The sequence below is a fragment of the Anopheles nili genome, chromosome 2 (genome assembly GCF_943737925.1).
Source record: "Anopheles nili chromosome 2, idAnoNiliSN_F5_01, whole genome shotgun sequence".
NCBI lineage: Eukaryota > Metazoa > Arthropoda > Insecta > Diptera > Culicidae > Anopheles > Anopheles nili.
Window position 1 is genome coordinate 75,978,972 of NC_071291.1, and position 72,089 is coordinate 76,051,060.

General features: G+C 50.6%; 1 protein-coding gene across 1 annotated transcript; it reads right to left on the bottom strand.

Annotated features, from left to right (window-relative positions):
• Nucleotides 1–1,633: 1,633 nt before the first annotated feature.
• LOC128720237 (uncharacterized) lies at nucleotides 1,634–35,772 on the bottom strand. The gene is made up of 3 exons (XM_053813896.1): nucleotides 33,783–35,772; nucleotides 5,265–5,390; nucleotides 1,634–1,752 (listed from the first exon to the last, which is right to left on the bottom strand). Exons 1-3 carry the CDS (start codon nucleotides 35,770–35,772, stop codon nucleotides 1,634–1,636), a joined length of 2,235 nt encoding a protein of 744 aa, XP_053669871.1.
• Between the last annotated feature and the right edge of the window lie 36,317 nt (nucleotides 35,773–72,089).

Sequence of the window (72,089 nt, forward strand, 5' to 3'; positions counted from 1 at the left end):
AAAAAACTTGAAAAGGGATAAGTTTAACTATGTGGTTTTGTTTAGAGTTCTCCACCAAAACCTTTGCAAAAACTTTAGATAAATTTTCAGACTATAATTTCAAAATGAATTGTGTGTAACTCAGTGTCAACTTTTACTTCATTACTCATAGAAAATAAAAACACTCCAGGTCTTATTCTCGTTTTCACTATTTATTCTCGTAGGATCCTTAATACTACCAATCTTACGGTCTCGTTTCGTTGCCGTCTTAATCTCTTAAAATGTAACGCTAAACATCTCTCGGTATCTGAATAAAAGAAGTAAGCGAAGGCGATAGCGCGGTATTTAAACCGTTGGCTAATGTTAAGTTTTCTTGACCAATAAATTCTAATATATACACAGTGCTAGCTGTATCTTTCGAGAACTTGTACAGTATAGGCAGCTGAGTGAAGAAGAATCACTCTGTGTGAATCGCGTATCTGTTATCAGTTTACTGCATTAATATCCTTGTCGCCGTTTTCATTAAATTTTGTTTTCTAATGTCATAGTAATGAAAAAAATTATAATCAGATTTGTTTTGCCTAGCAATCACAAATCAGATCTGCTCTTCCCGCGTCTATTAATCGTCTGCTGGCGAATAGTCTCTTGCGTGAACTTCTTCGAGGTATACTTTTTAAAACAAATACAGTCTTCCTCTAAAACGGTCCCAAAGTATACTACTTCTCTTAATATAATCTAATTAAATCGTAAAAGTTTTGTGTTGACATGGTGTGAATTTAAAAATAGCAGGAGAATTCTGTCATGGCTTAGCAGTATTGCCTCTGAAATGTCGATTCTAGTCTTCTTCAGGGTGCTACAAGCTAGAAAGGATGGATACTAAATATGATTTAAATGTATTTACGCTTCCTTCTTAATGGTGACAAATATTAAATTTCTCTTCTTAAATCGGTGTCCTAATAGCGTTGAATCTGATAATTTTAGAGGCTATGCTTCATTTATTTTTATTGCTTCTACGAATCTCAAAAAAAGTTTTTTAAATGATGATACTAAGGGTTGCTGTTGATAAGTGTGGATTACTCCTAGCGTTGTCGTGACATAAATTTAGATTTTTTCGAAGTAAAATTACATTTTTCTTATTCGTCGCGTTTTCCTGCTTTGTACCGGTGACGTAGCTGCGCGTTTTCCGCAAGGCTCTCGCAGGTTGCTCGTCTCTTGTTCCGCCCTCTATTATCTCTTTCCAGTTACCGTAGAGAGATCACATTTTCTCGTTTACCCTGAAACGGAAGTAAACGTTAGAATGTCATAAATAAAATTAATTTGATGACATGGGATACTTACTATATTAACTAAATGAAAACTATCGCCCTTGTATCGGCGTAGCGCTTAAGTCCTAGTTGCTGCTGTTTGCTCTCGTTGCGGAATGATTAGCGGTGGAGCGTTCGTTACAGTGTTCGATTCCTTATGCATCTAAAATCACCTCTTCCGCCGGGACGGAAGCATCCTTAGTTCGAGGCGCCAGCCACACCAGCACAGTCCTTGTTCGCTCTTGCTTATCTATCCTTAGCGTTAGCGTGATCCTCCGGATAGCCCCTATTCGCCCACTCAAAACTGGGATATGCCGTGGGGATTCGTCCTTGCACCATTTCTCCCCGCCTCAGTACATCATGCCCGGATGGACGCCGCCACCGCGTTGGAAGTACACGTTCGGGTTGCTGCTCATCGTCTGTTCGAGCGTGGTATAGAGATTCGTCTCATCCGGCCGCATAAAAAGACCTTTCGGGAAAAGTAGTAACGACCAATGGGAAGAAACAGAAGGGCGAAGGGAGAAAGAAAGAAAGGAAATCGTTATGAAACATCTGCGTAATATACAGACGAGTTGTTGCGAGCAAAATGGCCGGTTGTCGGTGACAATGCGGATACGGAAATCAACCCTACGCAACAGGATGTCCTGGACATCTCAAGTCACACGTGGAACTCCCTACGATGGTACGCATTGTCAATAGCAACGGAGAGTTGAACGCGCGAAAAAGAAACGAACCAAGAGAAAGGTTGGCCCAAAACACGCGAAATATGGGCTGGTTTTCTTTTTTTTATTTTCCCTTCAAATTCAACGTGCGTTTGGAAATGGCGATCAAGCTGTAGCGCTCGCTTATGCTCTTGTAGTTGTTATTAGTTTGACAAGTGAAATTTTCCACCTCTCTTACCCTCTGGGCGGGCAGCTTGTTAATTAAAGGAAAGAAATTTACTACAGTTGCCAGCTAGTGCTACTAAAACCGCGATCCAGGGCCTCCTAAATGCCCGGGCCTGCCCTTTGGCGATCGGTCGAAAGAGAGGCGAAATTGGTGCACCGCTTCGGCGGTACGGTTTCACTTTCAGATAATTGGCCATTGACGTTTTGTTGGGCCGGGCTAAGTCGGTTTTGCCCCTTTGAGTTTTGCGTTATTTTTTGGGGCGTTTTGCCTAGCCACGTACAACGAAAGGGGCACTGGATACCGGTGCGACTGGATTAGTTTCGAGTTAGAAACGCCGGCCATCGATCGAACGTCCGTTTCACTGGCCATTTGGTGTGTTTGTGTGTAGGGAGGCTTTTTTAATGCTTCAGGCATAATTAAATTTTCGGCCCTCGGTCGCTTTTTGTTTCACTTCGTGGGGAACTACACCGATATTCAGCGAAAGGGAAGCAAATTAATGAGTTAAAGCGAAACCTGGTCGAATTCCGAGCGCGAACAGAGGTCGATGTAAGCCATAGAGCGCGAAAGCTGATTCAAATATTTTGATTGATTTTCACCACGTGATAAATGGCATTTTTATTCCTTCAAATAATTCATGCCGATCACAGTAGAGAAATGCAAGATACGAGACGTTTTTTTTTGACAGACAATTATAACATTTTTTTGTTCGCTTTGATTAAAATGAAAATTGTGCAAAGTAACAAAATGTGCTCAAGAAAAAAAATATGCTTATCGGAACAGCCCTTTGTCAGGAAGCAGGTTACGGAAAATCCATAAGAAAAGCAAGTGCGAGTACGACCTAATGAGCGCATATTAAAGTTAATGAGCCAATCGACGTAGAAAGCCACGGGACACTTCATCTAGCATCCGCAAGCTAATTCATATTTAAATGCGGCCTAAATGTCGCAGAAACTTCGAAAAGTGAGGCCTTCTATTTGAGGGCAAAACCCATAAGCATCCTCTTCGGGGTGCACATTGTCGTGGTGATTAACGAATCAAAATGGTAATCTGCTTAGCACCCCTTTCGATGGTCGGGCCGCTATAACGGAACGGTGAAAGGTATTTTCGTATTGTTGAGCGCCTCTCGGATATGAATAATGGAGCAAGACGGGCTTTTCCTTACTGGTCCCGCGTAACAGTACCGGGAGAGTCGAGTGACACTTGTATTGAAATAAGAGCCGTTGGTGGTTTTCCCATGCACGATAAGGCATCCGGTTTGCTGGCAGCTTCTCAGCTCGATCAAGGGAAAAGATCTCCGTGGTATATGCTTCTCGCACACGCGAAACTGCCATCGGTTGGCGATTATATCGGGAGCCGCCCGAGAAGCGTACAGTCCGTTCGATATCTGTGCCGAGACACATTTTTGAAAGGGACGTTCAATGGCGTAAAAAAGACCAAATGCAGCGAGTGGGGCTCGCACGTTCAATGGGCGTGTTGGAGAGCTTTAATTTAATTTGGAAGTGCAAAAAGCGGTGCCCCACTGCAAGCCAGGCTAATGGTGATGACGGTTTTATTTTTCTTGTCGCGGAAAGTGAAAACCTCGTAAATTAACCCTCTTGCGAGCTCGTGCGAACGGGCTGCCAAAGCATTACGGTGAATAAGCGAACCGACCCAAATAGGCTCCACGGGGACCCTGATTGAGTTAGCCTGCTGAAACCCGCCCGAATGGGAGACGCCCGCAACGCGCGACTAATCAGGAGGGAAATCTGCAGCCGCCGTTGCAAATCCATCTATTGTTGCGTCGGCCATATTGAAATTAATAACAAGACGGTGTTAGACTACAATAAAAGGCGACGATGGCGACGTGGGGGACGTCGACAGGGCGCAGATTGTGCGGAGACAGTAGCAGCCGTTTGACGTGGAGCAACATCCCGTAGGCCCCCAGGGCTGGCGGTGAACAAATGCGCGATTACGCGCCGTATCCGCCAACCAATCGAGCCCGGCAGCTTCAGCCGTAAGTGAAACCGTAGTAGGCGGACTCGAGTGCACCCGTGACGTTTCCCGGGCCAAACGCGGGACGGACGGAACCGCACTCGGATGCTGGGCCCGAGCCTACCTGGTGAGCCCTCTAGCCCTTGCGAGTGGTCGGGATTGCCGCATAAAGAAAGTGAAACCCGGCGCACCTGGACGGAGCTGGAAGTGACGCGACTGACGGTTGTATAATGAAGCGTTACGTTCGCGCCATTCAGCGCCTATTCTATTCGGCGGGAAATTTCTTTCCGTCGTGCGCCATGCCTAAGCCTATCGGGGAAGAGTTGGCGAAAGGCGAAAGGGTGGTGGGGCGGAAAAGAATTTCTTTCGGAACGTCGAGATGAAAGCAAAACACCTCAGTTCGCAGGCGTGACCACCTTATGTAAGGTCAGCTTCAAGTGTCATCGTTTTGTATTGGGCTGTAAAGAATAGTATGCGTATTTTTTCAACTTCTCCTTTTTTGACAATTACTAACTGTCACTCAATGGAGTGACGGGATGCCTTTTGTTTGCCCATTTTGTTTCGTATCCCCAACCGAAGCGTGTTCGTGAGGCGAGGTTATTACACCACGCGGGCAAGGAAATGGAAATTGAATAACACGAGGTGGCTTGTGAGGCTCGTACATAACACACCCGGTCAGAAGGGCGGCGGCGAATCCATTCAAGGGGAACTGCGGTGGGCTTGAGGGTGGGTTTGAGTGCGTTATTTTTCAGATTTTAATTTACGGTCAGCTTTTAGAGTTATGCCACCGAGTAGGCTATGTTAGGACGCGGGTTGGTTCTTCCTTACATCTTTTTTTCCCCAATGATTAATGTTTGAATATAATATCTATGCATAATTGGGGAAGCGTTATGCTGGGTTTTGCTGCGTTAGTTGCTGCACATGTTGGGCGAGTATGGGCTTATGTGATAATGGTGAGTTAGTGCGCATCGATGGTGGACAGCTGACCAAAGAACCGACAACATTTGCAGACCACAGAGCGCGCTCTCTCCAGCCTGGAGGATCTCGTCAAGGCATCGAGGAAGGATCAACCCTTCGAGAACGAAGGGCCAGGGCTTCATTACGAACGCTGCACATACGTACCTGGGTATCGGGCCTGCTGCGGTGCCAGAGAAGGGTAGTAACAGAAGGGGTGTGTCATGTGTGCTGGAAAGTAATGATACATGCGTGGCGTATAGCTCGGTGGTGCCGTAACCAGTGCAACGCGATCTAGAAAATCAAGGAGCAGAGAGACACAACGGTATTGGTTGGCGTTTGGTGTGGTTTCGCTGTCTCGGAGCGGGTTCCGCAAGGAGAAGGTGAATGGAGGAAAGGAGTAGTGGGGTAGGGGAGGATATAATTTGGACATCCTTAAGGATCGGCGACATTTGCTATTTCTTCATCTCGGTGCTCGTGTGTATCGTGGGGGAATAGATGGGATGATGAAAACTCGTGCATGATTCATGGGTATGTGTGGTTGTGTGTATGTGAGATTGTTCTTTGCTTTGTGAAAAATGGATGGAAATCATGTCCTATGGTGAAATGAGAACATATATAAACAGAACATATAACACACACAAAAAGAATAAATTAGCCATTTCCATCCTGAATTCAAACCACCAAGATAATTCCCATTATATTTATCTTTTTACAATGGAACATTTTTTTTGAAATTAAACAGTGATTTGCACATTTGATATGACGCTATACAAAAGTTATATACAACCGTCGAGAATGAAATTAAGTACAATGATTCATATTCAGACTGTGAGGAAGCATTAACCATATTGTTGCGATCTTATTATTATACATCTGAAAATGCGTGTATAAAAAGTGTTGTAAAAAAGAATAAAAATTCACAATTAAAAAGACGCTTTCCATCATTGGTTACCTTTCTGGACATTGAATATATTGCTAATAAGACATAAACATAGGTTTTGCTTGGTGGAAAACATCAATGTTTGCTCGTTTCGCATTCCCGATCGATTAAGGGCTTAATAGTGTGTTTCCAGCACCTTTTCGTACAGATTGATTTGCATTTAATCACACACTCTCGCTGAACACATGTACAAAGCGGGTTATATCAATTTAAAGCCACATAAAAGCGTTTATGATTCTCACGTTAATGGTAATAATTTCAAGCTTGCTCAAAAACACACCCGCAATCAGAGCCCTTCGAGTCTCGTTCTCCTCATGGCCCATTCAGTACACCGTGTGGTGCGTTACGTGGCTTTTATGGAAGCCTATTAGTTTTATGACAAAGTGCAATTGGCCGACGATGCAATGCAGCGCAGTCAGCAGGACAAACGCGTCGCTTCATTATCACCGGACCAATCGCACCGTCGTCATGGTTGGAGATGCGTTTCGTAGAAAAGCTTTTTACTTTCAGCACAACATGTCATCAACGCGGCATACCGATGTTTACCAGGGACGGAAGATGGCGACAGGCGAGCAGGAAAACGACATGGATGCATGTCGAACAGCGTGTGTGCTCCTGGAAGAAGGCTGTTTCGTGTGCCGGGGGTTTGTGGCCTGTCTTCATCGCACTCGCAGTCAAGCTCCCGGGCGGTTTATCTTGCGCCCGGTCACGGATGCTGACGACTCGCAGTTGCTCGAGCTGCCGCGCGCGAACCACCGGCCGCGTCGGTTCCATATTGTTTGCCGATCGGCTCCAGGGCGCGCATTAATATTCTAGCCCTTTGGACACATCGCAGAAAGGCGACATCGTGCGGCGAAGACGTGTGGGTATGCAAAGAAAGGAAAACAACAAACAAACTCGCACACACACGCACGGATGAGTGGGGAAGGAAAACTGAACGAATATGCAAATACGCGCACGTACGTACGCGCCCTGTGCAGATCGCTAGGAGCCGCACAGAAAGTGCTATTTTCCTGCCTAGATCGAGGATGGATCGAAAAGGATGGCCTTCTGTCGTGCGGGCGCGTGCGTTAGATTGCGGGAGCTTCGAGCGGGCCCTTCAGCCGCGTGAGAAGATAATGAGCGTGACTGTTGCTCTTTAGAAGCCGTCTGCATTTGCTTTCGTTCCGCCCCATTCGCGGACCGATCGCCACGACAATACTGCACCCGGTTCCTGGCATTAGCATAATGCGCCGATAATCAATATAGCGGTTGCTGGCCACGCCACGCCAGCTACAACTTCCCGAGAAACCGTCCGCCAGATGCAGCGCGCGAGTCGAAACGAGAGACTTCAACGAGCGGTCAGACGACGAACCGCGGGAATGAGCGCACACTACACGAGGGTGGAACGCGTGCAGGCGGGTGTGAGTGCATTGGTGGAGAATGCGGATGGAATGTTCGGAACATCGTGCCATGCTTGCCCATGTCCCACTGGTCAATCGCCTTCCACCCTCTCCGATGTCACCGTCGGGATGCAACACACAAAATGTGTGCATGAAATGGTCGGCTTTCCAGGAGCCAGCCAGCGACTGGCCACCTTTATCATTCCACTGCAACGGCGAAGAACACGAAGAAGAATCACGAAAACTATTCCAAAAATTCGTACCTTTCCTTAGGGGGCACCTCGTGGTTGCTCTCTTTCCCCGCTTAATCCTCCACTTTCGGTGGTGTCGAAACGGATGCAGATTGTTTTTTTTTCATTTCCACCTGCTTCCCGCCCGTTAACCACCCCATCCTACCCTGGAGAGCTGTCCCGCGAAGCGCGAAAGGGGTGATGATGGCAAGAACATTATTCATCGCGCGTGTTCCTCGTTCGCCCTTATCCGGCTGCCAGCGGGCCTCCGACGGGCGGCGGGACTCTGCCGGGGTCATCTCCGGCTGGCGATTTCACCGCCCGATGGGGGTGGATGGTGGGCGGAAAAATTGCGATAATTTCAACCTCTCGCGCGAGAGGATAATTTATTGTTTCGCGCTTAAACGAGCGGCGCTTGCGCCCGGGATGGCCGGGTGGAAGACGATAAGGTGCCCGACCAAGCCCGAGACTGTTCGGATCGCCCGGAGGAAGGTGAACCGGGTCGAACGGAGTGCCAAGCGGGAAGGTCGGTGAACGCGCCCGCGCGACAGATAGCATAGCGTCCGTGGCTGGACGTTCTGGAATAAGGCTCATCCCCTCTAGGCTATTCGCCGTCACGATCGCCCGATGAGATTGCGCTCGTAATGCACCGATAGGCGAACGGAATCAGCCTTGGAAGCGATCTAACGTTGCCTAGTCGGTGACCTTTACTGATTATGAGTATATCCTGACGCCAGTTCCTGTCCACTGCAACGAGTAGGGAGTAAAATAACGACTAAAAGCTCTATGAATTCATACAGCGCCAGCTCGTCGAATGGTGTGATGAATGCAACTCTTCCTTTACGAATGCATAAGATCGCTAATTCGGCGAAAACTTGTCAGCGCCATTCGGTCTTGCGCGTTACAAGAGCCCCAGCAACGCAATGATAATAAAGCCCAATAAAGATACCATTTAGGAGCCTTGTCCTCGGAGCTGGGAACCGAAAAATGCCATAATGAATTGGTCGCGCATCGAAAACGTAAGCTCCCCAAAAACGGAGCGTATGATTTGGCCCCGACAGTGCAGCTAGTGGCGTGGAATTAATCACAAGCATCTGCAGAGACTAAGTGGAACGTTGTGTTGCAGCCTTTCGGTTCATTCGCCGATTTGCATGCCATTTTTTGGTACGTTTTCTTCCTCATTTTGCCTTCAAGCGATTAGTTACGGCTGTGACTTTACGATCTCTGTTTCTTTCGAGTGGCCATCGTTTTTTTATGTCGTTATTCTTTGCTGCCCCCTAATCCACTTGGCACGTTTTGGTCCTAATTGACGGTAATTAACAGGCGATGCTGGAGACAACGGTCGCACTGGCCGGGTTGTGGTAATTATGGCTGGCATCGGTGATACAAAAACACACTCCCATACCCATCATTTGCGCCCGAAATTGGGACCAATCCCGATGGCAGCTAAATGAAGATGTCCCAGGACGAACCCACCCGCGGCTTGGTGAAGGAGGCTAATGAAGATCGTTTAGGCGCGCCAGACAGGTAGATGGCGATGCACCATTTAGCGGGCTCGGCCGGTACATCGATGCAAGCGAGCCAGAACGTCGTCCCAAGCGAAGAGGCGTTCATTAAGCGACTAGCCCGTCTGAGCCCTGAAGGGGAGTACAGGGAGTTGACACGATGTTGACACCAAATGCATGTTTTCCAGGTGGAGCCGAGATGAAAGCACCCTTGTTTCTTTTTTTTTGCCGTCACTGCTCTTCGCATGTTTTCTGCGTGAAGCGATTAAACCGACAACGACGATGAGGATGACGACGACAACGATGTTCATGGTGATCACGGACGTTAATGATGAGCGTTCGGGTCGTACGGGCCAGGAGAAAAGCTTGAGCGAGAAGCGCACGGCACCAGCCAAAACCCATGCCCAGCAATGACGAATGGAAGATAATTGTTTTCCACTCTAGTTGCGCTGCGTGGCGCGCGCGCGCGCGCGCTCTGCGGGATTAATTTTCCACAGAAGAGTAAGTGAGGGCCGCAGCGGAAAGCAGGGTCCGTAGGCTTGCACCTCAGCCTGCACAACCTATTCCGCGGAAGAGTGCACCGGTTTGCGGGGCTGCAGTGGAAATCGGAGTTCAAACGGAGTCGATTCGGTCGCGATAAATCCTCATGCAAAATGGATGATTTATAAGCGATCATCGAGCACTCGATCCATCCTTCGCTGGAAGACATGCCACATTGTTTATGAGCGCTAGCGCATTGTGATTTAGTGTTGATTTTTGCTGTTGCTGTACCGCGAAGAAATCGATGCGCTCCGAAACGGAATCGATCTCGTGCGGCACGGAAGCCAGCATTCCTGGGCAGCGGAGAAACCGCTCGAAGCAGAAAACGAATGCCGAGGAGAAAGGCCAATTTCACCCACGTTTTACGCCCGACCGGGCTGGAGGAGACGCTACTTTCGATAAGCGTCTTATCACCGGACGATCCTCGGTAAGTAAAGTGCAGCTGAGTAGCGATCCTTGCCCATTCGAGCGCATCCAACGAACAGCAAATGTGCGATCATTTTATTCTGCGGATGAGTTCGCTAATTAGGCATGCATGACTGGACGAGCGATCGCGGAACCGCTATCACAATCACAGGTGTGTCGGCACGAGTCTGCAGGAAATGTATGGGAGCTCGAGCGATCCTTCTTGGAATGGTTGTGAGAGGGAAGCAAAAATTACAATCTCCCGCATCTCATTGTCGTGTGTTGATTGATTAGCAGAAATGGAACAAAAAAGTAGCAGTCGATTGCCGATTGCACAACATCAATCGCTTCGTCATACCGGTTCGATGAGGCTCAACAAGACAAAATACACAAGCGCATCAATTTGGGGATTAAATTTGACATTTGCAAGCATTCTCGTTGACACGACTGATCGAGCCGTTGGTACGGATCTGACATAACGCAAACGTGGCGATCGCCGGCAAGGCGATCAGCGAAGGGGACTATTTAATTGCACGACATGACGCACAACATCTCTTTTCCGGTTGTTTTTCATCTCAACAGTTCATGACAACAGGCTGGCAACAAATGATCTACCGGTGTGGTACGCTTTAAATAAGCCATCCATGCTGTTTCACGATGGTACGATACGGCAGCGAAGATCGGTTCTGTTGTTGGAGAAGATAACTGATTCATTTTACGCTCACTAACCACACGCATCGGTTCCGGCCAGGGAGACAAATCAAGATGTAGCAGCGGTAAGGGTCCATCGTGGTTCTGTTGGATTCGGATTCCACCAGAACGTTGCACTCGGAGCCCAATCTACCGATGTATCTCGCTAGACAAATTAGAGAACCGTTATGTGTGCGTAATTGGCATAATTGAGAGATGCGTAAACGTACGTAACGTTTCAGTTGGATTTGAACTGGAGTCAGCTTAAATCCCAACCACCGCCAGAGCTCAATTTTGTGGCGTTGATAAACATTGATCGGATCGTCGAATTGAATATTTATGCGAGTGCGCTAAGGCAAACAGGAACTGTTTCGCAAAACCCAGCGCAGGCTTATCTAATCGATTCCGAACGTACGCGCCACCCGTGTCCGCAAGATTACCGGTTGGCCTATTTATGCTGCAGAGAGGCGAGCTTTTGTTTGGAGCGTTTGTTTTCGGCTGCAGTTGGTTGCACTTGATGCGGAAGAAAGAATGCAATCGTAAGCGAATCAGCCAGCCAGCTCGAAAACCCCGGATAGCAGGCTCGAGTAGGGCTCGCAACAATGTGTTCGTGGCACCGCCAGTCCGTGATAGCCGGTGATTTATGGAAGGAAAATTGTACCTCTAATCGTTCGCCAGTAAGAACCTTTTTCCGCCCTTCGTAGCGGTGCATTATTTTAGCGCGTCGATTGTTCTTTCGGTTACGGGTTTGTAACGACTGCATTCTTTCCTCCCACGTGTTCCCGGCTCCCAGGGCTGAATTCACATAGTCGAGCTTGCTGCACATCCGGGTGATAGACGCGAAGAGTACGATCGGTGCGGAACGGTTGGCTTCTTCCGCAACATTGTTGCAGTCGCCCATCCGCTGTTCTATCAAGGAAACCTGTGAAAACTCTCCGGAACCCGCCATCACCCGCCAATTTCGTCTAACACGAAAATGATCCGTAAAAGATGCCAGAAGTGGAAAGCCTTCTGCAGCCTCGGCGGTTGACTCCAAAGCGCACGGGGCGGAGGGAAAAGTGCACGAAAATTACTACTATGATAATTTTCCGCTCGGTCGCCAGAGCGTTCGAGAGGAAATGTCGGGCTTTTAGTGAATGTTATGGTTTAGGAATCTCTTTCTAGGTTAGGAGGTTGCTGCTCATCGTCCGGGTCGAACGTCCGGGACGCTCATGGGGAAGAGAGCGATAATATTTGCACAAGCAAAACTCGCGAACCGGCAGTGAGGATTTAGTTTTCGGTTATCGCGATGCGGGTCACAATATCCTGCCCCAAAACGCCGACACACAAGCTAGCCGGCGGGAAAGGAAAAGGTCAACGGATAACAATGGTTGCAGTTTTAAGAGCCAAGGCATAAAAGGCCTACAATCGTGCGGTATTTTGTCTCGCTCTCTCTATTGCTTGGGCGCCAATAAAATGCAGCTGGTGTTCGAATGCTGCAGGTCGGAAAATTGAGCCCTCTAAAAGTTTGGTTCCGTTTCTTCGAACACATTTATTTTACTCACTCTCCACTGCTTCTCGCATGACGCACTTTCATTCCACGGACGTTCGCTACGTTCAGAGCCTGTTGCTTAAGACGGCGTCGTTAGACCATTAACGTGCAGCTTAAAGTTGTCAAACGTTCGACGTCGCGGAACGAAGTTATCGGAATCCGATAGGTCCGTTAGTTAATTTTATGACCTTCCTTCGCCGCAAACGACTTGCCGGGAGCGTCCGGTGTGGTCTTGCCCAGATGCCCTTACGGAACCAAAGTCACTGACGACGACGGAGCTGGAATGTACTCTCGTAATTCGTCCCGGCTGGTGCCGAATTGCAACGGTACCGCGGATCGATCGAGTCATCGTTTTGCGTGCCGATGAGAGTACGCTTCCGGTGTGATAGCTTGACGATCGCGGACCACCGACGCCGATTCTCACGCAGCCTTCGAAATGTCGCCTTCCGCCGATCGCATCAGAACGTTGGGTGCATTTTAATGCATGGTGCAAGTGTCAAACTCACGTCCTAGCGGGGCGCAAGTGAGTTGGTGTGTTTTTTTACTTACTTTTTAAGTAATAAATCACGCACATCCCGCCCAATGAAGTGAATGCAACGTTTCACTCTCGGTCGGGCGTATAATATGCTGAGAGGTGCATCGAGCTAAGTATGCATAATTTATGTAGCTTTTAAGTGTCTTCTGTATTATGCCACCAGTCTTACGGAGCAACCTTGATGGTCACGATCATGGCTACGACTCGTGTGTTTAGCTCCGTACACCTCTGAGTGCGATCGAGTGATCCTCCGAAACGTGGGTCAAATGGGGGAATCTGAATTTCGGTGCGAAGGTCGTCATTCGACACGTAGGGAATACTCGTCTTCGATGCCAAAGACACACAAATGGCCATCTAGAGAGGCCCCTTGAGGGATGGCCCAAACAGGCGTGTACCGTTCCGGGAGATCCGACACGTTGATCGCGTGATGGGGTGCGATCATGATCGTCGTTGGGGTGTGTTCGAGCCCTCGAGCCCCGGACCACGGTGCCATCCCGGGCGTGAATGTTGACGACGTGAATTATTATGCTTCCACGTCGTACCGTTCGTGCCTTTCGGCGGGTCCTACGGTGTTTTGTTTTCATTTCCCCCAACCGTCTACCCTAGGCTAGCCAGAGCTTCTCTGAGCGTGCTGGCTGGGTTGATGACCGACCCGGCCTGCCAGTCTCGCCGGAGAAAAATGGCCCGGTGAAGGGCGGGCTCTTGCTCGTGCAGCTCAGTGCTTTTGTGGGTTAGATCGACGCGTCGAGTCCAGCTGGGCCCAACCCTTGGGGGAGGAAGCACACCCGACGGAAGTGTTCCCCGGACAGGAGAAAGACTGCAATTTCGTAAAAAACTGCTCCAACCGGGCTGTGGATTCGCACCGGGAATAGTGGCCCGGTTTTTTTTGCTGCGGCCGATGTTGTTGTCTTCCATTTTCACTGGCTCGTTGTAGGTGGACGAACGACCCCTGTGATTAGTGGCCGTGATGGTCGAGGTGTGGAACTGTGCCAGCTAGACAGGGCGGTTACGCGAATCATTTGCATGGATTTCTCGTGCTTCGAAACGGTACCATCCTTTAGCTTACGTAAAGGGGCTGAGTAATAGGAAAGGCAGTTTGGGGTACGCGAGCGAGATTTGATTGGAATTAAGTGTGTGGTATCAAACGGCACGCTGGTTTGATTCATTTTTTGGCAAACTAGTTCCGAAATTAACCCAAGAATCCCCACCAGGGGTGTACTAGGACTCGGAAAACCACAAATCAGCAGGCCAACTCGCGCCACTGATTAAGCCCTCGGGCGAATCATTAGCGGCGCAGTTCTCGAGCGAGCAGCAATCAGGCCTCCTTTCCCAAAGTTCTCGTTGGAAGGTCACTGATGTTGGCTCGAGCAATGTCCGATATGAAATCGACGAGCTGGGCAATGTTTTTATGGGCGGGTTCGTTCAGGAGGGAGACTAAGCAGAGCCCAATTGAGGTTCGTCGCTTGTTTGCGACGAAATCTCGGACTTCTTCTGGGCAGTGCAAAACGGGAAGCCGTTAAATGCCGTTCTCTCGATGCGTACCGGTGATAATCGAGGCGAGAGAACATATTTTACGACGTGCGAATATACCAGTCCCTGTTGGTGTGCTAATACTGGCCATGGAGACAACGCCCGGAGTCCATTTCCCGCCTTCAGCCAAAAAGGGAAATATAGAGGAAAAAGCATAACCATGGGGGAGAGAAAAAAACCGCCCAAATGGATGTAAAACGGCCAATAATCAACGTCCCGTGAGTGTGTTCCTGCATGCGTACGAAATGGCACTGTAGCCTTTTCACGATAACAGTACTTTAACGGCCTCCTGAACACATTCCAACCCCAGCCAATCGGTTCGTTTGGGCTCGTTTACGCTCGTTCGTTACGTGCGCGTTTGGGGTTCTAGCCGCGGGCTACAGTGACAAAGTATCGTCTGTACTGCTGAGAAGCCCTGGAAGCTGTGGGAAATGGAAACACCCAAAAATACCACCCCACCCGGGCTCGGGGTGAGTGATTGTGACAAATTGGAGTCGATTTCCTTCGAGCCAGCGGAATATGGGTCACGCGCCCAGTCCGAAAAGGCTCGTGTGGTTCAATAAACTGGGTGAACAGCATCCGAGCGGGCTCGTAAACCTGATTTAAATAAAATATGATCCCCTCGGCCTCGGGAGGACACCTGAGGCCCTGACGGGTCCTGCCCGATCGCATGACGTGCGATCGTTTTTGACGCACACGCCGGAGCATACCACATGTTTAATGGGCCGTCTAAGTCGTGGCTTTGTTTTAGGGCGCAAGCGCGAGAATTCGATCCCTCGCGTCGTGATCCCGTTAGGGCAATTTTGGGCTCTCTCTCCCTCTTTGGGCGGGTGTTTTTCATTTCGGTGGCAACGCACTGAACCGATTAATGGAGCGCACCCGCCGAAACGCGCCAGTGCGATGATAAAACTTTCTCCCACCCGCCGGATTAGGTCACCGGGTGGATTGTGTCGCGTATGAGGCCAGAACGTGAAGGTGAAGTCGTCTTTCGATTAACTTATCTTCGAGGGTTTCATCGCTCCGCCGCTAATCGATTCCACACGGTCCAGTTCGGGGAGTCGGGTGGTGAGTTGGCGCGAAAATTGGCTCACTTTTCCAGAGCCTGGGCTCTCGTGCGGGCATTCTATCGGCGGTCAACGCGCCGGAACGCCACAATTTCGGGGCGCGTTCGTCACAGCTAATGAAGTTAGCTCTAGGGGCGACGCACTGCGTGCTCGTGAGCGAGAGCGGGAAAATGGGCCACATGCCGTGCGGGGAGGTTTTCCCTTCCGAATGTAGGCGCGAGTGGGCGCGGGAAAATCTAATGGCCAACGTTCCGGGGAAGATTAATGGCCGCTTGGTCGGCTTCGATAGACATTATCATAAATTTTGGAGCACCCTACACCCCATGGGAGGCGGGAAAACAGTCTATTTGCGCAGTTGGAGGCAAGATGGCGCTAGTGATGGTGGTGGGATGTGAAAATGCGACCCCCACTAGGGCGTTGGAAAATTAGGCGATCGCGGCCGTGGCTTTCACCGCGATCGATCGTACCTAATGTGACTGCGAAATATCGAATCTAGCTTCTGGATTCGGAAAAAGATTCGGTTCGATTGTGACAGCCTGAGCCTCTCGCAGGAACCCAAGCCTCCAGGGTGGTCAATCGTCTTTCCACAACAAAAACGAACCCTTCCGGTGGGCTGCTGCTGGGTTGGCAGGGAAAACGGTGTAAATTCAATTCAAAAGAGTAGCAATTAACTGTTTCGCGTCAGCCGTTGGATGGTTGTGGTCAGTGAGCGGAACCAGCGGGTGGTCGAACACTCTTTCCACCATCGATTCGCTTTCGCCAGTGCTCTCGCTTCCTTAAGACAACCTCCCAAAGTCCGGTGGTCCAGGAGAACAGTTAGGCGTAGAATTTACACACGCCATCGCCCTTAGCTAGCTTAAGACTCGCGCGCCCAATATTCCGTCGACCGTGACGAAACTGCGCGACAATCGACCACTGATTGGGAGTTTGGGAGCCTTTTTTGAGGGCGCTTTATTCCCGCGCAGATGTTCTCACTTTTCAATGTGCTTGCAAGCTTGTGGTCATTAGCCATCAGGTGCTGACGTGAGCCATCAGTTGTCTAAAACAGCGTCTGTCAGGGAGTTGGTGCACGGGAAATCGCACGTCCCGTTCCGCTCGAACGCTTCCGGTTTCTGCCGTTCCGCAAAAATGGCGGCCCGTGCGAGACGGTTCCGGTGTTCTAGTTCTTAGCCAGTGGCGGTGGTTGGGCACCAATCGGTCGATGTAGGTCAGCAGTCAGAACGGTTCTGGCTCAGGTATCCCAACGGTAACGATCCACCAACGCTCGCCTGAGGGTGCTAAATTTACTCGAAATTGGTCTCGGAAAGGTAACGGCTTTCGTGGAGAAGCCAGTGATCCGGCAGACACGCGCGTTTCGAGACGATTTCCACTCGGTGCAGTGTTGTTTCATGTTTTTCTCGAGCCAACGATACCTCGGGCAGAGCCCTTGGAGGTACCGCCTTCGTTGGATTTCAATTAACATCTCCCAAATCGGGCCTGACAGAAGACGCGCCTCATTTCACGCCCTACCGTCGTGGAGTCGGATTTCACACTTTTCGCCCATATTTTCCAACGATCTCGCCTTGTCGCACCCTTTTCGGGACAGCTAACCGTGCGATGTGGGGTGTTTGTCAGAGAGTCATTGTGGAGTAAAATGGGTCATGTGCACACATACCCGTATGTGCGCGAATGAATTATTTATTTCCCAAGCTCAAGCTCGGAAAGGGCCTGTACCGAGCCCACACGCAGTCGTTCGAGACGCCCAATTTTGACACGTTGACTGGGCTTTCGGAGTGAAAATCGACGTGGTGCATGGGTGGACAAAAGGTTGGGTGCAACGAAACAGCATCCATTGTTGGACTTCGTTTGGTTGTCAGGGCGATTGGCCTACTCCTTCGCTACTCTGTTGCTCCGTGATCCGCTTTCAAGCGATTCAACCGAAAGCAAAAATTCGCCAAACGTCATCACAGAACGTGCTCGCTCTTGCTCTAGTGGTAGGAATTTAGGATAAGCAACTGTAGTTTAGCTGCACCACAGCATCGCCTCAGTCTGGCCCTCCGTTGGAGCCGGTATCCGGTTTAATCCGGGCAGGTTTACCAACCAACGAGTGCATCGAGTGCACCGAGTGCAGCGGCATAATCACGAAACCACACTCCGAGCGCGACTCGCGGGACAAACTTGTTTGTTTTTGCGGTTGTTTTCGGGCTCGAGCCACGGATTTGCCCGCAATTACATCACGGGCTCTAGCGCATTATGTGACCGACATTCGCGAGCCTGCCGGGATTGCATCGAGGCGAGAAACGGTGAAAACGGTGCAATTGAGAGGCGAAATTTAGGACACGTGCGTCCCTGAAGGTGACCCCTATTCGGGCTTGGGCAGCATAGCACAGTAATGGCGAGTTTGCGCCTCCGGAGGTGGTGATGAAGTGCGCAATTAAAAGTAATGAAACTGTCTTCCCAAGGCCAACTCGACCAGAAGGGCGCGTGAACGGGGAGGATAAATTGATTTCAATCATCCTTGAACTCGTGCTGACACCTCACCTCAGGTGTTTGGTGTCCACCATTCCTGAGACCCCGCCCACGGTGGCCAAATGAGGCGTACGTGAGGCGATTTCACCCTTAAAAGATCGCTTCTCGATCGATCGCGTGGTGATCGTTATGCGGCGTAGACGGGATTATGCCAGCGCAAGAGATGCCAGCACGTACCACTCATAACCGGCCGCGGTTTGGTATCGATTGCCGATGGTTGTCTGGTGCATCTTCCGTTCAAGGGCTCACACGATTGCGGAGTGGCATCGAGTGGCGGATAAACAGGTGGGAAAAGAGCAAGCAAAAACGGACACCGACAAAGGACGATCGCGGGCAGCGAGCTTCGACCGTTGATCGACCGACTCGCCGTGCACAGTTCACTTCATATCAGTCAAATCAATCTTCATTGGCTCGTCTTTAGTCGGGCCAGGAGTTCGCATTGTCGTCATCGTCCGCGTCGTTGTTGGTGATGACGCTCGTAGCTTTTTTTTATTATTGTGGTCCACACCGGCTTGATCAGCCCTTCTCGATTTCATCCCGCGTGCGCGCTATAGCGAACCATCAGACCCTGACAGGGGCTTTGAGGGAGCAGAGAAGCCAGCATCCTTACGCTGGGCACATGCATCAGTGGAATGCACGGCGGTTTTTTGCACTCTTCGACTAGCAGATCGAAACAGTATCGGTGCGACGCGAGGATTAGGACCACACTCGAGTGTCGGTGGTTCTTCGGTCCTTTTACACGCTTCATTCGCGCTCGGTTTCGCTTTTGCTCGAATTTTTGATTGACGTGCGCGCGAACTGGCACAGAGAGAGCTTTATGGAGGAGGCCGTCCGGCAACCCGTGCGGTCCGGATCGAATGCAGCCGATCTAGAATGCAGCCGGGTTGCATTCATTTATGCACGGAATGGACCACAGAATCGGGAGCGTATCCCCCTACGGGATCTTGGCGGACACGCCTGCATGATTGATGAGTGTGGCGATCGACGATAAGCCGGCCCGTGATAAGGGAGAGTGTTTTATTTTTAGCGCAAACAGTTGTCATTATTTTGCGATCAATCACAACCTGGTCCGCGGCCCGGAAGGCTTGCAAGGAGGGTGTGTGGTGCCGATTGGACTGCGGAACACGCCGGGGCGGCTGTAATTGGCAATGATTGGATTTTAATTGATAAGGATCGTGCGAAAACCGCGTTACAGGATGGCGGGCATTCTTGGCGGTGATCACATTATTGCAAGCACGATAGGGGCTCATGTTTTTCTTTTTTCTTCCCAAGGGACGAAATCTAGCCATCCGTGGAGTAACATCAGCGCCTTGGTCGAGCCTTGAAGTTGTGAGGAGATAATAGCGATAAAATATCCCGGGAGCTTGTCAGCTGTCATGGTTTTTTAGAGATTTTCATGTGCACCTTTAGTTTTTGCTTGAGAATTGCTAGAATGCTTACTTCAAAACGTAACGCAAGTGGCATTTTTCTCTCTTAAATAATCCGTTACAAGCTCTGCTCACTGTGCTGATGACTAAAAAGGCAACAAAGTTGTCAAAGTTGAAAAAAGCGATCGATTGGGTCTCGCACGTGTAGACGATCAGCTGGAAGCGCAGTGATCATCACCATCATCCATTGTCGGTCCTTCTGTGGAAAAACTCGCTCCAAAGCAGCAAGTCACTCACAGTCAGTAAGCGGCGTAAAAAACCGCTGTCGGGTTCATCGGACTTCAACGCACCGGTGCGACACTTGCCAGACAGTTCTAACCGCAGAAGCCGTTAGGATTCCAACCACCTCAGCGTCCCAGACGTCCTGCGAGGCGCACCAAAAGGATGTCCCGACGATGCACGATGGGCGGTACCAGGGCGGCATCAAACGAATTCTCGCCAACCGGAACGATTATGGCCATCGGTTGTCGTCTGATTTAAATAATTACCACACTTGCACGCGGCCACCATTAACATTAATTGTTAATGAATAACTCTCGGTTTCTCAGCCCTTATCTGAACCAGGCGCGGTGGCTGTCCTCGGTGCACCCCCCAAGGGACACTAATTAAAAGAGTAATTATTAACAGCGGAATTGACTGGTGATTATTGCCCAGTGTAACGAGCACGCACCCGAGGTAACACTATCGCTCGGAAAGCTATAGCTAGCCAGTGAAGTGAAGTGAAGCGAGAAAAAAGCTCTCATCTCCCTGCGCAGGGCTTGGGCTTGTTTAATGAACCATCCAGCTACCGGATCTCGAAGGAAGCGGTCGTATAGTTTTGTGGTCCTTCCTCCTCACAGAACCGTGCACAACTCCTGGAGTGGTGCTGATAAATCTGCCGATTGTTCTGCAAATATTGCCGCCACCGGGCTAGAACGAGCCTGAGCCAGACCGAGAGTTCGCGAGAACGGAGCCCGCCCTAACGAGCAGCAGCCCGCGGTGGGAACGAACCTCGGTGCAATAAATTGATCCTATTAAATATTTATTGCTTCCCGTCGTGGTCCAGACCCAGGCTGATCGATCGATTGGTTCGTCCAGCGGGTTTTGGGGCGGGCGTATCGGTTGGCTCGCTCGGGGGAAAAACTTTATGATTCATTTGACTGTGAGCGCGCGTGACTCGACGGTCGAGGATGGTCCCGAAGTGACAAACTGCTGTCAAACAGCTAGATCAATCTGACAGTCATTGCTGCCGGGGTGCAAATATCCGGTCCCGAGTTGCAGCCTGAGCAACCGGTTGGCCTGAGTGCATCTCAAATGCATCGCATTTCCTAAAAATAGCTCCCACTGGTCTGACGGCGCGCTCTGCATCCCGCGGGGCGTTTCGCAATTCTATGCACACTGCGAACTCGCGCTATCGGATGGTAAATTATGCCAATCGGCGAACAATTGTTTATTTATGCGCCCCGCTCGCGGCCAACCGGCGCATGGATGAAGAATAAGTTCCGTCGCGGCTAAAGACTCCGATCTTCATCGTTCTTGCGCTCTTCGTAGGCGCTTCGGAGCCAGAGTAGCTAGAGCCGGAGCTATCGGCGTTCGAATTGGGCATTGAAATAAATTTCAATGCTAAATCGTTGCTCCTAGTTCTAGTTGCCTGGGCTCACTGTACAACCGCGCGACAAACGGCGGCAGCTGTGGCTAGCGTTTTGATTTATTATTAACAAATTGTTGTCGAAAAGGGAATTCATCTTCGTCAGCGGCTCGGTCGGCCTCGGGGTTGTGATTGCATTCCTTGCAGTGGCCTGGGAGTCGTTCTGCGCGATCCGGTTTGCCAACGGTTGGTGGAATCCACTCCGAAGCCGCGGATCAGGGAGTCAATGGGAGGAAGGATGTTAGACAAACACACGTGCAAAGCAAACCGAACCGGTTCCACACCCGGCGTGGTCAACAGCCCTTTGCGGTTGATTGATCGAAAACGATAAATTTCAATTAATCCGCCCAATCCCGGCCTCGAGAACCAAACGTACCTTGGCCAGTCCAGTGGACCAAGAACAGGCCATCGAAAGGAGAGCTCAGGGCTGAGTGGCTAGGGTGCAGCACATTCCAGGGCCGGGTTTCACATCGACACAATTTCGGTGTACATGAACCAATTTCGCTTCGACGATCGCTGGTTTTGGGAAAACGATCGAGCTATGAGCGAGAAACATCTGGCCGATTCCGACCGCTAGAACGGATTCCGAGACGGCAAATAAAACCACGGAAGCCACGATCTCAACGAAGCTTGGGAACAGTAGCAAAAAGGGGTCGTTTCGCTCGCACAAAACCCACGCCGAAGGTCACACTCGGACGAATCATCCGGTAGCCACCGATTCACTTACCAACGCAGCCCTTAATTAACCGCAACGAATGATACCCATCCGGACGGGCAGGAATTCAAGCTTAGAGCCGTTTCCGGGCCCCTCATCATGGCGGCACACAAGAGAGAAGACGTGATTCCTCGCGGGAGTGTCGAAAATCCACCCGAAATGGCGGCACACAAAAAAGGCACCCCCAGAACGAAGCAGGACACCCCGCGAACGACAGCACCCTGGGAGGGCTTGAACCTGCGCCATTGTTCCCGCGTGGCGTTGTGTAGGACGGAAGGCTCACAGCAGAACGGCAGAACGACGCCGTCAATCAGCTCCCGGGGCTCGTTAGCTCCACATCGACCCTGCACAGAAATCCTCCCCGGACGCGCTCCCGGGGGTGTTTGTCGTTTTTCCTTCGCGCCCTCCATTCACTTTCCGGCACCTTCGCGCTGGATTAAGAATTTGCGCGGTGAGTGAAATCGAAGCGAAACCGATTTTCGCCGCAGCTCAGTGAGGCCGGTTCTGGCTTTCGGTGGCTTCGCTTCACGTCCTACGTTCGCGCCTCTGCCACCTGTCGACGGAGGGCTGAGGGCTGAGCAGGTGTTAACTGTTTGCGTTCTGTTTCGTTTGGTGTGTTTGCCCGCGTGGTTAGAACCGATCGGATCTAGTCCGCTTTTCGAGCCGTTCGGTGAAGTTGCTGGGTCGTTTACCCGCCGATCGGAGATCACGGTAAGCGTAAGTGGAAAATCGCTCCGATTCCGGTCTGAAAGTGAAATAAAAAACACGGACTCGCACGGACTTGTTCGCGCGTTTCCCGCCAGGGGCCGCTGGTTTCCCGGCCGGACGCGCGCGATCATTACGCGGGATAAAATACTGCACGAAACTGGGGCATAAATATCGGTCCCCTACCCGTTCCGCGGTGGGTTGCGTTCATAATTTTAATATTTATTAATTAATTTACATGCCCCACACGCTGGCCCTTCGCAAGAACAGTTAGCGAGAGCGCGGCCAGGTTGTCGGGACGAAACCTGTTGCCTCGAGGGGCGCATTGTAGGGCGCCTGGGAGCGCATACATTAATTGGCAGGACCCAGCTGCATGGCTCGTCTGCCAATGTCGTTACTCGGGTGCGCTTCCGCCCAGGGGACCCACGCGCCCTAGCAGGGGTGGCTAGTTAGGGGTGGAATCGATCGGGTTGCCGGACAGAACCGGGAGGGCCGCTATCGCGAATCGCGCCACCGCAACCAGTAATTTCTTCATCACCGAGCTAACTGTTCCGTTTGTAACTGTTTCGCCCCAGCCTGGCCGGACAGAAGCTCGCTCCGGAACTGGCTCGTTCACCCCGAAGGGTGCCACCATCTAGGGTCCGTAATATCCGTAATCATTGTTTGCGGTTTTGGGCGGCTGCTGGCCCGCCACGGCTTTGCATGCGCGTCTTTGCGTAACCTTCGCCAATCTGCTTGCGCGGGATCCGCGAACTGACCGCCGTGGCCTACAAATCCGCCGTTAAATCGTACGAAATCACCAACGGTACCCGACCGGGGTCTGATGAGAAGCGATTTAAATTATTACGAACTCGCGCTTTCTTTCTCTCTCTCTCGCTCTTACTGGTTCTACGGCCCATCATACCGTATGCGATCGATCGATCTTGATCGGCCTCGATCGCAGAGGCCGACGTGGATTCGCTAGAATTATGGCACCATATTGCCGGCCTTTTGCGTGGAGGCTTTTCTGGGTCAGCTGTGGGAGGAGTACGAGCGCCGTGTGCGATTTCTAGAACCCTCGTACGAAGCCCGATCGAGGCCATTCTCGAGGCCCCCGGGGTGTGCACCTGAGAAAACAATAATCGAAATTGATCGCTAATTAAAATCGCGCCCCCATCCAACGAACCGGCACGCTGTAATTGTACGCCCGCGTCGAACACAAACATCCGGCTCCTGGCGAAACCCGCGACGAGTTCACTCGCGGGTGCGCTTAATTGCGTCGATTTATGAAACCCATGTCGTACCCATCGCTGCGGTCTCTTACACAGCACAGAAAATATGATCGCAATTGGCGATCGCGCCGGTGAACATTTTCATTTCAGGCGCAGGGCTTCTGCTGCTCGTACGCCACATGTCGTGCGGCAGCAGCATAAATGAGCCGGCATGTCGGTCGGTCGGTGCACCGGCTGCGGTGAAGACATTTTCATTCTCTGCGGGCTGGTTGCGTGACCCACCGGGGCATGGTAGTCGGTTGGATTTTTCACTAAAGGTGCGAACGCGAATCCCGGGCGCGATCGCTTCTTCTCGAGCCGTGCAACAATGGTACCGGCAGAAGGGCGTACGGTGGGAGAAAAATATTGATCTTAAATATGGTTCCACATTTATGGGCATCGGTCGGTGATTGGATGGCAGCATCGTTATCCTACGCTTCGGTCGAGAGGGTGCACAAGGGTGGCTTTTTCTCGCTCTCTCGTGGCTAATGCATGCACCTGCACGCGTAGCTAGAAAGTACGATCTTCTGGTTTCGAGAAAATGAGGAAGATATTGTTCTATGCTTGGCGAAAGAATGGAAAACGAGTCGGTTTCAATGGTAAAAGCAAAAAAATGACCTTCAACTCACGTGAGGGTTCCAAGCATGAGGGTTATTTTTGAATTGCATATTTTTAAATCGAACTAATTGTTATTCTAATATAGAAACGTTCATTCCAGAATAAATCTCATGTAGAAGGTAATGTTCGTTTTCCTGCTCGTTTTCAATGTCACTGATTATATGCAGAATTTATTCTCCGATAAACGTGCTTAAAATATTGCCTTTAAAGCAAACATCCAGACTCGTCTTCAATTAAAACGCTTGCCTTGCAAAGCCAGCTCTGTTCATTCATGTTTCCTTTTCAATCCCCCATCTACATTCCACCAACGACTGTTCCTTGCGGCGTCAAAATTGATTATGTTTTGTGCCCGCGAGGAAAATCGCACCACACGCGAAAGGGGACAGATTGCCCGCGTAAGCAAGCCCAGCCCAGAATGGCACCCAGGTGCTATGAGAGCTACTTCGAAGAAACCCGGTGGCCGCCGGGCGTAAGGTAATAAAACAACCCGCGCGAAATGAAGCGGACCGTGCAAAGCGCAGATCACCAGTGGCTCCCTTTTCCATACTTCTGATCGAGGTGCATCTGTGTTTTCCTCCTGCCTTCGCACTCTCCTGCTTTCCCAACGCGACGGCTCATTTGCCGGGAATGCGCAAAAGTTCGCGCAAATCAATTGTGTGTATACACAATTATTTATTCGTTTTCTCACAATCAGCGCTAAATCAGTTGTATTTGCCCGCGCGCGAAAGGATTTGCACTACGTCGTGAGGGCTCGTGCAGGGTTAGGGCTTTCCATTCTAGGCCTTCCCTCGTTCCAACCTCCTGCATCGACGCCCTGTTTAATGCATGCCTCGTTTTGGTGGAGCAAATTAAATAAATTAAATATTGTGTCGCGCAGTGTCGCGCTGGAACTCTTCGTTTTGGTCGAGGAAATATCTCAACCGGGCCGTCCCGAGTCGTCCTTAGCTCCGCGTGTGCTGGGAAGGCGGGAAAGCAACAGATAATGAGGCGTAAAATAGGGATGGCGGTGAGATAGGGGACCGGAACCGAAGGGTGCTCGCCCTATTCGGCGTCCTGCGGGCGCGATCACGGGGTAGCGTTTTTTATTGCCCATGCACGACTCGGGGTTTTTATTTTTGCTGCACTTATTCGAGCGCGTATTTTCTTTTATTCTCGCAGATATCGTTCCCGATCGGCAGCAATCGAATGCGGCATGGAGCTGGGGCGTAAGAGAACCCTATAGAGAATCGAATCTTCTTCATTGCGCGTACGAAAGAGAGAGGGAGAGAGAGAGAGAGAGATAGAGAGAAAAACCCAGCGTTAAAAAACACAAGAGACCCCAACACGGTCCAATCGGTCGACGGTGTTGTTCGGCTTGGACGTTTTCCTATCATCCCGTCGTGCCTGGCCAAACTCAGGCTCGAGTTGTCGGAGCTTTGGCTTGGCACAAAACGTATCTGATCGCACGCGGCAAGCCTGCATGGGACGACAACGGGTAAAAAAAATCATCCACCCAAAGAGAACCCAAACCCGAACGGCTTCCCGATCCGTACCAAATCCAAGGGCATACCGTCATTCCGTCGATGCAAGTTCGTTGCCTATTTATGTATACACGGCGATATTTATGTGTCCCGAGCCGGCCGGCGATCGACGGATGCGATCGGATCCTGTCGTCCTAGGCATCGTTATCGCGCGGCCAGAATGCCACGAGAACAACGGCAGGCGCATTCTCGACAACATTCCCGTGCGCGCACGAAACACGTATTACACGGTGGCAGTGGCCAGCGAGTTTGAATCGAAAAGGGTTCGCAAAGGCCTTTGGGGTGGTTCGCGAGCGACATTTGCTAGCGGGGTTCGCGGTTCCTTCTAGGGTAAAATCGGAGCTTCCACAGACGGGTGTGTCGCTTATCTCATGGTTTGCCTCCCCACCAACGCATGGAGGTGGTAATCGCCTACTTAGACAGAATATCGGAATTAATTGACCTGGAATCTGCGAAGCAGACGACCATGCTGTAATGCCCTTGGCTGGATGGGCCAGGCAGATGGGATGATCGTAATACATTGACTTCGATTTCGTTGGTCGTGTTGCAGGAGAAGAAAAACCAATTTCCTCACGCTGGCTGACTGCAGGTGATAAACGAGCAGGCAGCTGTCAGATGGGGCGCATCAGCAGTTTCCCTTTCCGAATCAAAGTAGCCAGGAGGAACGGTTGAGCGCTCTGACAGCTGAAAATGAGAGCTTGTTAGATGAAGCCGGGGTTACGGAGTTCATCTATCACTCGTTTGGAGCTGCACATCATCGTAGGTAAGAAATGCTCGGACGGAATGCTCGTTGAGCGGCGAACAGCTTCCATGCAACAAACGACCACCAATTGGCGTACTAATCGACAACCTGTGCAAATCACGATTTTGTGCATTTGTACGCGTTTCACCTACATGTGGAACTGTGCTGGCGCTATTGGTGGCTACCGGTACCCACTCACGGCTCAGTTGCCACGCAGGCTCCATTCCATCCCAACAGACGATGCTTCATCTCTTCATGAAAACAAATAGTCTGCTGCTTTCTTCGCATCGCGTTCCGTTCCAGGGCGTTCCTCGCTTGTGCGAGCGTTGAAGTCTTTCGTTATTTCACTGCCCAGGCGCACCGGCAGCTCCGTTGGCGGCTGCCTGCCGGCGGAACAATTAACAACACTCGGTCGTGTTCTGGTAACGTGATTTTCTCTACCACCACGCTCCACCCTTTCCCTGCCACCACTCGTTTCCCTTTCAGCGCATCATTTCCACCGTGCCGCTTAGGAGACCATAGAATGGGCCTCACTCCCCTTTTTTATTATCAGCCGTTGGACTCCGTTTCTATTGCTGTTATTTGTTACCGAGCGGTAGCCACGTCTCACCCGCGCAAAGGAAATACGCGACTCCCGAGCGCGTTTGTTTTATGCTGTTTTTCACAGTGAAAACATTTTTCAAGAGCATTTTTTGCTGCTTCTTCTCTGCGGCAGCCCCTACACCGAGTACCGCTGCCTACTAGGGTCTGGTTTGAAGCAAGCTTTCCGGCAGGTTGCACCCATGGCTGTCGTTTGAAAACGAAACCAACCAGACCAACTGGGACCAGAAGCGATAGGGATATAAAAAAGCGCCACGTTAAGTATCGTCGGCCGAAGGCAAGGTTTGTACCATTTTAAATGAAAATAGACCGAGTGAAGACGGCAGCGAAACGCCTTCTCCTAGAATCGGTAGCCAAGCCACTGTCTAGAACGAGAACGTTTCTTCTAATTAAACGTTCTGCTCGTTGCCTGCGTTCTAGTGCTGAGTACCCATCTGAGCTGCCTGGAAGGCAATAAAAGGTGGGAATATATTTATTCATTTCTGTGTGGATTTTTTTTCGGCCTTTTACGAAATGTATTAGCACCCTGACGGGGCAGCCTGTTTTATGCGAGCCGCAACGATGAAGTTGTTTGTGTTTAATTATAAGAACGAGTTATTGTTCTTCCTCCTAGGGTCATTTTTATTGGCCTGAGGTTGGTTTATGCCGGGGGTAATGAAATATGTTTGGAATTGATTTCCCATTAAACACACCCGCCAAAGAATACACCCAGACCTCGATCGTCCGATCGTTGCGTTGTTGATGAAAGTTTTCCCTCGTCGGCGTCTGGTGGACTGTTACAAATTTCAGCTCATTGTTGGGCGTGCAATGGTGCAAAAAAACAAAACTCCAACCGCCTGCGACTAAAGCTGCGCTCGATCCACCCGGGTTACGTGCGGCGTCACGCGTTTGCGGCACACCGCGCGCGCTTTTCTTCGCAATTTTCTCCGCTTCCAGTTTTCCAGTTATGTTACGATTAATTGCTCAGCGCACGGGTTATTTGTTGCGCTACCAGGTGAAGCCGCGCTGAGCTCGCAACCACCAGGCAGCCCACGAACGATGTTACGATCGTCGAACCAGACTGCTGATGGCTTTAGCCAACCAGCTCGACGAGCGACTTTTATTGAGCCCGCGAACCGCCTAGCAACAGCCATCGAAACCACGAACATTTACTTCCTTTCAGTAGCAAGCGAATGGGCGATCGAATAAACAACACTAATAGCAGCAAATCCACCCACTCGAGCTTTCGCTGGATCGGTGTTCAATTTCGCTATCACCTTCACCTGGGTGACCTGGAAAATCAAAGCCTCCCGTCAGAACGGTGGGCTCGGTGAGAAGTTTGAATGAATTTTTCGGCAGGACCTGCGCGGGACCATGTCGCCCACCCGCGGTGTACCGTTATACAGCGTACGGCCGAGCCCACCTGGCGGTTTGCTGGAACCGGTAGAAGGATTAAGAACAAAGCCATTCTTCCTTCGTGGCAGCCTAGCAACAGCCTGCCTTAGGGATTTAGCGTGTTCCCTAGCCAACGCTGTCCTTTCGGTTAGATCGAAGCGCGATAAAAGGACGGAGAGAAGGCTGTTTTTTTTTCACTAGCTCGCTCAGTTTGTTTGCTTGCCTCCAATCAATCAGCTTGCCCTCGGCTTTCGGGTTTGGTGCGCATTAGCGAAGGTGGGAACTTAAATAGGCGCAATCAATCGCCCGTCGACTGGGTTACGTACAGCCACGTCCACCGGGGGGACGTTAATTTATCAGCTCAACCGCTCATCGGGCCGCTTAACACCTCGCCGGCCATTGAACCCGTAGTTCGCACTTTCAGGATCTTATCTCACCATTGGTGCGTTCGTGAAAAATAATACCAATCTATTTAGCAAACAATAGGTTGTTCACGTGCGCCCAGTGAAGGTCGATGTGATGTGTTTTGGTAGGTTTTGAGGCGCATATCTCATGCGGGATGCAAACAACATCGAACCGAGCATCGAATCGCAACAGAAACGGCACATAGCTTGTACTCGTGATAATAAAATCAGTCGAAAATTATGCCAATATCAATTATCGTAATGAGTGCACATTAAGCACCATTAATTACGATTGCGAGTTTCCCGAGTTTTTTCTGTTTATGGCTTTGTACGCGTTTGCGCTTCCACTGATTGTTCGTTTTCATGCTACAAAACCCGCCAAAGGGAAGTCAGAACACGATGCCAAACCAATTCTGATGGGCGTGCGCTCGAATCGGCGCAAACACCCGTGCGGAAAAGTAGCAAATTTGAGTTCACGCATCCATTCTTAGCCCGCTCGTTCTCGCGGGCTGTACAATTTGGTGGTGGCAATAATTTTCCGAATTTAATTATACGTACACCTGTGACCATCGATACAGGTGATTCTCGGTGAGTACGAAGAGCTGATTCTTGGCGGGATTTTGATGCCGAAACGCGGCGATTTCTCGTTCGGCGTCCAATCAAGGTTTCCCATAATGGGCAGCTTGAGGGTCATGAAAGGAAGCATGAAGAAAGAGATCCTGAACCCAATTGGGAAGATGAGAAGCTGTACCCGATTTGGGTTTTTTTGGCTACATTCTAGCAGGAGGGTGTCCGTAAAACCCATCCCGAAGGGTTGAGGTAACGGATAAAAAAAGTGGAAAAAGAAACCCCATTGGAAGGGAATCACTTTTCGGCACACTATCATTAAACTAATAGCTCCAGCTACGACTCATCTATTTGCGGCGTACCTCTCGACCCGCACCGGTATAGACCTCCTGCGGACGGTGGAAATGGAAACATTTCTGCGTGCCCATCATCCGCCTGGGTGGGGAATTTAATAATCTTTCTAAATAATTCGATTAGTCCGTTTGCAATACGGGATGAAGTGCGGCCTTTTTTTTCGCAACCTCCCAACCACGGCGGCATGCAAAATAAAACGTGAAATCGCGGCGAAAATAAATTCAACGCTCCGAGGGGGTAACGGTTGGGATGAACCGCTTCGAACGGGCTGAATAATGAACGTCGAACCAATTCGTGCCGCCATTGAAAAGTATATCACGGGGAAACGAGCGGCGAAGGCAAGGGATGGATGCTGGAATATGAGTTTGAATTTGCACAAGAAAAAAAGCGCAGCACTGCTCTCGAAGGGATGGTCTTTTTTTGCTTGCAAGGGTAAAAATCGGACACGATAAAGATGAAGAGGAATAGTAAATGTCGGAAAAGAAACACCAGCAATAATTTGCAGGAATAAATAGGACGTTCTAATTTAGTTCATTTGCTTTTATTTCATCGGAAACCGAAGCGCAACCTACTGAAGTACGCTCCATTCCACTTTCATATTCGGTGTGGGTGTTTGTTCTTCGTCAAGGATGATTTCCACCAAAACAGGATGTGTTAGAGGACCTTGAGAAGGAATGCACACATTTCCTTCGCGAAATGAGATACAATTAAAAAATGAACGTCCACCTGGCTGTTACGTTAATTTCGTGCCTTACAAAGAGCTCTCTCATGTTGTTAAATAATTTTCGCTGTTCGAAACACCAAAAAATACCGCTCCATTTATGAATTATGCATCCAAGCCAGCTGGCCAAATCAATGCCATTTTCGGGCCCGCAACAGTATTGCGATGATGATGATTCGATTAGTGGAGCGATTTCTCGCGGTGCATCGACGCAATCCGCGAAAAACTTGATCCTCCGATCGCGTAACAGCGGTGTCAAACGCACTTGCAACCCGCCCAAAAGGCCCACCCAGCGCATCTGCATCCGCCGGCAAAGTGCGTTACATCCCGGCCGCGGGCGAAATGAGAGAAATTTTCACTTAATTTAATTTTGATTACCGCCTGGAAACGGCGAGGGTTGGGTTGTTGCGTTTTGGGCTTCTGCAATGGGCCATTGGGCCATTAAGGCAGCCCGGCTGGCGGCGAGCTTTCTGCTGATCAGCTGATTTAACTGTGATCTAATTTCCCCTTCTGCGTTCACTCTTTTCTTTTCGTTTTTCGTTCATCGGCGTTGGTTTGGTAACCGACCGCCGAAATGCGCACGATCGCAAGCCCGCGGGAAGGAAAACAGGAAGGAGGAGAACGTGGAAAACGGCCTGACCGGTGGTTCGTTTCGGTTGGAATGCAAATGAGAAAATTTACGATAGCCAGCAGCGGTGTGGCGTAAACGATGGCAGTGTGAAAAATGGGCAAATATTAGGAAAAAAATAAATAAAACGAAAATTAAACCACCACCGCACCAGCGTTAGTGGAGTGCGTGAAAATATGAAACGCTCGTATCGCGTTAAGGCGTTTGGGTGCAAATTTTGAGGTATATCAAAATTTAATTGAAAAAGCCCACTTCCTACGATAGCGCGAGGAGTCCGAAAACAGAATCACGCCTGCGTTCTCGCAACACTGATTCTAACGTCATAATTCAGATCATTCGATGCTTCGGCCAGGCTCAGCATTGATAATCCTGCACCATAAAATTACGATCGCTCCCTGTCGGTTCCCCGAACTCCAAGGGTAATGATCAACTTCGGTGGATCCTCCCATCGTTGCCACTTTATGACCGAGGATCGGCGAAGATCCTGTGCGGTGTGTCTGTGTTCCACAGGCTCACTGCTGGACTTGGGAGGCATCCACGCTCGGCTCGAATCTCATCCTTATCTCGTCCCGTCGGTCGAGGCCCGGCGGGGAGATTGAATTTCCAGTTTTATGTTATTTGAAAAATTTGTTAACTCATCCGAGCGATCCGTGCTCACCTCGGGATCCGCGTGCGATCGCGAATGGGAAAGTGCCCTCCCATCGGGAAGCAACTACTATTCCCCATTAGGATGGTTGGTGATGTTTGCTTGGCGCGTGTTTTTTTTTGTTTTGTTTGCCACTTCGTTATTCATCCGCCGTTATTGTGTGCTGCTGCTGCCGGTCGGATGGTATTTTTGTTTTCGTTCCTCGCGCGCGCTCGCACAAAAGCCTCCTTGGTGGTGGGAGGCTACGGGACACAGGGATGTAGGAGCCCACCGGGTTTATGCGAAGCCTTAACCACGAGCCTTTTGTGCGGGTTTTGCCGCGATCGCGATCGAGGTTGTATCTCATTTCTGGATTTCGCTTCCACAAGCGTTCCTTCTCATCCTGCGAGCGAGGCGACCTCGACCGCACCACTTCTGGTAGTCCTTTCGTGGTGGCTGCCGGTGGTGCCACTTTTATCATTCGTAAATGTGTTTTCGGGTTTTGAGCCCATCAGATCCGGGGGTAGCTTTTTGGGTTTCGTTTTCCTTCCGAGCACGAGCTCAGTTTTAGACCCAGGCCTTGCTTTTACTGCCGTTCTTAATATTCCCATCCCGTCGGTGATCCCTTGCGAGGGGGAGGAAACGGTTGCTAATAAAATCTTATGCCGTGTGGTCTGACCGATGGATCTGCTAACTCGGGAGGATCCACTTCCCGCCAAGATCCTTGCCCGAGGAAGGGAACGATGTTCGAGGCAAATAACCTCGCACAACAAAAAAAGGACGGCTAAAACCTTTTAATTGCAATTTTCTGCTTTTATCCTTTGCACGAATTCCGTCTGCCGGCGTATCCCTCGCGTTCAACGTCCGACGGCGTGGTCAGGATTAGGCTCGCAGGGCTTCCAAGGACTGCCCGGTCCCATTAGCGTTCGAACTCGCGACCACGGGAACGGAATATGAAATTAATGTGATTTATATCGAAGACGAACGAAAATTGCCTGTGTAACGCACATCTCAATCCGGGACAGCCTGGGAGAAGCTATCGTATCCGCCACCGAGCTTGCCACATTCCGGTGAGTAATGAGCTATATTTGGCGGCTCCACATTCAACGCCAATTAAACGCGATGAAACATAACCACGGGCTTCGCACTGGTGCTGTTACGGAATGACCTTTGCTCGGGGCGCAGACTGAGATTGTGCCGTCTTAATCAAGCCCCAGTGCGAGCCGAGGGAAATTAGCCTCCATCTTGTTATGCTGCGCCTGCGGATGCACTTTCGCGTCTGGGTTCGAGGGAGCTTCGAAAGCGTAACCCACACAACGTCCCACGCTAATGGGGGTGCGTTTGCTTCACGCGGTTGATTGCAATTCGCGGGTGCGTCTGATCATATCATTTGGTGGAAAGTTAAGTACGCATATACAAACACACACACACACATACACACAAGCACACACTCACATATTACACGCAGGGTGGTATGGCCCTGAAGAGCTTTAGAGAAGCTAGAGTATGAACAGGGCACGCGAAAGCAAAAGTGTGAACTAACAAGCAACATCAAAGTTATCACGCAAGACCCACCCAGTGATAGAAGAACGTAATTTAATGTGTTTCTAATCAACCATACACACGTACACGCATAAGCACAGCACTCGTACACAGTTGGAAGCACTAGAAAGGATACTCATCTAACTAAAGTCACGAGTAAACTCTTTCTTTTGCTGCGAAGCTGTACAAAAGTTGCATTCAAAAGTGAAACTCGTCCCGCTACTCGTCCCAAACACACACACACGCACACATACGCGCACACTTAGCTTGCTCGCTATGCGCACTAGAGCTACCAGGCTTCTAGGCACCATTAGCCTAGCTGGGATACGAAAAAAACAATCGAACGAAGAGAGGGAATTCCGGAACAGGATTCAGGATGATCGGGTTCCGCTTGCGCAACTTACCTCCGCCCAGAGTGGCCACAGCTTGATGGTGCTTGGTGGTGGCACTGGCGGCCGTCGTCCCGACCAGGTTGGCGCTGGCGGTTTGAAGCGTGGGCGAAGGCCCCATAACGCCGTACTTGATCGGTTTGAAGTGGAAGAAGGACGGTGAGTAACCGGAACCGGCCCGGCTGAGTGAACTGAAGCGCTCCTCGCGATCCTCCACGTACAGGCCTTCCTTGCCCATGGCGGCCAGCTGCCGGCCCTTGGGCATGAACATGACGAGAAACACGGTCGATGCAGTGGCGACGAGCCCGAACGCGAGGCAGGCATCCCTATGCCGATCGGCCACAGCCAACCCGCACAATGTCCACCCGAGCCAGATCGGGATGATGCCACCGATCGCGAGCCCAATGTACGTGGCCTCGCGGTAGTTGTCTCGGATGCCGCGAGACTTGATCGCCAGCACGGCGACGAACACGATCAGAAAGACGATGTAAATCAGTGACAGCAACAGCTCGGAGAAGGGTGTGTGGCAGAGGGGAATCGTGGGGCTGGGGGTCGCAGCCAGGTCACCGGCCGTCAGCAGAAGGTGGTATCGGCTGGATACGGCTGTTCCACCTGATGAAGCTGAGCCACTCGCACTTCCGGTTACGGGCACGTTGTCGACACCTGGAGGTGACGTCAGCAGCCATTGGCCACCGACCGCGACCTGGATGAGGACGGCGAACAGCAGAAGTAGACCCTGATAGGGCGCAGGTAGATACACACCCCCATTAAGGCTGATCAGGAAGACGCACTTGACCAGCAACGAGGCAAAGACGAGCGCGAATGCTACACCGGCTCCAAAGCGCATAGTGGCGCAGGATAGCACGGTTGGGTTGACGGTCAGGACAGCGGCTAGACCGGAACAAGCGAACAGTCCGAGCAACAGCATCTGTCCGAGAAAAAGATGTCGCCGGCTAGGTGACGTCCGCCAAGCCTTGCACAACACGAACACCTCAAACGCGGCCATCATCAGCATCGAGAGTGACGCAAGCACTAACACCGGAACGACCCAGGGTTCCTTACGCAGGCCACTTGCGTACCCACTGGTCGGCACTACCGTCGGTGGGGTCACGTTCTGACGGCCACCGGAGCCTGAGGATGCTGCGGCAGGATGGCGCGCTGCCAGGACAACGCCTCCTGGTCGCACGGTCGTCGAACGGGACGCCGCCGATGACGCCGTTGATGGCACTACGAAGAACTCGGTCGACATCTCGAGCCGGTGTGCTTGCGCGGACGACGCGTTACTGATGCCTCCGATGTTTAGGCCTCCTGTTTCACTGATTCTTGCCGCACCACCACCTCCCAGTCGCCCCTCACTGTTCCTCGCGTCCACTGTCACGGTCTGCGACTCCTGCGGTCGAGTATCATGACCTGCGAAAAAGCCACCGACGGGAGTAACTGTTACGCGAGCTACCCCTTCACGAGCCACCCTTTCTGCCTCGGTTTCGTCTTCTTCCTCCTCCTCCTCTACATCCCCATCACCTTCTTCTAGCTCGTCCTCGGCCACAGGGCCATCCTCTTCGTCGTCCTCCTCGGTGAGGTCCTGGGAGCCAGCACGTACACCGGCGGCTCCCTTCACACTACGCGAGCTCACTACCATCACGTCACTGCGCTTTATGTCAGCATCGGTGGGGCTAAGAGGGTGGGTCGCAGGACCAAGCCCTGGTGCTCCAGGACCTCGACCATACCCTACAGGCCCTCGAGGCTGCCGGACACCTGCGATCTCCTCCACTATGGGTCGGTTGCGTGGAGCCAACCGATCGCCGAATTTGGGAAGGTTTAGCAGCGCCCGGTGGCTGCTTGCAGCCACATCCAGATCGGCACCATCTGTCTCGCCACTGCTGGCCACTGCTGCCGGCGGAACACCGCTGGCCGAACACCGATAGGGCACCGTGGTCGTCACTTGGCAGAGCGCTACCAACGCGATCGCTACCGCGAGCGCCGACCGTTTTGGTCGACGAGCCATACCGAACTGAAAGCTGCTTGCCGGCGAGCCCATTTTCCCAGGTTGAGGTGCGAGAAAGAGTGCTGTTTGTAGGGTTGGGGCTGCTGTGAGCTTTTGGCGTGTCTGAGTGACTGAGCGTCTGAAGAGGGGATGCCGCAAGAGATCACGCTGTTTGGGGCGCTGTTGGGGAGCAGTTTAGCTAGCTTCGGTGATCGAAGAGAACTCACTCTCGCGTGGTAGGTTGTTGCTTCGCTCTCAATGTTTATAGTGCTCTCCACAGTCTGTATGGACTATGGGATTTTGATGGGTATGGAAAACGATCAAAAGCGCTTTCAGTGCTTAGCAAACATTTATTAAAAAAGCACATTCATCACCTTGTGAATTGTAGCCTTTGTTTACTACTATGGATTTGATCTTATTTTTTGCAAGCAAGATATGGAATTTTAAAACGCATTTAGATTAGATTACAGAGCTCCAGTTTTTAACTTGAAACGATCGAATACGTTCGAGGGAACGATCGTCAAACGAAGTTCAAGTGCAGCTGGCTCTCACGCCCCGTCTGGTAAGCTCTCTGAAGAAATTGAGATTTTTGTAATTGCGAGAGGGAAATTCTACCACGAGAGCGATTGACGCCACTCACGAGGGAGAAAAGCGTTGGGGAAAATGACGCAAAACTGCAATTTACGCAATGCAAAATTTGCAGAGCGGTTTGTGGCCAGCGCTGACACCAATCGAAACCGATTCCCAGCGGAAGGATGATCTTGTAGGCGCAATAACGAAGCGTTTCATCTTCCCGGAGGTTTTTTGCGATAAGGTGATAATCGTACCATGTTGTGTAATTCACGTGCCTTCGCGGCATGTTGGAGACGTATTTGATCATCCAATCGGAAACCCTTCACGGATAGAGGGATTCTTCGTTCACCTTTCCCGCCACATGGTGATCGTTTCGGAGCGAACTCGTTTGGTCAGGATTGTGGTTTCTAAAATTCCATCAACGCCTCACCGTTCAACCGGCGACACCTGCACCTGCAGGGTGGTGGTCCCTGGCTAGGTCTGTTCCTATCTAAGGGCCTCCCAGAATATAACGGTACCGAGAGGAAAAACTTCTCCCGACACACGCATCCCGTGGGACTTCGGCTCAGCTCACCAGCCAAGCAAAGGCAAACCAGCCAACGTGGATTGCGTGTGCCAACCGCCAACGGCGACCACTTTCCGTTTCCTTTACCAGCAGCAGCCGGGGTGGGCTCGGGAGCGGTGATGACGCAACGTACGGGAGACGATCCCGGCTATCTCTCCCCATTAGATTGAACACTTTCCGGTGGCGGTCCGATAACGGGGCAGAAACACATCATTTCGCGGCCGTCTAGGCGATCGTCCTACGCGGGAACGTGCCGTCGGGCTCCCCGAAACGAAAGTAGCATTCCCGTTTTCACTTCTCGTGCTTGGAATGGTTGGAGGAGACTTCAACGGGCTGGCAAGCGACGAACCGAACCGATTACCGTTCGAGGGGCTTCGAGCATCTGCATCATCATCATCACTAGTCAGTGCCGTCGTCCTCGTCATCGTCATCGAGCTGGACGTTTGATTGCTTGGGGTGCAGGCTTGTTGGCGTGGCTTGTTAGCATGCATGACGGACATGATTTCGTGCGCCCTGCCCGATGCAGCTGGACGGAAATGAAGCGCCTCGAAAGCTCATAACGCGCCTTCCCATCTATGGGCCTACAGAACAGGGAACTCTTAGGTCACACGCCATCCCTGAAGCTCCGAAGATTCATTATCAAGAACACACCGATCACGACCGCGGTCAATGATTGAATAATCTACGATCGTTTGACATATAAACATTATTTCTTCCTCCGGCTGCTTGTCGCCTGAGCCGTTGGGTTCGTTTCGAGCACTCGCGTCTCACACACACACACACACACACACACACACACACACACACACACACACACACACACACACACACACATACGTTCCATCCGCAGTTTCTCCGGCCGGTGCGGAAAATGGGATGCAGCAGAAACAACAAGCCCGACCAGCAAACAAACAAACAAACAGAAAAAGAATTTAGCTCAATCGCGCCCTCGTGGCGTCCCTTCGTAAGTCGCCCCGGATGTCATTGATTACGGCTCGACAGCCGGGTCATCGGAGCAACAATGTTACGAGAGGTTGCGCGGTCCGTGACTTGGCCGCGAGGGTTGATCGGTTAGGGGGTTTTGGGTTTCAATTTGCCCTCCCCCGTACGAATCGATACCAGCGTTCGATTTGTACTCACGATCTGCGCCCCGACGCCGGTCACGGTTTGGGGTTTCGAAGGTTTTGTCTTCGTAATGCATTCCAACCTTTTTCCTTCATCCCACACACTGGTCGCGGTCGTTTCAGAAGCACAAGTGCTCGCGATGCACCGACCATTGCAATCGACCGGGCGGGCTGCATAATCGGACGTGAGCCCTTGAAATTGTGGCCGGTTCCGGAGGTCAATGGCCCGCCGGGGAAGCGACGGTCGCGCTGGATCCGCAATCGATCGGGGAAGAAGGTTCCAAAAATAGGCTCCAAATTTTCCGCCTCTCCGTTTCGGTGCTTCGTAAGCGGTGCAGTGTTGGTTTTTATCTGCCCGGGATGCAACCTGTGCGCCATTAGCCGGCGTTGGTTGATCGTTTGTTCTCTCACGGAGAGGTTACTTTTCACAGGGTTGACAGCGTGGTTTTTAGAGTTTTGAGCAGTAGCGGAAATGGATAAAACTTGGTGTAAAGAAGTGCATTATAGTAGATCGGTTGCATGCAATTTTCATTTTTTTTATTCAGTCAATTGATGAAGGGATAAAACATTGTTTAAAATAATTCGATGTAGCATACAATAATTAACTCGTATCCATTGATGTAAGTAAATTGATTCAAGAAACTGAAACTGCCTTCTAAAAACCCTGCTTTCTCTTACGATCAATCGTCGGACATGATCCTACGACGCATCGTTCCATGGATTTAAATGCAGAAACACAAACGCCTTTTGGTGCGTAATCGTAATTCAATAAACTTTCATTGCGCATCACAAACACAAAAGTACCTAACAACGATGACCCAGGAGGGTATCTGGAAAGGTTCCTTGGAGTTTGGATGTTCCGAATTCGTGCCATAAAAATGGAGCTCATCACAAAACATCTTCCCGTACCGTTCTCCACGCACATGAGCGTTTGTTCGTCGTTCACCATTTGACGCTGCATCGCGCATTGCATCGGATGCACTTCTTCACGCTTTATTTTTAGTTTCATTTCTGCAACTCGCCTCTTTTGTCCCTCGTTCCGTAGCGTCCCGATGGCTGGTGTGATTACACGCTTCCAGGGTGGACGGTTCCGAAATTAAGATATGTATGCCTTTCCCGAAACGGCTCGGAAACTCCGCAACCGACGCCGGCTCGGCACATGCAGCATGCATATTTATGAATCGCAGCAACCGGCGCGTTTCACGAGGCCAGGCCTGTCACGTTGTGTACACGCGCGCACGCGTTATCAATCGTTCTCGAATCTTCCCTGGGCAGAACTAACCGCCGAAACCGCGACAATGGCCCGCGAGTCGTAATCAGAAGGTGTTGATCTATCGCTCGAGGAAAGTCCGTACCGTGTGAGTGGGGTCTTTGGTTTGCCGTCAGGAGAAAGGCGAAACACCGAAAACGTGAGAACAATCGAGAACGGACGGCGGCAAGGAGCGATACCAAACGATCTCGGACTGCGCGTTAATCCACCCGGACTGTTCTGCAAGGGATGGATGGTGAACATTTATTGCTGGTTTTCTTTTTCCAAAAAGATTTGAAGTTTGTTTTGAATCGTACCGGCAGTCGCGTTTTCAATTTTCATTTCCACGCCAGCCCAACTTGACCTCGGGTCCGTTTGGGGATTGGAATGGAACTTTCAGACGGGCATCGAGGCTCATTAAAAGAAATGAATTTCTCAACTCACGCCGGCATCCTGGCCATGTAGCGATGGGGTCCGTATGCGGTTCCGTATTCGTCGCCGGCGACCGGGGGTCATAAATGCATCGCGGCGCGTTCGCAAAACATCATTACTGTCCGCAGGCATGATTCATCCTCCGGTAAATATGTCCAGGCTCCGTCCCGGGGCCTAGTGATGAACATAATTCAAAGCGAAGCGAAAGAACCCCTCGTGCACTCGACCTCACCGGAAGGAAGGCTTATTGGGGGGTTGTTCTTGCCTTTGCGATGTACTCTCTCATCCACACACTCACGTGCGGTTTTCCCGGAATGGCCCCCGGAATGCAGTCCGCGGGACGATTTGGGAGTCGCGTACATTTTATGTCTAAATTTTATGATTTCTCGCAGCCATTAGCGGGGATGAAGGCCCGCCAGAAATTGGAATTCAATCTCTGGCGTCTTTGAGATTGCGTTCGTTGGCTGTTTTGCAGTTTTTTTGTTGCAGGTCTGAATTCTTGGCTGTTTGTTTTGGTAAGTGTGCATCGCGAAACGGCAGCCGAAGCAAGACCGACGAATGCACGTTTTGCCGCAAGATGAGCCTCGAATTTCACGGCCACGAGAAGCCCAAACAAAACTGTAGCATACGCCCGAGCTGTTAGAAGTTGATAAATTATCAAGCCGTGGCAACCTCGTCGGCAATGACACGAAAAGCAGCTTGGACGCCTCGCTTACGGCTCATTAGGACCGGCAGTCGAGCATGGCCCCCCGTGCTTTCTGTATTTAGTTCTCCTGGTTTTTTTTAGCGAGAAACTCGTCCCTCCATCCCATGAGACGATATGGCGAAAGGTAATTAAAAGCCAACTGCACATTCCTTGCCCGAGAGCGAGAGACAGCAAGCGAACAGAAAAAAAGGACAAACGAGTTGCGTCACGTCTCGCAGCTAGTTTCGTTTTCGTCCGGAATCCGTCCGGTGACTCCGGACAATGCAACCCGAGAAGAGGACACAAGCGCAATGGCAGGTCTCTGCACACGCCCAGCCTCCGAAAGCGGACCTCATTTATTATCGTTATCTGAAGAAGATTCGTGCAAACGCGCTCCGATCGCTGGAGGGATTTTTTTCACCTTTCTTATGCCCATTGGCAATGGTTATCTGCGCGCGCGCGTTCGTTTCTGTTGAAAGAGTTCGTTTTTCGGAAAAATAATACCACCTTCGAGCCAACAAACCCTTTCCTTGCGAGTCTTCAGGATTCTGTATTCGAGCGCGAAAGTATCAAGCTGCTGGTGCGTTGAAATGGAACCCGAACGCGGCCACGGAGATTAAGGATCCTTTTATTCGGCCTGTTTGTTTTCCTTTCGCTCTTTCTTGGGGATCTCCCGGGACCCGGGATGAAGGGGCAGTGCGAGACGGCGAACGAAAGTGCAACGGTCCACGTTTCGGTTTCCATTTCGTCCCTTGCGTTGAAATGAAACGTGCCCTCAGAAGAGCTGGGACTGGTCGAGCTGATGGCCCTTTTATTTCGCTGCTGACGGCTCGCGATCATCCACCGACGCGCTTTTGTGCGATGCATAAGTAAACAGCCTCCACCGTGGTTGTTACCGGTGGGGATTTTTAAATGGTAAATGATCTGAAACGCGGTACAAGTTACCGAAACGGGTGTGCTCCTGTTTTAGTTCTGCTTTCTGCTTCACCGTCACCTTCGTCTTCTTTTTCAGGGTCCCTCGAAAAGCTCTCCGATTCTCGTTGCGCTGTACTTGAACTTGATTGAACTCGACCCCCGGCTGCATCGCGTGAGGCGCGTCACGTTGCATTCCGCCACGATCCCGAGTGCAACCGGCTACGTGATGCCACCGCTGAGCACGGAGGACGAAAAGTGTGATTTAATGTTTGCTTACGGCTGGCATGGTGGGCTCCTTCTCGTGGCAGGGGATTCGACTTCGGGAAATGACGCCGTGGAACTGTTCCCGTCAATCGAAACGCAAGCGTTACATGCGATTTACCCAAATGCTCACGTATTTGCATTAAAAATAAATATTGTTGCTCTTTAAAGCGTTGTGGAGTTCATTGGCTCTCTATTATTGGTTTAGCAGAGACAGTATTTTGTGAGCTTTTACAATTGAATTGTTTTATGTACATTTTAGCCACGTTTAAGTGCTCGTTTAACTCCGTCCAATAAACTCAAGAGTTGCGAAATGGATGCAATGATCTATTGATTCCACAATAGTATCCTTCTCAACATTACATGTGAGAGCATTGCACAACATTGCGTCTTCTTCTCTCCGTTCTCTTACAGGAAAATGAAAGACGGGCCATTCAAATCCTGCGTCAATCGCTCATGCTTTGGTGTTCTCGTATCGCCTCATTGCTATCCCTTCCGGCGTTGCGGAAAAAGGAATGAAAAAACGCTCACCAACGCCCAACGGCCGACACGAGTGTTGGCTCAGGCATAATCGCAGAATTAAGCCATAATAACAGCGCGAGTAATGAGCGTACCTGGGAAGCGTAATGGTTGAAATTACACCACCAGATCCTGCGATGCCGGGCCGTTGCGGTTCATTCGCCAGAACGTGCCAACATGCGGCACATTGTTTCGCGAGCCGGTACGGTACCGTCTGCACGTGGCACGTATGGGCGCCCATCCGTCAAGGGTCAGAGCGTCGCGATCGGATCGAGCGACCTGGCTCCGGGATCCAGCACCCACCTGTACACGCACGGAGTGCCTCCTTCCGGCTAGAACAAGCTGGAGTGTTCTCGACGATTGGCCAGGGATTCAGCTCAATCTCGGGCTCCTTTTTTTGCACACGCGCGCGCGCATAATTATCGAAAATCCTGCATGCCATCCCCACACGTCTTGGTCGGTAATAACATAGTTTGTCTTAGGGCAAGCGAAAGCTCGTGCCAGGCTCATCGGGACCGGGACCGTCGGGACCGGCATGACTCAGGAGAAATGCAACTCGAGCGCGAAACGCGGCTGGATGAAGTAATGGCGTTTCTGGCCGCCATCTACCCCACCCAGGAGCCCCAAATTGGCACGGCTGGAAGGGTTGAACCGGTGCCAAGCTCATCCTCCCGCGTGCGCGCTTTTCGTGACCGCATCGCAACCGCCGCGCCAATACGCTGAGGTCATTGTGTGGCAGTTATCGTTGGTATTTTCCGGCTTCGCTTGCTTTGGGAATTTTTTTTCTACGCTCCTACTTTTCCATTCCGCCTGCGTTAATGCCAAAAACAAAGCCCACACCAGCCGGAGACGAGCCTACCGAGCGGAGGAGATACCGTAAAGTTATGCCATCTAAAATGACCCGTTAGCCGCCCCCAGGGGCCGTTGATGGGCGAGAGTTCAAAAACATGACGTGGAAGGTGACAATTATGCGTTCGGTTGTGGGTTGCTGGCGGATGGGATGAATTGGGCATCATGGTTGGCATGGAATGAAGGGTTGGATTATTGCAATTTTGTAGAAAATAATTGATCGATTCTATTTTAATGTGATTTAACTTGAGCAACGCTAATCGAGGGTAGGTGTAGAGCATACTATGCAAACCGTTGCTAAAAGTAGTTGAGAAATTTGGCACCTTTCTAGAATCCTTCGCTAATTTCGCACCCAATTATGCAAATGTATGCCCGTGCTAACGGGAAAATGATTTGGCTATGCGTGTTTTACTGCCATTAAATTGGTTGGTTCCACTTTGGAATAGCTGCTGCTTAACCGGTTAACGTCAAGATGCCCCCAGTCATTATTTTTGTCAATTGGCTCTTCTTTGAATCGATGAATCTTCTTCGACTTCTTCTTTCTATGAATCTTCTTCAACTGTTACGTTCCCTGCACTCTGAGGTTTGAGTGATGACATGAGAGCTTTAGAGCATTTGATGGTTATGTAGCTTAGTGTTATAACCAACTTGGTTTAAATAATCGAAAAATACGAAATATACAAAAAAATCCTCTGCATTGTGCTACATTTACTCGTTCTGGTGGCGCCAAGCGTCTTTGTGATCTTTAATGAATTTGACAAAAGCTGTCCAGATAGCTATGGGATTTTCCTAATAAAGTAATGGAGTAATTTCAAGGTAAGAAACGCTTCTTAACGATACCGTGCCCCACTAGCTCGAGTCCAGCTTTAGCAAAGTCATGCAAATGCGCATTAATCATACTGGACGGCGATTCAACGCCTGAGTTTGGGCGCCTTTTTCGATCGAAACTCGTGCTCGTGCCTCGTTTTGGGGTTCCATTAGCCTTTATCGTTATTATTACGCAAAGATCCGTTTGCAGCCCCGCAAGATGGATGCTTTTCTCCTTTTCCGTCGATTTATCAGGAATAGGAAAATAAAAGCGCGCGCCGTTATTCTTACCGGTGAGGGTGAGCGCTTTTTTTCTCTCCAACCTTACCAAAGTGCAACGCTTTTCCGGCACCCGAGAGAAAGTAAGAAGCGTACTCTAGCGCCAGTTAGCTGGCTCGTCTTCGACGGAGACCGGGGCCTCGTTTAGCTGGCTGGCATCCGCGTTAGCGAAACTCGTTATTTAATCGAACGGCCTGGGGAGGATGGTGAATTTTCCCCAGGCCATGAGGAATAGAAATGAAGAACCACCCCAAACAGGGGATGCCCAAGCAGAGGGTGATGCACACAAATTAGCCCCCTCGCTCGATCATAAATCGATCCAATTTCTTAGCGTGCTCTTGTTTCAGGTCCGTTCGATAATTAACACGTTCGTTTGAGCTCAAATTTCTGGCCCGCGACTCCCGGTGTTGAGTCCCCATCGGTGGGCCGCCGAGGCGCCCAAGAGCCACCCCAAAAAGCTCCCGACCTGGTTCTCGAGGCGCTCGTTTAGCGTCCGTACAGTGTAGCCTCGAGGCTCCTTCAGCAAACATGGTAGCATCACGCCACGATGGTAGCTAGGCGGCAGCCTCGTAATTACATGGCTCCGGTGGTTTTGGCAGCAGTCTCGAGTGGGCTCGCATTCTCGATCTCGAGACCTCGATCTGGGCATTCCCGCATTCGCTTGGCCTGACATTCATTGCACCTAATGAGGGAGGTTTTGTCCGGGGCCCACGACGGATTAAATGCCCTCGAAACTCCGCTTCCCAGGGTTCGCCCTGGAGCCGACCCAGCACGAAGGTCAGCCTTCGGTGGCTTACCGGGAACGATCGCGACTCGATCGTCCTCAATCCGCGTCTAAGTAGGGAGCTTCTTCGCGCAGGCGGCTGGAATCGCAATTACGATCCTGGAGCACGATGATTATGAGCGCTCGGGCCTATCGTGAAACGGCCGCACGGTTGCCGGCTGCTGTCCGATCGAGTAATGATCGAGCCCGTGGGCTGCCTCGGCGCTCCTGAAGAGGTCCTTAAATGGAGGGAATGAATTAAAATTTACAGTTACCCCACCCCCTGGGGCGGGTGTGTCGGTTCGGGAGCTCCCTAAGAAAGGGCCATGGTCTTCGGCGGGCCGATACTTGAATATTAATGAGCATCGATCGGTGTGTTTGTTTTAGGGCCCGTCCATTTTACTTAGGCTCGCTGCGAAAACACACTTCCACTCACACAAACACACGCGCTAGCCAACCTTCGAGGGCGGCCTCGTTTTGTTCCTTCGGTTGCAATGAATCTAATCCGAATTTAGTGACTTAATGAAATGCACACGCGCGTGTGCATCCCGCGGGAATATGGAAATGTGGTTTATCTCTGTTCCCGCCTTGGCCGTCCCGAACAAATGTCGAATGGGAGCGATTCAAACTTCAAATTAGCATACGGACAAGTGTGACCCACAACTAAGCGAGCTGGAGGACCGCAAAAAAAAAAAATAAACCAACCCCGCAATGCAGCTGATGGCCGGTTGCCCTTATGCTCGCGATCGGTTAATGCACAGTTATCTGGGTGACGTTGCCCTTCGGGAACTTCCCGGAGGCCTCGAGGTCGCGTCTGCCCTCGGAACGCTCGGTTTAGGTTGCGGTTGTTTCCGGGTGAACATTTTCCTTCAGGGAGAGTTGGTTTAAATTAGCTTTTCTCATCCCAGTCGGCCGGACGACTATGAAGCGATGCACGCCTGAGCTGAATTGTCACCGTTCACACATGACGGCCTGATTTTTCCTGCGACACCTTTTCCATTAACGGTTGTTTAATTAGCCGCTGTGTGTGGGGGAAATTTTTGGGCTCGAAATGAAATCCACACGCCAATCTATCTCCGATCGAAACCATTAAGGGACGCATTAAGGGCAGAAGGTGTGAACATCGTGGCAACGGGAAAGTGCGTGTGTTTTTTTCTCTCTTTTCTGAGCGTAAAAGCGCTCCCAATCGAGTTATTGCGCACGGTTGATTAATTGGAGCAAGCCGCAATCGTGCAACGATGCAGCGGTTGCAATCTGGTGCATTCTTCTCATTCGTTGCGGTGGTTTAATGCCGCAATTGTAAGCACCGGACTACCCTCTAGTGAAGCGGCTGGTGGGCTGTGGAAAACAAATACAAATCATTCATGGTGCGGGTTTTTCCTCTCTTCACGCCGGTCTTTCCAACGAATGGGTGTAAAGTAATGACCCCGTGATACCCGAAGGGCTCGCAGCAGCTCTGACGGTTGCTATTTGCGTCTTTTCAAGGCGGCTTCTTGGTCTATTGAGTGAGCTTCGACTCCGACACGTCGCATGAGCGAAAATATCACACCGTAAAAAAAGGTATGAAAGCCTTGATCTGATTATTCTTGGTAGAATGCGAAACGTATGGAAATGGTCCTTCTGCAGCACCGGTTGCGGCTTCCTGTGCTCTTGCTTACAATGCGTGTTCGTTAGCCGGACCAGGCCGGGATCGGTAATTTATGCCCCCACGAAAAAGGTCCGACATTTGGGAGGATCTTCCAGGGGGGTCCGTGTCGGGTGGCGTACAACCGGTCGATTGTGCACAAATTGCACTCACCCTCGGGGTGGCCGAAGCTGAGGGTGTTCGTTTATTTAATTTGACCTAATGGCCCGCACGACTATTTATCAGTCGTGGGGCGGTTGTTGCGTGGTGGGATAATATTCTCAGGTTTTTCTTTCTCGTCATAAGTTTTAAAAGGTTCAAAGTGTCGGTGAAGTAGCTAACCAAAGGTCAGACAAAGTTCTTAATATTGATTGAAAAATTATTTTAAAAAGTGAGTAAAACATATCACTTGAAGCGTTTCAAATTAACATATGGCGCATAAATGTTAGTTATCAGTGAGACGGTCTACAGCCCTTTTGGATGAAGCAACATCGAATGGGAATCACAACCATCTGCCATCGATTGGGTAACCCATTTTCCCTGCCACATGGAATGTGCCCTGACGTACCGTAAATCCATCAGCGAAGGTCCGCAAACTTCACACGAAGGTCAAGCGTCGCTGGTTCAGATCGGTCACCGAGGCGTAGCGCAGGGTGATTTATTTATTTGGTAGAGCTGAATGTGAATACGGCCCATCTCCGATCGCTCTCATCCCATCAGTTAGTGTGTCGAATTTTAGTGGATTTCCATCTCAGCCTCCACCCACAAAACGATCAGGCACTGGTCGGGAAGATGATGAAAAAAACACGAAACACGAATATATCTAGGCCACCGGAACGTCTCCGTCTCGCGAAATGAGCGCAGAAAAGCCTACGTCAACGGGCCAAACAAAGGCAGTCGTGGTGCGCGTGTGTATTTGGCGCGCTCGGTCACGGTCATCGTAGCGTTAGGCGTTGACCGAAATTCCAACTGCCCCGAAGGACCACTGGAAAACCAGGCGAGGGTCAGTTCACCCGTTCGGAGATGACTTTTGCATAGAAATGCCGCACACCTTTCACCCTGGCTCGAAGGTACCCTGGGAAAACGAAAGAAGGGCCCGAACCCTTTGAATCCTTGCTTGCTGGGATCGTCGTGTCCACCAGGCCCGGCGCCCTTCGTGGTGATCATAAATTATGCGCTGCAATTTGCGCCAGTTCCACCACAGCGCGTCGTTGCACCTCGATAGATCACTCGCCAAATATGGCGAAAGTAGCGATCTCTAGCACGGCAGATGATCGCCTTCGGGGAGGATCGTTGACGTAATTGGAAGGAGCTGATCGCGGTTGGTGGTGCAGACCATTGGTAGTTATGCAAAACGCGCTCGACCCATATCCGCACGCTTCCGGAGTTTCCCAGCCAGCGTGGCATTATGAGCGACCCTTTTCCAGCGATCGCGGTCAGCCTCGTAGAACCGGAGAAATTCGCGATCGCGAGATAAGCCACCGCTAGGTTCGCGAAGGTGACAGAGCAACGTGATAATCGAAGCGCCCCCAAGCCACGGCCACGATCGTGAACTTGAGGTAGACGGTGAGTTTATGTAACGCATAAAACCTGCGCCTCGTGGGCAAAACGGGTCGAGCTCTGGAGGCGATGGCGCAAATCGGACCCGCTGGATTGGGTGCTTTAAATCATTTACGAGGGAGGGCAAAAATCAATAAGTACGTCCCTGTTTACGAAACGGTTGGTGGATGAAGGGCGGAAAATTCCACCCCTAGCCAGGTGACACAGCATAAAAGCTCAAGCGCCGGGTTTTGGGGGCCCTCGGTACACGATCTCGTTCCTTGGGGCAACAAATCAATATTCGCCTCGAAGCGGACCGACAAAACTGCCGCCTTCTCCCGAGAACCGAGAGTCTGGCCCTGTCCAAATAGAAAGCTCGCATAAACATAACAGTGAACCGAAGGGGTCCATCGCGGGATCTCTCGGGGCGATTGATTATGTGCTACGCTTTAAACTGTTTCGCTTCGAAGCGGCCAAACGCGCGGCGGGAGGACTTTTGTGTGCCTTTTTTTCGCTCCTCACCCATGCTTTCCACAGGCGAGCGTTTTCCGATAGACGTTTGATGGCTTCCCCGCTTTACGATCTGAAGCGAAAAGCGGGCCCTAGAGGATGCGGAAGACCCCTGATCTTGTTTTTATTCTTTTCGTTCGGGAAACCTAACGGAAACCGATGTTCTCGAGCTGCGAGTCTGATAAGGGCCCGCGAGCCTTGAGCGAAAGCGATCGAAAACACGCGTCCACAATCGGAATGCTCGAGCGTATCAGTGCGCAGCTGCGATCGAATTTGGGATGAAGGATTGTTAGCCGTGTTGTTTTTGTTATCTTCTTGTTTTGCTTCGCTGGTTTCAAGCCTCGTTCTTTGGGAAAATAAACTCAGAACTTTCGAGGCAAAACATCGACCGGGGCCGTGGTTTGAAATGTGCTGACCAATGGCCCTCGGCCCGATCGAAATGGCCCAATGAACTTTCGAACCTCAATTCAATCTCCGGCCCCGGTTTGGTTCCAAACGCGCCAATGCCACCGATCTCCGGATACCGGCTGAAAGGGTTGAGCGTTTTTATCCTCGTGCTTCTTATCGGAAGGCGATTCCGATGGGGGAAACCGACGAAACCAGCCCAAGAGGCACATTTATGCCCGTCTAATAGTGCTCCCTGGCGGCGTTCCGCAGAAGGCCCGTTAGATCCACGCGGGAAAAGCGCCCCCTAAAACCAATCAATTGAAAATTTTCATTAAACCAGCTGAAGAGAGGAACTAAAGGGTCCGCAATTGTGCCGCACGTTCGGCTTTTTTGTCCGCTCAGGGGCACCCGAGGAAAATGGACAGCCGCAGACATCACGAACAAATCACGGTGGTCGGGATCGTGTCCGGTCCGGTATTTGTTCTAGCCCGTCGGAAGTTCTGAGCCAAAGGGCCCGATCAATAATAACGCTAAAAAAACGACTTACGCTGGCACGTACTGACGATCGGGGCGATCGTGGTAGCGAAAACGCGTGATGCTCCCGAGGGATAGGCCCTGGGCGAAGGGTTCGTAATTGAACAGCACTGAGCAGTGGCGAAACGGTGAAGAAGCACAGACGCAGATTTCAGATTCCGCGGTAGAAGCGTTTTTGTCTACATCTTCGTACACCGCCCATGTCATTCAGTGGCCGAGACTGCTTAAGTCTTCCAGTGGCCACTTAGAACAGACGAAGTTGCCTGCTGGAGCGAAGGTACGAAACGGCATAAACCACCGAACCGGTTAAACATCGATCGAGCCACTCCAATCAATCGATTGATCGGGCGGTTTTTTTCCCTCAGTTTGCCTCAACGCCATGGAACCGAATCCACTGAAGTGCCGATCATAAAACCATAAATCGGACTGTTAAACCGACAGGAAAAGAAACGCAACGCTAGGAAACGAATGCAGCTCTCGTGGAAGGGATCCCAGTTTGGTAGGGCGCACTTTAGAGACCACCGCTCGATCTCGCTCGCCCCAGCGCCTGGTGGTCATTATCTAATTTTGTGGCATGTGAGTTAATTTGACGTGAAACGTTTAGTGATCGTTATAAAGAAAGAAGAGGGCCCTCATTTATCGCCCTAATGAGAGCGGGCCGATGCGCGTGGCATAAATATTTTCCACTAAGATCATTTTCATAAAAAATGATGTTTTATGTAACGCACGTTCGATGACCCGAAAATTAATTCAAATTTCGGAGAAAATCATCATCACGGCGTTCCGGGATTTCAAAGTGTGCAATGGCTGGGAAATGCGGCTCGATGCAGGTTGATGCGTTTCGCTTGCATCCGTTATTTCCAGCCGGCTGCATGGAGGAGCTGTATTTATGTAGCTATTTTATGTTTATCGTGTCCCCGGATTGATCGCAGGATGGGCGATTCTAGAGGGCTAGTTCGACCAGTTATTGATAAAGCAGCGGAAGCAAAACTGTTATGATGAGTCATTTCGATCACAATGTAGTAGATTGCATGCGACGTTAGAACCTCGCTTTTCGATAGTTGACAGATGCGTTAATACTCAAACAACACGTTGGGATACTAACCAGATGGCTACAAGACTATGAAAATAACGTCTATTAGAACGCATTTTATTTTTATAATGATGTAATGGGGCAAAGTTGTGAGGTAATTTTGTGTTTAAGCTTAGCATTAATAGTGTAGTTTCCACATAAATACACACTTCACACACACGCACACCTCATGAACAGTTAATGGAGATACCGTAAAGATACTTGATCCTGGCAGGAACTCGCTTGTCAGCGGCGTACCACAAGCAGGTCAGTGACCCACGCCCATCGGGATGACACAATCGATCCCAACCTGCTGACAGCCCAGGAACGGCCTTTGAAGGCCCTTCAGACCGGTGTCGGAGCGACTGCATCGATTATGAGCCGCGACATTGATATTTGCACATTTAATTAGGTGCAGCGTGTGCATCCTTCTCTCACCGAGGACATAAAGTGCGCCCCAGCGACACGCTCCCAGCGGGCGGTGATTAGATTTGAATAATTTTCCCACATACACACACACATGGACTCTCCAACCGGTCCTCGAGGGGATGCTGGAACCGTCGCAATGACAACGAATCGACCAGTCCGTCCTCAGGCAGGCGAACACCAGGTCTTAGGGAGTAAAAATAGTCGTTCAACCTGTCAGTAAATGAGCCGCAATCAACGCCATAAATAACAGCACTTTTACCAACTACGGACCCTGGAGCCTGGGGTGAGACACTTCAGCCGACGGAAAGCGAATGCGATCGCGACCGGTCACTCGCAGAAAACGTTCCTGGGTGCTCCGGGACAGTCCAAGAACGGAAACGTCAGTTTTCCCTTCTTCGGAACGTCGTTAGACATCGTCGTTTGCAACACCGCCATCCACTTGGTGCCATTTCCCTTCGCAAACGGCTATTCGAATCCTCTACCGGGGGTTGATCGGAAAGGACCGGTGGGCATGGATTCGATCCACGATTCGATTGTTATTGGTCTTTTCACACTTTGACCATTGTGAATCGCGCGATCATGGATCGTGTGGTTGGCCGTAAATTACTTAATACTCCTTCGAAACCACAACCCAGTCATCGTCCAGCTCCGTCTCAGCAGCCTGTTAGCTGGCTCTGAACCAAACAGGTCCACGTCGATCCGAGCTCGTCGGTCGAGTTCTGTGCTGACCGTCTGTTTCGTCTGCCGGGGACGCAAGTTCATCACCGAGAGCACGCGGACAACAGATCACCTTCTACAAAGTTGCTTACGAGCTGGCTGGGGCACGAAAAACAGTAGCGAAACCGGCACAGCTTGTGGAGCCTTCCATAAAAGTCAACAAACTTCATTAACATAATGACGGCTGAATTGGCGGTGGGTTGAGTCGGTGATCGAGAACAGCCGTTCTCGGGTGGTGTTCTATCCATTTTGTTCTCGTAATGGGAAATCGATTTCGCTACCGTTTGCGCTGTGTGTTTTTCCCCCATAGGCAGACGAATCGAGGCATTCATTTGTCTTTCGATTTCGTTTCCGGCCCGATCTTCGTGTCCTCCCGCGAGGGTATTACGCATGATCGGAGTCGTCAGCTCTTCGATCGTCGATCTCGTCGTGGCAGTGTACGATCGCATCATGGAGCAAGTAAATGCCACCACAAACATCATGGTCAGAGGCCACGCTCGGTGGGCGGCAATAAATGGTCCTCTGAGGTAATGCAGTGAATGTTCCGCGATGACGATCGGCTATGGAACGGATCGCGAAATTGCCATTAGTTTGCATTAACGCCGGTAACGGCCATCGAGTGCTTGATATTTGGCATGTTCAGTGGTGGTTTTTCCTGGCCACTTGGGAAAGCGTGGGTCAGTTACCGTTTGGTTCTTTCACCCGCAGCTGAGCGAAAGGGCCACCCGCCCCGATGGATGACAAAATCCGCTCATTTTTCGTCCCAGTCCCGTTCCATTCCGTGCACCCGGTTACCGTTTGCATCAGCTGATTTATTTCATCCCCTTTCGCCGGCACGAAACGGCACAACAAACATGGCGTTCTCGGATGGTCGGCGACTCACGTGCCCTCGGCTGGCCTCGAAGGGCCGACGTTCGGACAAATACATATCGCGTAACCTCCCGCGTGGCCGCTCCGTTCACAGCACATAATTCTTGACCTTTCCCACCTTGGTTTTCCGCACGCGGCATCGCGGCTCGGGTTGAATGTACGGCTTCACTAATTATGCGGAAAATTTGTAGTGAAACAAACGAACCGCCAAAGGGAGACGATCGGAAACGCGCCAACGAATGACACATCGTGGAGGGTACCCGAAGGGCTTTACCCCGTTACGAATCGGTCGACCCGCATCCAGGGGTTGTTTGGGGCGTTTTCTTCCCTTCGCACGTGGCCGTGACCGTGACCGGCAACTATTGTGTTTGTGAGACAAGAGACACGCCGTTCTCAAGGGGGCATTCTTCGGTGGGGCTTCTGACCCTCTTTGACCGACTCAAAGTAGAGCGGAGATTCCCTTGGCAGGGGCTAATGCACGAAATATGTTAGCTAAGACGCGCTAGCGACCCTCCGGGAATGTCCGCCAAGGGTCCTTCTTGCAAGACCATAACGAACCGGGCGCATTTTTCCGCGCGCAATCCCTATCTCTGCTCGTGCGATCGTGCTGTGCCATTTTTCTGCTCCAACACCCGGCCGAGACTGAGCCATGGCTTCAAAGCTCGCCGTCCGACGTAACACATCCCGCGTGCCGTAAATCGTAAATCAAACTACACCGGAAGATTTACTATCGCCCGCTAGAACTGACCGCCCGGGGGCGGTCATGGAACAGTGCCACGCGCTTGGAAAATGGTCCACACAGGGCACAGATTTACTCAGAACCCCAGGCGTCGGTGATAACGCTGGCCAGCCGTGATAAATTGTGAAACGTCCAGCAACGTGATCCTTGCCGTCCGAAGGGCCTGAAGATCCCGTGGAATAGAACCCACTGACGGAGGTTGATCGCGGGTCTGAAACGGTAACGGAGCTGGCCACTCGAGATTGATACGGTCGAAACCATTAGCGCAGGAAGACACCCGGGACACCGCGAAGATTAATGGACGGAGGGCTAATTGACGGTGACCAACGTGCGGGTGGCGAATGGGAACCGACGGTTGGTCTGCGGAATTTTCAATGCCCAATACCAGCCCTCGTGCTTGTAAATGAATTCAATTAGGGAAAATAAATTTCGTCCTTAATTAGAACGATCAGTATGCCTGCTTGGCCACCGCCAAGCCACCGAGAAAAAGGTTTTAAATCGAGCTCATCTGTTTTACCGCAGGATCACGCGAAGGTCAGTTACAGCCCAACGTGCGGGATTGCCGCTCCATCGGTGTTTAAGTGACTAGAACGGGTTTTTCTATTTTCCACCTCGAAATGAGTCGATTCATTTTGTTGCAGATTCTCAATCCCCGTGTGAAACTTCAGTAGTTGCCAGAAGTATTTTGAGCTCTAAAGATCACGCAGCAATTCTTCCAAGATGAAAAGGTGGCAAGGTTAAGAGGTCATCCGGTTATCGATGATTAAGTACGCTCTAATGGCTTCTAGGTCGATTACGACGAAGATTAATTGGTCATATCCTCTCAACGCCTTCGTCTAGATATGTTTTACTAAACCGTCCCATAAACTATAATCTACTTCACTTGCAAATTCCAACTCTGAAATGTGCTCCCTCGTCCAAGAGTCAAGAAAATCAGCCAAACTGGACCGGTTCACTGATGATGACAATTATCGTAACGATCAACGTACATTGCGCGTTCGTTTCATCCCAACAACAAAGTTTTTGCTATCATCATAGCTGCAAAGCATCCGCTAAAAACTGGGAGAAAAACGAAAGTGCCTTCAGCAGAACTCCATTAAAACTAACAAACACATTTTCCCGCTCGCTCCACCGATGCGGGCTATTAAATGAGCGCTACCAACATCGCATTTACATGCGCCTCGACCGCGTTTAACCGCCGTTACCGACCGACAAAGGCTGGGCCACCGCGTGCTGGAATTTTCCTTCTCGAAAGCCCGTCCACACTACAGCGCCGGCAAGGCGACACGCCGTCAAAAGAAACATGCGATTTGCGTGCGGCGATTGATCGCGGACCCGGGCGAATCAGGGCGTTGAGATTTTCACCGTCCGCGCCCTACACGCCCAGGGCCCGGACCGGATCATTTTCTGGCTGGTTGACTTCCCGAGCTGGCCCGAGCCACCGTTGGTACGATGTTTTTTTCGATTATTATTTTCCCGCGCACCGGCACTCTTTTCCGCTTTTTCCAAGCCAACGGTAGCCTCATCGGGAGGCGGTGTGATGAGCGTGAAATTAATTTGTTTTCTAAAAATATCAGATGCCCGCGAGCGTGGCCGAGTCTTTTCACCATCTCTCCTGAACGTCCTCGCCGGAGGAAAAGCGTTAAAGCGACACTGCCGATGACGCCCCGACCGACGGTGGCCTTTCGCCCTTCGAGTGAACCTCCACCCATCATTTCGACGCGGGAAGACGGCAGCCCAGGTGACCTGGCTTCGCTTCCGAGGACACCGATCAAACGCCTTCAACGGTTCGAGCGGCACATGAATGGGTGGCAGGTCACAAATAAGCGAATGCCGCAGCTTAATGATCTCGCGGCCTATCACTCGCGAAGCGACGTGGCGCAAAATAAATAAAAGAAGGCAAACACAAAAAAACGAGACGAGCGAGACGTCAAAGTGATGCGCGGCGGCTTCCCTTTGGGCCGGGGCGGTGACTTCCCAACGTGGCTGAGTAATCGATCATTAGGCCTAACACGGCTTGGGCTCGAGAAGGCTCGCGTTCTGTCAGCGTGGAAGCAATCGTTCTAACCGATCGAGGTCGCTAATGTGTGCATCTTCTGGGTTGGGAGACTCCACAGGACACAAAAAGCACCTCGAGTACGTATCGAATTTCCCATCCACCTCAGTCTAGCGCTAATCCCCGACCGACGCTCGTTATGGCCAATGCAGCTGTCACGTCACGAGAGCCTCGCGAGGATCACGGGACTGGAGCGGAATCGTTAAATGATTTTATTTATCCGTCGCTGCAGAAATTGATACATTAGCCGCGCTGATGAGCTAATGTGGGAGAGCAGGCGGAGAATGAATTCTGCTGTAGCAAAAAAAAACCCCTCTAAGATGATTTCTATGGATGGTGCATCGTGATGTTTGTGGCACGATCACGGGCTCGTTTAAAGCGAGCCTTTTCCTGCCTGCCGAAAAACGCGCTCGTCTTCATTTTCACATCGTTTGTGTTCGGTTTGTTGCCGTTTGCCCGCTTCCATCCCACTTATTATTGATAACCATGTTCGGGATGCAAATTAAAAATTTCACAGCGAAATCGATTCGAGCGTACCCCCGAAAGCGGTTCGTTTTATTGCTGCCCATTTCGGGACCGTCATTCTCAGCCGCCTCGTGTGTCCTCGAGGGCGGTTACGAGAACCTGACGGGCGAGCGTGTTTGATTAATGACGGCCATTTGGAGTGCGTTGCAAAATACGTTCTTTCGGTGTTGTCTCTTGCTACGCTTCCCAAGCCTGTCGATAGAACGGCTCTTCACAATAAGGTGGTCACGAGCGTGAGATGGAGTAGAAAATTTCATTTGCAAATTTTCGAAGATCTTCCGCGCGTTCGTTCGCCTTCCATCACGATTCGAGAGCTCGGGGCTGGTTTGGGCCTCGAAAAAAGCACAAACAAAACGAGCTACGCACTGTGAAATGTGGTCCAGCATCGATTTTTGGCAAACTCGTTCCCGTAATGGAAGGGGCGGAATTTCCCGGCATTCCAGGGCATGTGGTCGAGACTGATCGATGCCAGAGCGCAATTCCAGTAGCGTTGACGCGCGAGCTCGATCGAGCGCGAACGACGACCAGCCAGTCCAGGTGAAATTGCTCCCGTTTCGACGGCCCACTAAGTGGACCTTAAAGATTTCCGGCTAATTATGCGGTCACACTGATCGCTCTGATCAGGAGCCAAAAAAACGCCGTTGTCAAAATGTTTCCCTGTTTAACGTTTCGATGAACGACAGCCGCCATGACGAGGGACCAGTCTTCAGGGAATGATTCATCAACTGGCTGGATTTGCGTTATCTCCACTTTTGTATCGCTGCGTTTGACAAGTCTTAACGGAGCTAACGGGTGTCGGGGTTTCCTTTTCCTGCAAATGAATCCTGCTCTGCCGTTGCATTCGACCGAACGGAGAGACCAACCGGTGTTTTGTATTTGTTCTCTAACTTCCCTCAACAGGATGTCATATTTTGTGGCCGTGCTTGGTTGATTGATCTATTTGATCTTTGACCATTCGTGCGCTCGCTTTGAATGTTCCTTCCAAGAATCGCCCTAGAAAGCTTTTAATTGATTGTTTGCATCTCGATCGGGTAAGATCGCACGATCACGCGGATTGCGTTAATCGCTGCCCATAAATCCGATCGGGCGGGGCAACAAATCTAAGCCAGTCGCGGGAGCGCATTTGAAGCCCGTTTGACCGAGGCTCAATTAGTCGTGAGTTTTAGTTAAAAGAGTGCAATCTACGCAAGAAACGATTAGCACGGAGAACCGCATCCGGCGCACACACTGGTGCAAAGAGTGATTTAATTAAAAGATGAGATGTTCGCTGCTACGATAAGTGCAATTAATGATGATAATAATTATCTCCAGGTGATGACGGCTCTGGTTCGGTGCAGGGCAAAAGAAAAAGTGTTCGTTTCCCGTGCACCGGAGGATCCTGGCCCGGCCATTTGCACTGTTGCATCATCCTCGGAATGGTTGGGGCCGGCGAACAAACCGGTTCGGAGGTTCGGGAGGGCCAAAGCAAACCCTTCGCCATTGCGAACGCGGTCAGCTGTTTTTTCGCCACCCGGTGGTTATTGCTCCTGTCATTGTCGACCATTGTTACCGATGGTGGTGCATTCGTTGCATCTCCGGAAGCCACGAAAGACAATGTTGTAAGCGGTAAGGGTTGTTTCTTGCAGTGATTTAATCATTTTTTTCGTATTCCACTGCGCGGCGATTATGCGCGCGTATTTAACGCCGAGCAGGATTGCACAATTCAGTAGGGGTTTGCTTATGTTCGTCGCCATGCAACGACTATTATAACTGATCGTCGTTTTTCGAGAGTATTGTTTACAACTCTCGGAAGAATTAGTAGAATGCGATCATAATCAGGAGTGATTTATTATACATCAGGCTTTAAACTGTACTTAAAACTATTGCTTTTTAGGAATTTATCATAGATAGTTCTACTACATTGTTATAATTCCGCAAAAGGATTACGAAAGGAATTCTCTCTAATGTTGTCTTCTACATTGCTATGTTGTAAATTTCAACGAATAATCATAAATTTATGTAGTTCGATTCAAATCTAGCATAGCTTCTTCAATGCTACATAAATAAAATCCCGTTTTTCGACACAAAACCGCATATCAGTCCGAAGATCAAAGCATCACCAAAGAGGAGATGCCACCGCGAGGGAAATAATCACCATACGACCCGATTGTGGTGTGAAGCATACGCCGAGCGTTCCGGCAGAGGAGGCAATATTCAAATGCAAATACCTCCGCCTAAGCCCACCGGCCAGATACTGGGTGGATTTTCCGCGCGATCAAACCCCAAACACCCCTTTTGCGGGATCTCTCCAAATCATACTCACAAATGCGGCCAAAGATCGATCGCCGAAGATCGCGCCCAGGGTCGGGACCGTGCGAGCGACTTGACGAAACGAAAAACCACCCTCCGAGGCAAACCCTCCGAAGCCACCGTCGTGCGCCGCCTCCGGCAGGCTACCGTGCGCCAAGCGACGGTGAAAGATCCGTTAGATCCAATAACTAGCTGTTGTTTTAATTATCTCCCTTCCATCCGACCGGCGAACCGGCCAGAACTAGAACAGACCCTCGACACAAGCCGGCCCCAAGCGATCCCCGCGTTCTCGATCATATTGCTCGGTAGGGCCGAAAGGGCCCGCGATCGCCACCAACGTTCCTTGCAATTGTTTCGTAATCAAGCATCCGCACCATCTCACGACCCCACCGGGGCCACCGAGTGTCGCCGGGAGCAATTCGCACCGCTACCGCACTGCCCTTTGCGCTAAAGGGCCCGAGGGCGGTGCAGTTACACCACCACCAGTGCATCAGGTCACTTACTGCGACGAAGGCGAGCGCGCGCGCCCTCGGCGTTATGGGCGGAAAAATTGATCTCATTTGCTTCCAGACGGCTGTCGGAACGAGGAGTCCTAGTGAAGAGTGGGAGAGAGAGGGAGGGGGTTACAAAATTACACTCGCCCTTGTCCCTTCCCACGATGTAAGAGATGATCCAGGTGCGCCCTGCTGGCCCGGTTCGTAGGTTCGCACCTTTGCAGAGGTGTAAAGAACGCTCTCCAGTACGATAACAGTTATTTGCGTTCGCTACAAGGATGTGGAGTGTGGTTAAAAGGGCTTTTTAGTTCGTTTAGAGGGCCACATTGTTTGTACACGTGTTCGGGAAGATATCACGAATAGTTATAGCCGTATCTAGGGTACAAAGCAGGACGATACAGACTAAATTCAACCCTTTAAAGTTGATGTTAAATCACATGTTCGAAATGTCAGAAATGTAATGGTTGTTATATATGTTTAGTGATTAGTAATTAATATACTCCACGCTTAGAAGCACTGGTATTAATATTATCATTCAAATGTATGTAAACCTACAGCTACCGAACAACTACAAGTGTGTCCAGATGAAAACCACTCAATGTTGCACCAGTCAAACGTTAAGTGCCTTTCTATCTCTGCAAGCCTTGGGTGGTCCTCGCAGTGGGAACATCTGTTGCTGTAAAAGCCTTCCGCGCAGGCTGCGATCATCGGTGAACGCATTTTGCAAAGCCTCAAACGTTGCAATCGATTGAACCAGGCCGATACGAGGACGATACTGGGCCGAGAATTAGCATAAAGCCGCTTGTACCGTATCGTGATTATGCACCACACGCGAGTAATCAACACTCGCACTCCCTCACGAATCGAGCTGCGGGCCAGGAACTGCATCGAGCACATTCGTGCCGTAACCCGCGACTGACCGGTGCGTCCCGCGAAGGGATCGAACCTTTTTTTTCTTCGCTTCTCTACGCCTTCCATCGGTTGGGCTGATCGGCCCACAATTTGCCTCGCGCGCATAACGAACCGACACACGTGGATACCTTTCCGCGTCAAGCATATTTCATAATCAGACATCATCGAGCGCGTACGATCGACCGCTACCCTTCGACGGGGCTGGCGGAAAATGGGTTCGCAAACATTCAACAAAAAATCCCACCCCATCACGCGTATGTCGCGGATTAATTCCTCGACCACCGGCCAGTCCACGGGCCGAGTGAGGGGATTTCTTTCGAATCAAGAATTGCATCACCCTTAACGTGCACCAAGGGGAGTGAAGATCGCATCGATCGGTCCGGGAGCACCAAGAGACCCTCGGAGGGTGGACGCGCAAAATTACGGCTTAAAACGATATTAAACGCCACGGTCGTATATCTTTTGACGCCCCGGCAGCCACGGGCGAAGCGAGCCGGAGAACTGTAAAAATACATAATTAACTAATTGTACGATGATGAGGATATACGAATGCGAATAAATTACGTATCGGCTCGGGGTGTGGTCGTCGGCATGATCACCGGTTGGCTTTAAATGCGATCCATGTAACAATAATTATGCCGCTTTTAAGGTGATTGAATTCTATCGGTGGCAAAATGCGAGAACAGTCCCCCAAACATGTCCTCGTTTTCTGAGAACAAACTCATCCGAACGGACTTAATGTGCCTACATGAAATTAATCGTTCTTTCTCGGCTTGGGTGGGCTTCTCCGCCAAATTCCTCAAAGCCATTGCATGGGCCATTTATCAGCTGGAACGCGGACTGATAAATTACCTGCGATCGCGATCGCGAGCCATTCGACGGGCAGCGATTCGGTGCGCTTTTGGGTTAATTTTCGACACCGACGACAAGCGCACGTCGAACAAATTAGCTCATGTAGAATAGTCAGCGATGAAACCAAGGCCTGTTTCCACCCCATTAGCTGTGGCTGCTTCAGTGAAAGGTAACATGATACCGCGGGTTTGTTTTGGCAGACATTTTCGAGTGGTAGCCCGATAAGAAATAATTGCCCATCGGTTGCCGGTGCGCGCGAACCATTCTTTCGTGCCTGAAAACGAGGAGATTGTTAATATAAGCACCAGCAATTTGTGATACATAGAATCAAATTATTCTTTGATGATAAATGATTTTCAATGTATTATATTATTTTTTAGAAGGTTTTCAGGCGAGCTTCATTAATGCTACCGTATCGAATGGCGGTAAATTTAGAACGTATCAGGTCTAATAACATTTAAATTCTTCACATTCAACCTAACATATAAAATGTAGAAATATAAAATACGTACGACTATGAAAGTAAAGTGCTGTGCTCCTTGACCGTAATCAACTTAAATCTGCTTCCTACAACCGCTGTTGAGTTAACGCTAAGAATATTACTGAGGATTAAATCGACTTTTTCAAATCGTCCATAAACCGTTTAAGTGGCTGGTTGGGAATTGAGCATCGTTGCCCGACGAGATGAATTCCAACATTGTCAAACACGCTCGCACTATATGGCCGCTTTACACACAGGTCGCTCAATTTTCCGATCCTTTTATAGATCCCACAGCACGCTTCATTATTCCCGTTACGAGTGACGATCGCCTGCATGGTGCGCCCGGGAATTGCATCGCCCTTCACTGACGTCTTCCCAGCCAGCCCTTTTGCTGGACATCCGATTTCGATATACAAATAAACCATCGTCCGGCGATCGGTTGCATCGCATTGGCCCAGAGAACGATCAGACTGGACTCTGGGAAGCCAACGATGTGCGCCAGGATAATTGCGGTGATTACATAGTTTATGGCTCATTCTTTTCCCTGCCATCGGGAGGCGGTCGGATCGAGCATGCAGAGCTCGCCGGTGCCGCGGGTGAAATATGTGTGTTTATTATTGTTCTTTAATTTGTTAGTTTCGTGCGGATGGGGTGTTTGATTTGGCACCGAGAGCGCGACCTGCCCTTCGGATGGCCCGGCCAAGTTCGCGGACCACGATTCAGGCCTTCGCTGAGGTCAATAAATCCCGCCCGGGGAAAAGGGCAATTCCGCGTCGGGATAATTGACGGTATTTATGGGATTTATGGATCGAACGGTGCTTCGCTTCCATTCTGGGCACCGGCTCGTTCTCGGAGCGATCGATCGATTCAAAGTGCGATCGCACTCAAGAACGGCACTCCTTTAACGGGTTGGAGCGATCTGAGCGGAAAAATCGGGCTGCCTCTGGTGGCCAATTTGCATCCAAGCGCTTCCAGCTAATAGAGGGTTTTGTTTCAAACTTCCCGTGGACGATCGAGCATTGGGAATTTCGGCCAGTCGACCGAGAATTGACCAGAGAGATGGGAACAAACCATGTGTTTGATCGAATTTAATTGTAGTGTATCGGAGGAACTTTTTCCCTGCTCTACTCGATGCTCCAGTGCCCTACAGATGCCTCCCTATGCGTGCGCCCTCGTGTGGCATTTCCAATTTGGAAAAAGTTCGAAAATCTCCACCCTCCCTCGAAGCCTCGCAAAAGACAGGGAGGGCATTTCACTTTTCGAACCGTATCAGAAAAATCCGTGCCCATAGGTTCCGCTTTTACGATTCCGATCGTGTCGTGGCTCGTTGTGTTGCGCGGCGCCTAGGGAACGGTTTCATTTTCTCACCGACCAAGACTAGACTGTGGAAGGAAAGGGGATGATTTCCCTTTTCCACTCCAACGCCCTCTCCGACCCCATGTCTATGGCATGACGGTGATCGATCTGTCCCGTACCGTTGCATTCGGGGGTTTTAATTAAATTAATTCCACGCCTTCTCGCCGTAGGGTCATACTATCGTACCAGGTGCAGCAATAGAGGCGCAACTGATCGGATACGGCCGTGAAAATCCCCATAACTGAGCACACGCTTTCGGTTATCGAAACTGAAGCCGTTGCCATAGTAAGGGGCTCGAGAAAAGCGGAAAGATCGTAGGCAAATGGGCAGAGAAAAGGAGAAAATTTTCCCATGCGCACATTCTTACGTGAAGCAAAACGGCGACTAGCCTTACTGAAGAGAAAAGGGCTGCTGCAGAGATCGGGGAGTAGGGTTGAATTGGCTTCTAATGGGCGCTGGAAAGCACGAGAAAACCTATGTAGAGCGACCGAGTGAGCGAAAGATCGCCCACTCGATCCACGATCGGTGCGGTTGGGTGCATTCAATAACAGTTATAATTTCTCTCGCTTTCGGTTTTCATAGGGCTGGGTGCATTCTTTTGTTCACTATTCAGCGCATCCGATGTGACGAGTGATAAGAGTGTAGAGATCGCGCGATTTAAAATGGGATTTTGAGGAGGGTGAGAAATTTGATAACAGATATTTCCAACACCTTTTGAGGTGATTCCTGTCATGAATTTATTAGTCACCTTGGTGGACGTATTAGACCGTTACAGCTGTTCATCATCTTGTCGTGCATGATTTATATCATATGAAATATAGATTCAGAAGCCACGTTTTTCCCCCAGAACCGGTACCCACTTTCCTTACAAAGGGTCATAAACCATTCAGTAGGATTAAATAAAACCATCGCGTATGCACACCATGACATTTGCGTTCTACGTTCAAATCGTCCTCAGAATACGCAAGGAATCGTCATTAAATTGTCGTAAATTTGATTACAAATTGATTTCTCCAACACGTTCTAATGCAATCCCGTAGACAGCATCAGCTGCAGAACGTTCACTCAACAGCTTCGCCAATATATCTCCCATTAGCTGTGTGGACTTCTTACGACTTATCGCCGTTCTCCGACGTCTGTGTCGAGCAGTCTCCTCACTTTGAGAGCCATGAATGACGCTCCAGGGCTGGGTGATGAAATGCACGCCTGAGATGAAGGATCGCCTGGGATGAAGGGTTGTGAATATTCATCAATTTTACGACGATGACACAGCTAATTGTGCCGGCCATCGCAAAGGGACGTTGCACTTTTCTTGCCTGTCCTCGCGCGCTACAACAATGGTGCGGCTGTGTTGCTATTAGTATTTTTATTATTATTGGTGGTAAAAGCGGCCGGTATTGCTACGCATACATTGTGGTCTATTTGTTAAGGTGCATTTGCACCCGGACTGCACCTTAGGGGCCGTTGCCGTTGGACCCCTCACACAAGCCGGAACGCGCAATGATTGTTCATAAATTATCAGGCCGCCTCTTGCATTGTACTTTGCGGTTGGGGTCTGTTTTTTTTTGTTGCGCACTCTCATTCGATCTTTCCCTTTTCCAGGGCCAGAAGGCGTGTGCTCATGTGCATACGACGGTTTTTGTGATGCTGCTTGAGAACCTTCCCGTTTAGGCACGGAATCATCTCCCTCAGGCTGGCTCAAACCGTATACTGGGGTGAACTTTCAATTTCGTTCGGTAATATTTATACACGTAAATTATCGGCCATCACTCAAAGCCGTCCCCGTGGCCTTGACGCTGGCTTGAAAAGCCCGTCATGCTACCGCCCCAAACCCAGCGGTCTCCACCCAAAAAAGGGAAAGAGAAAAACTGGTTGAGGGGAATTCAAAATATTGTCGAAAAGCGATCACGATCGACGCTGCTCCTAATGATCGGTTGCGCGTCCTCGACAAGGCCACACCGCATCAGGGAGCCACTTGCACGCCGCTTCAGTGAAGGAGGTCGTATTTTTTCTCGAAATTTACATACCAACCAACCAAAGACGCACTTCATCCCAAAACCGCCAACTAAAGATTTACCACCGTACCTGCGAGCGCTTCTCGTGGCAGCAAAAATTATTCTCCGATCGATAATTATTATAAATCAATAAACTTTACAAGCTCATCATAAGCAACCGGAAGCGCGTAACTGGCGCATGATTGATGTTTCGTGCGTGAAGGTCCGGTAGAAGGAGAAAAAACAAGCTTAGCCACGCATTTCCAATCCTGGCGAGCTGCTTATTTGAGCCTTCCGAAGCAGCAGCAACAACGATGGGCGAAAAACAAAAGCTGCACTCTGCTACAGTTTTCGTGCCGAAATCGTTTAATCAAATTAACGTGGCCATCGATTAAGGCCGATGGGCAGTTAGTGCAGGGTCGCTAAATTATCTGCTAAGCAGCGTGGTGCTGCCCAAAGGCCCACAAAACACACCCCAACTCTCCGGGCCGAGCTTCTGACAGCGGAAGAATGCAGAAATTGGTCGAAAATGTTAATGGTGATTGCATGGTACGGGCGTGTGTGTGGTTTTGTTTATTTTTTCTCGCCACCACTGCACACATGACGAAACAAACCGAGGCGTTTGACCTTGCGGATCGCATGATGCACTCATGCATTCGTGCATTCGTCCATCGCACCAAGCGGTGATTTAAATTCCACCCAGCGGGCCATCCTCCAACGCAACGCGTCGGTGCCCGCACATTCCCGCGCCGAGAACCACAATGTTCGACCGGATTCGATGAGTTTGCTCGAAATAGTAACCATGCGCGAGTGACGAAATGATTTATTAGCCTCTCGCTCAGCAAACACCGACGCACTGTGGCATGTGTGCAATTACGTGGCCCGTTTGCAGGCTCCACGCCAACCAGCACGTCAAGGATTCGCAGGCTCGTCAGAGCTGTTGCCTATTGCCGGTTGCGTTCTTTCGCTTGCATGTACTGCCCCAGCTGGGACCGCCTGCCGAGTGACTAATGGGGCTGACTTTCTTCTGGAGTGTCCTGCGCGGTAACGAGAGAGCAGGATCGTACCCGGGCCTGTCAGGAGCGTTGACGATTGTTACGTCAAAGCAATGCCAAACGCATGCGATCATTTGTTTCGCAGTCACTAGGACCGCGTTATGTAAGGCTGCGTTGTTTGGTTGTCGAACATCGGAACTGGGAATAAAAAGGGAGCGTACCTATGACTGGCGATATTCTTGCGCGTGTTGAACTCGGGATGCAAATGAACATAGCACTCGTAAAAACGATTTGTAAAAGTGCTGGTGGTCGAAACGCAGGCATGGTAACGGTACAATTGTAACTCGAAAAGAAGCATTCAACCCAAGACTCAGATACTTAGATAATCAATCTACTATCCATTGCAATTTCTCAAAACACGCTTGTTTAATGTTCTTAACGTTTGTAGTCTTCTTCTAATTCTCTTGTTTTGAGCTCATTTCTAGTCCTTTATCCTTCAAACTCCAAAACGCTTACGAGAGCTGTAATATTATTGAAAGGGTTTTATTAGTCACCAATTTCGTCACCAGTCGCGCCATTCCGCGTTATGCAAATTGGAACAAATTTCAAAAAACATATTTATTCGCCTAACCTCCGCTTCAGTGCAACCTCTCCAACCCATCGATTGAAGCCTCCGCAAACACGCAAACAAAGCCTCATTTCGATCCAGCTCGCCCCGATTCTCGTGCTAACGCGTTGATCATAAAACATGTCGTTCACGGTTGTTCAACCACGGCAGGATCGTGAGCGGTGCAAACCATCTCCTGTGCTGTACGTCAACCCGTTCGTTTGCAAATTGGCTCAAGCGGGTCCGAGGGTCGATCGCAGAAAGGGATCGATCGATCGAACGTTCCGCGTCTGCGCTAACTAGCTCGGTCGTGCGATACGGCGCCCTAGAAACGGTGCAGCGTCACGCACCGCAAAGGCCAAGGGCTGATGATGCTCCGCTGACATGTGATGCCCGGCGGAGAGCTGTGCCCTGGTGGGCGGACGAAAGTGCGAACACGTAACCGGCGGGAAAACTGTCCCAACTCAGGCGGAACGCGGCCGCCGAAAGGTATGGGAATTTATGGGCCGCCTAGACCTTGGGAGCGTCCAGTGCGTTGGTGAGCCCTTGGCGAGAGCGCATAGGACAAAATCGATGCATTTTAACGAGCCCTCTTTGCACGTTCGATCATCGCCGTCGTTCTGGGGGTGATTTTGGGTTGGGCAGTTCATGGAGCGGAGCGATATTTCGGGCACACATTGTCCTCCAGACAAGCTTGACGGGGGTTTTCCCTCATCCAAAGGGTGCTACGCCTCCGGAAGGGCTCGTTTTGCGGCAGGAATGCTTCGTACCTAACCAACCGACCGGGACGGAGCCTGCCAAGCGAGGTCAGCCTCGGTGGCAGCCCCACCTTGGCTAGGAAATGCAATGAACCCGAGAGAAAACGATCCATCTTGCGAGGGCATGAGCGAAGTTTTACAACCGCAAGGGACATAAAGCTTCTCCACCCTCGAGGCCGAAGGAGAACGATATTTATGGACGCATAGTGTTCCCCACGCGGCCTAACAAGAATTACCCTCTCGGGCATAGCCTCTTCCAGCAGGTCGCCTGGAAACCGCTTTCCCATCGGTATTTTTAATGCGAAACAACAGCAAAAAATGCGAGAGAGAAAAAAAACCGATAAAAATGCGCCCATTTTCCCACCTGAGGTACGAATAAAAGACTCCGATCGCTGGCAGCTGGATCTTGACCCGCTCATCTCGCACCCCGCTTTGCAATAAATCTTTTATGCATGTATGCATCAATACGGACGTGCTAATAAAGCTCGTTTAATTGGACGCGGAACTCGCTTTCGCGGAGTCCGGTGTAAAATGAATCAATTACTGCCGCCGGCCGGCCAGCTGGATCAGTGGGTGAAGAAATGCAAATTCTGCATCCGCCACAGGATAGCCTGGGATAGCAAGCGAACAATAAAACACCAGACTCGAACCCGTTACAATTCGATGGGGGGTGGTGAGTTTCTACCTCCTTGTCATCGATGTTGAAGCTGTGGCGAGTGAGGTGCCACAAGTCGGGAAAGAAATCGCTCCAAACGTCGCTGAGCCGGGCGCTTTTATAGCTGCATGAGCGGCTCTGACGCTGTAGCGCTAGTTCTGTGGCCGTGTAACGAGAACAGATCCATCGAGAACCGTCGAAGACTTGGGCCATCAATTTGCATTCGACAGGAAAACAGTAAATCCGAGGTTGGCCCTCGCGAGCAGGCGCATGGAGCCACCCTTTTGCCCATCTCTTACACCCACCCGGTTAAGCAAACATGTCCGCGGTGGTGACGTTGCGGTTTCAGGGTCAACTGGGCAGGGTTCAAGCGATCTTTCAGCGCCCTTTCCGACGAGAACGTCACTCCCTACAGCGATCGCGCGAGGATCATCACCGAGGATGGCCGCTTTCTCGGGTACTCAACACGCCCCGTAGTGGTAAATAATATGTTTCAGACGTTCGTCAGGCTGCGTATACCACGCCGACACTATGCGAAACATCTCCTTGCGTGTGCCATTGCGCAATATGCTTCGATCGCAGTGACACTGAGACAGGCCCGTGTCCTGGCCACATGCAGACGTGTGGAGTATGAATATTCATAATTTCCACCCAGCGCGACGGCTTGCAGTGGATGATTTATAAAGTGGAGCGCGTCTGGACGGACGAGCGAGAAGGAACAAAAAAGTCAGAATTAAACAAACGCAGTCGGCGTTGGAGGCTGCCACACGAATGGAGCTCTAACTAACTCCTTTAATCGAAGTAGGCGTAGCAATGAAAGGGCACCCTTAATTATGTGCGCCGTTTTCATTCTGCGTGCACGAATGGGCGAGAAAAAATAAAACCGCAACACAACGGATACAACTCTCTTGCTAAATAAAAACACTCTTAATTCATTTCGAAAGGATAGGAGTGTCCGCGAGTTGTTTGCGTCATGCTAAATAAAATGGTGAACCAGCTACAGCAAGAGAGAGAGACATGCAATCCTGCAAGGGATGCTGTAAAGCCGCCCGTTATTTACATCCCTTGGGGGGTGGGCTGAGATTGAGATTTTTTAACTCCACGTGACACGCTACAGCACGCCGTCCTGGGGATATTCTTTAAATTAATTAACAACTTGCCCTTCGGTCCATATCCGTGCATCCGCGGCGATCGGTCCGATCAAATTAGCTAATTGTATCGTAAATCAATGCAGGGCCCCATTGCTCTGGGTTCTTGGAAACCGGCTGGCTCCGTAACACTGGGGGCCCGATTGGTCACGCGAACATCCAGAATCTGGTCGGAAGATTTACCGAGCCCGTCGGTATAATTAGAGCAAATCATGCTCAAAGTCTTCATTGTGCATCCCAGGCGCATCCTGGGTGCTATGAATTATTGGCAGCCAACCAGCAGCCTGGACCTGGGCCCGTATTAGAAACCGATAAATCATCATTAATGAACGAGTCGCTGCCCGAGCGACTCCTCCCCTGGGGCCGCGTGGATTAGCTGGATTGGTTAATTTGTCCGCTTGGGGAGAGCTTTCGCGGGCCGCTTCGAGTAAGACATCAACCAGCCGGCTTGGCCCTTAAGTCGCAAGCTGCCCTCCGTTCAGCGATCGATTAGCGAACCTCGCGAGCCTGTACCAGCCCTTCGTCGTCTACGATCGCGCGCGTGTTTCGCGACCCTGCCCAAGAACCTGAGGCCCCCAGAGCCCCTATGATCAATTGTCGCAGCATGTACAATCTTCAGGACCGACTCCACCCGGTGGCTTCGCCGCCTTCACCATCTTGCGGGGCTGCGGTCGCGTTGTGGTAGACATTTGCCCGGAAACCGCACCGTGGGGAGGAAAGCAAACCGGCGGGAAGGCTGCAGAATTTATTCTCTATCACTTTTGATTTGTGTCCCGACGGGTCCCCCACGAGAAGCCCAACGCCCGGGGAAGCCATGCCCGGTATAGGTGGAGGGGTTTAGGGCGGGATTTGGACGGCGGGGCGACGGCACACGAGCGCACGAACCGGACGGAGTGGACAATTTATTTATGTAGCCCTTTTGGAGTCGCGGACGGGAACCTAGACAGTGTATGACGACGAACGGGGCAGGGCGTAAGGGCGGACCGTCTAAGCGCATGTGGTCGGGAATTACTCGTCGATGACAAATATGCTGCGGCGACGATGGTTCCTCCTGTGACAGGGGACAATGCACCGGCTGGTGCATCGGCGGTGCATCGGCGAAGAATGGAGATGGTAGGTGATGCCCGAGAAAAAGGTATAAATCATGCCCGTTCTTGTACTCAGGCTGCATTAGGAGAGTGTCTGCTTATATTTAGCTCTGGCTGGAGTTCTAGTCACTAGCGCAGACGAAAGAAGTGCTAAGAACGTGCAATAAAGGTTTTTTTTTGCAGCGAGCCTACATTGAGAAGCTCTTGCTTTCGTTATGCCAAATATTGGTATTCGATCAAGATTTTTGAAAGATTTAATCTTGCTGGTGTTTTTAGATTCTATCGGGATTGTTTATTTGTGTATAAGCATGCAAAATGTTGACCAATTACGACTGCTGATTATTGAGTTACTTCAACTGTTTATTGTCAGAAACCATAAGAGTATAACAGAAGCTAAAACTGTTCTAGTATCAAGAAGCATTCCAGAATCATTCCTCCTTAACTACAGGAACATGCTGACCAGTCAGCTCTGGTAACCGTCATTACATTTTGCCTGCGGTCTGATGCTAATATGTGCCTGATCCGATCAGCAGGCTGCGATCTTCTCCCCCACGACGAGCGCAATTATTCTGCCTGGGTGTGAATACTTACAATCAATAACCGTCAAGGCAGGCAACGCGCTGGTTAAAAATTAGCATAAAAAACATGTTAGAACAAATTTAAAATCACTTAAGCGAGAGCTTGGATATAATTTGATCACCAACCGATAGAGGGCTCTCGATCCTGGCAGCCACCGCCTTTGAGTTTGAGCTCGCTCGGATACGATGCGCTTTCTTTGCTCCTTTTTCCCGGCAGCTTCGGCTACCGGACGTTTATCTGTAGATCTCACAACCTCGCGCCCGGTAGTCGCCTAGGAGGGCGTAAATATGACCAACCGCGCCGCAGAAGCCGCCCGAAGGAATTCATTAAGATTCTATCACAAATCTCCGCGCTCATCGCGAAATGGAGATCGTTCGGCGTGTGTGTCTGTGTCTTTGCGCATCTCTTTTTTCAATATTATCATTTTGCTTTAGTCGCTCTCGCCACTTCGGAGGCCGCTGGCGGACGCGGTCGTGCTTCTAATTTATGTTCTAAGCACTGCAAAACATGTGTCCGTCCGGACACCGCAAGGTGATGCCGATCGCAGGATAAGAAGGCGTAGGGACGCGCCCGCGGTAAGTGAAATCGCCCGATACACCGAAGACGACCCAAAAAGTGGCCCGACCGGGGCGACGAGATGATTTATCGTACCGCGGTTGCCGCTTTTCAATCTCGTTTTTTGAAGAAACACGCGCCAGTGAGATGGGCACTGAGGGAGTCCGGGTCGGGAAAATCAATTTATGATTCACGGAGCGAACGGAGCGGAAAATAAAATAACATCGAAATCTAATTACAGGGCGATCGAGCGATCACCGACGCGATATCACGAGTTTGACCGTATTTCCCCCGGGCTTTGGCAGGGAAAATTCGAGAACAACGATCCGCACGAGAATGCAAATGAATATTTATGACATTATTCGGACAGGATCCCACAATGGCACTTATTATTTATGCACGACTCGAGTGCAGGAACCCTACTCGAAGAGAGAAGATGACAATGAAGCTATAAAGTGGTCCTTTAATTTCCATGTTTCTTCGACAGCACCAGACTGGAACCTGGTTTTGTTCTGCTGGGGAGATCGAGTTCAGGAATCGTGCAAAAAGGTAAGTAGAATTCCGCAACAGTACTCCTTCAATCACACAGCTGAAAGTAAGAGTAGTGTGATGAAGAGATTGCAATTGCTCCTATCGGCCAGACAAAAAAGCATGCGACACTCGTCCGTCCCACGGGTGAGATGAGTTATGGGGAGCGATTAATTTGTTTTTATCCTCCCATTAATGAGCGCATAAAACATCTTCGTCTTCGCGGACGGCATTGACGTAGCATAGCCCAAAAAGAAAAAAACGAAGGCCCCCGTTCAAGGCGCTCCCATTTATCACGCGTTTAATAAGAGAACGCGAGTGTTTTATCGTTTCTGTACCACCATCAACGTGTAGGAGTGGAGGTTGAGCTGAATTAAAAGTAAGAAACACTCACTTGCCTGAGAACGAAGCTGCGCATCCTTGGGCACGATCGCGATGACGAGGCTCCGGGGCAGCATTTCTGCGGCCCGACGATCGAGTGCGCCAGGGCCAGACTACAATTAGAGATAAATTTATAATTATGTACAGTCCCACGCAATCGTCCTCGGTGATGTCGTCGTGTTCGGTTTGCTTCATTTTCCGTGCCTTTCCTTCGCGGCTGCAACGCGATCGTTTGCGTTTTTGCGCACGCGCATCCACGCGGCATTCGCGTTGATTCTCGCGCGATCTGCTTTTCTCCCTTGAAACCGATCACTTGGTGGTAATGTGGAGGAGTGCTTCCTTCACTGGCTTCCTTGCGCTTGATATGTGATTGCCTCTCGATGGGTTGCGCTCGACGATGTTCTGTCTGGACGGGAGCGTGGATTAGTGGCTGCGCAAGGACCAATAGGCAAATTGGCAAATGGCGTACGGCGATAGAGAAATCGGGCTGGATAAAGACGCTCCTCACGTTTTCCCCCCAACGCGTTTCGCGGGCTTTGACTAATTACGTGCTGATCGGTGACTAATTGCCCTGGGAAAAGCGGACCGATGCTTGGGAAAACGGGCGACCTTCGCCGGCGGGAATTAATCGAGCGCTAGAATA

Excerpts from the sequence above, each read along its gene's own strand:
- LOC128720237 (XM_053813896.1), bottom strand. The coding sequence starts at position 35,772 with ATGGCTCGTCGACCAAAACGGTCGGCGCTCGCGGTAGCGATCGCGTTG. Across the intron at positions 5,391-33,782 it reads TGTGGCCACTCTGGGCGGAG|ATCGCGTTGCACTGGTTACG; the intron begins GTAAGTTGCGCA and ends TTGATTTTCTAG. Across the intron at positions 1,753-5,264 it reads GCAGCAGGCCCGATACCCAG|GTCTTTTTATGCGGCCGGAT; the intron begins GTACGTATGTGC and ends TTTTCCCGAAAG.